The sequence below is a fragment of the Simochromis diagramma genome, unplaced genomic scaffold, assembly GCF_900408965.1.
Source record: "Simochromis diagramma unplaced genomic scaffold, fSimDia1.1 OVJJ01000753.1, whole genome shotgun sequence".
Classification (NCBI taxonomy): domain Eukaryota; kingdom Metazoa; phylum Chordata; class Actinopteri; order Cichliformes; family Cichlidae; genus Simochromis; species Simochromis diagramma.
Genome location: NW_024387523.1, coordinates 20210751 through 20282445, shown reverse-complemented (window position 1 = coordinate 20282445; position 71695 = coordinate 20210751). Strand labels below are relative to the sequence as shown.

General features: G+C 40.0%; 4 protein-coding genes across 5 annotated transcripts; 2 read left to right on the top strand and 2 right to left on the bottom strand.

Moving 5' to 3' along the window:
- Positions 1-4521: 4521 nt before the first annotated feature.
- Positions 4522-7805, top strand: tbxta (T-box transcription factor Ta). Its single transcript, XM_040021241.1, has 8 exons — positions 4522-4810; positions 5077-5341; positions 5656-5790; positions 5900-5961; positions 6048-6109; positions 6223-6396; positions 6486-6609; positions 6703-7805. The coding sequence occupies exons 1-8, from the start codon at positions 4626-4628 to the stop codon at positions 6959-6961; spliced, it is 1266 nt and encodes a 421-aa protein (XP_039877175.1). The 5' UTR covers positions 4522-4625; the 3' UTR covers positions 6962-7805.
- Positions 7806-17289: 9484 nt separating this feature from the next.
- Positions 17290-22587, bottom strand: nudc (nudC nuclear distribution protein). The gene is made up of 9 exons (XM_040021249.1): positions 22378-22587; positions 21628-21705; positions 21309-21518; positions 21133-21201; positions 20902-21015; positions 19714-19908; positions 19546-19629; positions 19323-19441; positions 17290-17579 (listed from the first exon to the last, which is right to left on the bottom strand). The coding sequence occupies exons 1-9, from the start codon at positions 22450-22452 to the stop codon at positions 17528-17530; spliced, it is 996 nt and encodes a 331-aa protein (XP_039877183.1). The 5' UTR covers positions 22453-22587; the 3' UTR covers positions 17290-17527.
- A 9452-nt stretch (positions 22588-32039) lies between these two features.
- On the bottom strand, positions 32040-44853 carry LOC120726920 (keratinocyte differentiation factor 1-like). Its single transcript, XM_040020958.1, has 4 exons — positions 44809-44853; positions 42807-43758; positions 42610-42696; positions 32040-33881 (listed from the first exon to the last, which is right to left on the bottom strand). The coding sequence occupies exons 2-4, from the start codon at positions 43750-43752 to the stop codon at positions 33787-33789; spliced, it is 1128 nt and encodes a 375-aa protein (XP_039876892.1). The 5' UTR covers positions 43753-43758; positions 44809-44853; the 3' UTR covers positions 32040-33786.
- A 474-nt stretch (positions 44854-45327) lies between these two features.
- Positions 45328-61580, top strand: LOC120726919 (palmitoyltransferase ZDHHC18-B-like). Of its 2 annotated transcripts, XM_040020955.1 has the most exons (9): positions 45328-46171; positions 46791-46951; positions 50404-50553; positions 50707-50844; positions 51070-51121; positions 51553-51655; positions 52084-52193; positions 52759-52861; positions 59024-61580. In XM_040020955.1, the coding sequence occupies exons 1-9, from the start codon at positions 45921-45923 to the stop codon at positions 59378-59380; spliced, it is 1425 nt and encodes a 474-aa protein (XP_039876889.1). In that variant the 5' UTR covers positions 45328-45920; the 3' UTR covers positions 59381-61580. The 2 variants fall into 2 exon arrangements, with proteins under 2 accessions (XP_039876889.1, XP_039876890.1); XM_040020956.1 differs by lacking the exon at positions 51070-51121 and having other exon boundaries at positions 51585-51655.
- The last annotated feature ends 10115 nt before the right edge of the window (positions 61581-71695 follow it).

Below are 71695 nucleotides of genomic sequence, written 5' to 3'. Positions count from 1 at the left end.
TGGGGGGTTGCTCACTCTTTGCTGGTTTGAGATTTAAGGAAACAGCGGTTGGAAGTTGTCTTACTTGCAGCTTTTTCTTCTGTCTTTGTAATGCTACAGTGGAAATCAAAGAGAGACGTGAATATAATAAAGTTCACAGAGTTTCAGTCTACTCCACCAATGTAGGATGTTCAGTTGTACTGTACTGTATCAGTGGATTGTATTGTATCGTAGGTATTGTATTATGTCATATCGTATAGTTGCATTCATCATATTGAATGTATCGTTTTGTAAATATAGTATCATGCTGCATTGAATTGTGTTGTAAACCTCTAGATAAAAAAAAAACAACGGATAATTCATCCCAAGTTAATAAACTCTCACTGAGGACTGAAACACATTTCATTCTGTGTCTCTGTTCAGTTAGATCTACTAAAGGCCCAGTTTTTATGATTTGTAGCTTTAATTACTTCCTTTTAATCTTATTATTGATCATTTTAGTTGCTGCCATTAAATTATTGTCTGTGCACGCTGTGCTGTGTTGGTTATCAGAGTAAGAATTTATTTTGCTGTGCACCAAAAAAATGCATCACACTTAGGTTTTGTAGTATAGATGCACTGCACTTTACTTAGGTACAGTATCGACAGTCTGTACTACTTTATACTATTAAAATTTTCCAAAAAGAAAATCAAATATATTTGTTTTCACTTTATTTATTTATGTATTGAGCAGCATTGTGCTTTCAGTTTTACACAGAAAGGACATGTTACTCAAACAGTTAAACAAATGGATTAAACTAGTTTGTTCCAGCTTTTTACAGCTTTATGCATCTGGACCAGCTTTAAGTATGTGACTATATTTTCCACATGTGGAAAAACTTTATCAGTTAAGTTAATATAATAAGACGTTTTGCTGCCTCAACCTCATGGCTGGTTTAGACTTGATGAATCTTTCTAAAGGCTGTGACATGACTACATAAGTAGCTGATGCTGTTGCCATAGTGCCAGTCACAATAGAAACAGGTAAAATCTTGGAAGATTTTTCCCAGAACATGGCACATAACCCAGCATCATGTCAAATACTCACACTAATCCAGAAGCAGAAGGACAATTTAACAGTGTTCACAATTAAGAACAATTCTGCTTGTTTTAAGCAATCTATCTATGGTAGATATACATGTATACTGCTCACTGCCCCCTGGGAGTGATATATGTGTTTTTATCAAGTTCAGGTCGTCTGCCAGAGGCCTGAGAGTTTGAGGGTTCTGTGCAGTATCTCAGCTGTTCCTGGGACTGCGCTCTTCTGGACAGAGACCTCTGAGGTTGTGCCTGAGTTCTGCTGGAACAACTCCTACAGACCACGTTGGTTCTTACCTTCCACATCTGGCTCAGTTGTGCCTTCAGCCTGTGGTACAGCTTAATTATCTTGTGCTCATTCTTTCTAATGTTGCTGTTTGTTGGGATTACAACATCTATCACAGCTGCACTCTTCTGCCCTCTGACCAGTCACAGAACACCCCACCCCCATAACAAACAAACAAACAAACAAAAAACATTTTATGTATTTGTATATGAGAGAGACAAAGAGAGATAAAGAAGGACACTGTATGTTTTCTCTTCCCAGAGCTGACTCATATGCCTGCCTGTGTTTACTTCTTTAGGCCAGTGCAGTCCTCTGGAAAATATGCATCCATATAACTGTCTCTTTGTGAAGCACCAGACCTCTGTAATATTTCTCACCTAGGTGAGTGTGTGCTGATGCCAGAGCACGGCCTGAATCAGTTAACCCTCAGCTGTCTGCGCTGCACAGTGTGTGTGTGTGTGTGTGTAGAGAGAGAAAAGCGGTGAGAAACCTCAGGTAACTTTTCAAGCAAACTTCATATCTTGGAGCAGACGTTTGCTCACCGTGTGGGACGCAGCTGCTCCTCATCCACACTCTGCCCGTCACCCGGGGAGGATGTTTTCGTCTTGTTTTATGTATCCACCTTCTCACTGGGCAACACATGACAACTGCGTGTTCTGGTGCTGCTACAGAACACTCACACATGACGCTTGTCAAATGAAATCTTAATTAGGCGGCTCCCTGTGACGTGTGTGTGTCTGAAGGGGGTTAGCGGAGCCCGAAGGCCCGGTCGGTGGGGGATCTGTTCTGTATGCAGCCTCTTTTTAACGCTCTCTGTGTCTTTCTATCAGCCTTCTGAAATAAAAAGAAAGCGACTGTTGAATGATACGGGATGGAAAGGTGTGAGAGAACCCCTTTACATTTATGGCCTCTGTAGAACTGGAGGAAGTGGTGTAGTAAAGTGGAGTCACACTCCAAAGCCCTCACTCAATTCCAAGTACATCACAGACTGAGGACTCAGAGGCAATGAAGAAACAAACGAAAAGAAAAACCCCAAAAGGCTGAGATCTACAGCAATCAACTGTGTTTTATTATTTTATATGTTAGAAACTGTTACCATAGGTTTTTCCTCACACCTCAAATACTAAAGATAAAACACTTTAGTTGCTTTTGGATCTTTATGCAAATTACTGTTTTTTTTTTAAATTAGCTAATATATCATTTGTATGCTTAGCTGCAAATGCAATTGAAAAAATAATTTCAGTGTAAGTTTATGGGAATATCGATCCAAGCTGACAGTACAGTAAAAAACATTTTCTTAAAACGTGTTTTTAAAAACAAACCATCAAACGTTCCAGTTTTGTTCTTGCCTCTTCACTGAGGTCATTTATTTGATTCACCTGTGATCCTTACAGCACTGAGACAGTCAGCTTTATCTGTCTGTTGATGTTATTTTCTAAATGTAAAGCTGTCCTAAACACACCTGTAAAACCCTTTGAGACTAGTGTGTCAACAAAATGAAACAAACATTTTGAACCTGACCTTAATGACATTGTTCACTGTTTAATTTCAAGCTTCTGTTCTGTAAACGTGAATTGTTGCATTTTTACAGAGAAAATACCTCATTTAGTACTAAAGTACCTCAGATCATGCATTGAGTAATCTGTGTCACTTTCCCACCATTGAAAGCCACAGACACAGAAAAGTGGCAAAAATAAACCAGTATAAGTATAAGTACAAGTAAAATGCGGCTTTTTCGTGTTATATTATTACACAGCAGAGATTATAATACTTAACCTCTTAATGCCCAGTGCATCATATTTGGTTTGTACAGTTTTTGTGAGTTTTTTTTTTTTTTTAGATTTCTCTATTCTCTGTAATTTTTTCCCCCCAAATACTAAACAAACTGCATGAATAAATAAATAATAAAAACGTGAATAAAAAAATAAATCAAATATGATACAAATCAAAATGCATACATGCAAATTAATATTAATTTTTAAAAACATGTGTCAGAAGTTTAATAAATCATTTTCCAGCTGTAATGTTTATTATTTCATGGTTCAGGCATTAGAGGGTTAACAATGTGCATGTAGTACAACTGCGTGGTGCATCTTTTTATGTCGTATAACTAAAATATTATTTTGATTCTCATTAAAACGATTGTTAATTTTTTTCTGATTTAACTGTATTTAGTGTAAAAAAAAATCAGAACGATGTCTTGTTGTTTAACAATTTTATGGCACCCATTGCATCATAGCAGCACACGTATAATTTTGCTATAATGCTATAAGATTAATACTGAGTTTAAAAAAACTTCCTAATTAACAGAAATACAATTAGAATGAAAATAGTGGAGACCATCTATAATTATTTCCTGTTTTTTTGTTTGTTTGTTGTTATCTCGCGCTCACTCTCTCTTCCATGCACAGTTTGACTCCATGTATGTCAGAACAGAAAAAGAAAAGTAAAGGAACAATTCTAAAACTGCACTAACTTAATTACATTTTCCCCATTTTTGTGCTCAAATTTTGCGTTGGGTGTAAATCTTGTGGTTTAAAATACATTACACAGTGTTTATTAAATAAGTATTTAACATCTAGGGCTTCTGAAATATTTAATATCACTGCCATGAAAAGAGTTTCCACGGCCCATTATGCAAATTCAGGCATCACTTGTTGGGCCATCCACACTTTTGCACGACAGCAGCGCAGAGTCTCCCCTAATGGTCCTCACTCAGTAAACACCGGTCCTCTATCCATGTGGATTTGAGACAACAAAAGATTAGCACTATTTGCAAATATGCAACTGAGTTCAAAGGCACGGCTCCCTCTCCTCGCTTCCCTTCTTTTGTTTTGCATGCACAGCTTTGAATGTGTAAGGCTTCAGCTGCAACAAGCTGCAAGATATTTTTGGGGGTTAAAGTAAAAATACCAAACTTTACCCATTAAGTTTTTCTTTTCTGACAGCGGAGTTGTTTGTTTGTTTGATTCGATGATCCAATAAATTTAATAAATAAATTTTTTACGCGGACTTTGGTTGAAAGAAATATGTGTTTCAAGTGTTTCTCTTTCACAAGAAAGAAAAGAAACTGATAAATTATAAAGAAGTTCGGTGTGAAGTGGGGCGGCGTTTAGAGACGGAGAAGTCCGCTAATAAACCACGCCCCACATCTCCATGAGGTCCCTGAGGGCCCTTAAATGAGGAGGCCTGGAGGTATAGAAACCAGTATCTACTCGGGCCTGTCTCGCAGTCTTTGAGCCCCTTCCCTTCGGATTTAGGTCTGTTGACACACCTTGGAAATATGACTTCTTCCAACCCTGACCAGCGTCTGGAACATCTCCTCAGCGCCGTGGAGAGCGAGTTCCAGAAGGGCAGCGAGAAGGGAGACGCGTCCGAGAGGGATATTAAACTGACGCTGGAGGACGCAGACTTATGGAACAAGTTTAAAGAATTGACCAACGAGATGATTGTCACCAAGACGGGAAGGTAGGCCCAGCGTGTGGGGAGACCTGGTGGTGTTCTGTGGGAACGGGGCCGGGCGCATTTTACGCGCGGCGTTTTAAATGTGTTTGCAAATTTGAAATTAAATTGAAAATGTATAAAAACACGATTTTAAATCTGACACGTGAGCACGGGAGCGCTGTTTGTGTTGTTTCTGAGGCCTTTGCAGGTTTAAAAGATGTTAATTAAACTTGTGTTTCTGTAAACTGTAAATTCACAAACCACATAAATTCTTATTTTTCTTTTTTCAGGAGAATGTTTCCGGTTCTGAGGGCCAGCGTAACAGGTCTGGACCCAAACGCCATGTACTCGGTACTGCTGGATTTCGTCGCCGCAGACAATAACCGCTGGAAGTACGTGAACGGGGAGTGGGTTCCCGGAGGCAAACCGGAACCCCAGAGCCCGAGCTGCGTCTACATCCATCCGGATTCCCCAAACTTCGGAGCGCACTGGATGAAAGCGCCGGTGTCCTTCAGCAAAGTCAAACTCTCCAATAAACTTAACGGCGGCGGTCAGGTGAGAGAGAAACGCACAGTTAAAATTATTAGTTACAATAACAGTAACTTAAAAAAAAAAAACTTTTCTTTTAAGAAACAATCATAGGATATGTTTAAAGATTTAATGACGTTCTGGTTTAGACACACCAAAATGGAGTTTAGTGCTTTTCTCAGAATGTTGGATTACTCTGGAGTAATTTCATGGCATCATAATGTAGATGATTTGTTTTAATATACGTAATTCAGTGAATGTTATTACTTTCACTTGACATCATTTGTTGTCTTCTCTCAAGTGCAAAAAAAGATGAAATAGTGACATCAGTTCCTTTACAGATCATGCTGAATTCTCTGCACAAATATGAGCCGAGGATACACATCGTGAAGGTGGGAGGCATCCAGAAGATGATCAGCAGCCAGTCCTTCCCAGAAACACAGTTCATTGCAGTCACTGCTTATCAGAATGAGGAGGTCAGTGGTGTTAGAGTAGCCTGAGGATAAATCTCCATCTGAAACTGTTATCAGTGCTTACGTGTTTTACATATTGACTGAAATGCTAACAGCCGTTTGCTTCTTTCAGATCACAGCTCTGAAGATAAAGCACAATCCCTTTGCTAAAGCCTTCCTGGATGCCAAGGAGAGGTTAAGGCCGAGAACTCAGCTTACTCCTCAATGAGTCAAGTTAGCATGCTCTCATGTAGCATCTAATCCTGTCTTTTTGATTGCAGGAGTGACCATAAAGAAGTGTCCGATCATAGCACGGACAGTCAACAGTCTGGATATTCTCAACGTGAGTACTGGATGGCATCTTTGCATCAAGGCTGATGCTGGTTGTTACATGTATATATTTTAATTACGACAGCTTCCATGCGTGACTCAGTTGTACACGTTTTTCCTCCACAGTTGGAGGTTGGTTCATTCCAGGCCAGAGTCCCATCTGCCCCAGCAGCAGCCCCCCTCAGTTCAGCAGCACAACAGGCCACTCTTCTGGATCCTACTGTGAGCGCTACTCCAGCCTGAGGAGCCACAGAGCGGCCCCGTACCCCAGCCACTACCCCCACCGCACCACCAGTACAAGTAAGACTCCTAGTCAACGTACTATATTGATGAAATAAATAAATGGAAGAACTGGAATTTGATTTGTGGTGCATTAATTTTAATTTCAGATAACTACATGGACAACACTTCAGGGACTCTGCCAACTCATGACAGCTGGTCTGCTCTTCAGATCCCCAACTCCACAGGCATGGGCACTCTGTCCCACACCACCAACTCCACATCCAATTCTAGGTGAGCTTATTTGGTTTTATGCTGCACTTTAGGCTGGGAAATTAGCACTGAAGCAATAAGTCACTCCAACCCTCTTCTTTCTCTGGTCCACAGTCAGTACCCTAGCCTCTGGTCAGTAGCTGGCACCACGCTCACCCCTTCAGGCTCGGCTTCGGGCTCCATACCTGGAGGTCTGACCTCCCAGTTCCTTAGGGGCTCTTCATACACAGGCCTGACCTCCTCGCTGCCTGTCTCCTCACCTTCCCCAATGTACGACCCCAGCCTGGGTGAGGTTGGGGTCGGGGAAGCCCAGTTTGAGAGTTCCATTGCCAGGCTGACTGCTAGCTGGACGCCTGTAGCTCAGACCTACTGAGCAGCTGAAGCTACCTGGCCATCGTCTACAGGGGTCGGAGGGATTTGGAGTAGGACCACAGACATGAACGCAGCTCCTGGAGAATATGTGGAAATTTCACCACGTCTAAAAGGATTTTGTGAAACAGCTTAGAGCACAGGAGGGCATATAATTTCCCCAAGGAGCCACATGAGAAACTGGGACTGTTGTGGAGAGCCACACCGATTTGCGTATAGAGTGCGGCTCTCCACAACAGTCCCAGTTTCTAATCCAGCTCATTGGGAAATAATAATTGCCCACCCCTAGAGATATTTGAACAAGATGACTTGAATAAAGCTGAGAGAACTTTGAAATTGAAGACAATCAGTCAGTTTCCCTCTAAGAGATAAGCTTTAGAATAGCTGCACAGTCAGAAATTATTGCTCTTAGTAAATCCTCTATGCTTATTTCATATTTGTTACATGGTTGTGCGGCATCACCACCTTGCTGACATCACACAGCTAAAGTGAACTGAAGAGTATCTTGATGCACGCTAATCATCCAGGTAAGGAAATCTCCCAAACTTGTATCCCTTCATCTGGATGGAGCATTGCAAAGGTTTCGTCACTCATCCCAGTGACTTCTTCAGTCGTTTCACTTTTATTATTAACTGTATAAGAGGAAAGGTTCTGCTAATATTAACGTGTATATGAGTGTATATAGAATAAATTAATGTCCTGTGTTTTTTCATATAAATGTGCCTTTTGTGAGTCCAATATAAATGTTCTGTGTTCAGACTGAGCGACATGTGCCTTCTACATCTTGTAAGGGAATAAAAAGATGCCCCCTACACAAGAGTCTGTATATATAAATCTATCTTATTTGTATCTGGTGAACTCTCTTGAGTTTTATTTATGTCATTTAATAATAAATTATAAATGTTTGTTTTCTCAAATATTTCTTCCTTTTTTATTCTTGGCACCTCATGTTAATGTAAAACAATATAACATATATTCAGATTCACATTTCAGCACAGAGAGAAGACTATGAACAAATCCTAAGATGCGAACTCTTTCAGTGGCTGCATTTTTAATTTCTCTTGGCTATTTGGGCTGATTGGGACCTAATGAATGTAAAAACAAATAATTACATGAATTTTTTAATTTATTTTTTACCTGATTTTTGTTTCTGAGAAAAATGAGATCCACATATGAGGACATTCGCTTTAAATTTTAATAGACCAGTGGCAATATATTGTCCTTGTAAGTGGATATCAGGCCCTTGTAGAGCAAAATTTAGTATTTTGGTCTAGACAACCCAAAATGTGATGTCCACATATGTGGACATCAGGTCCTAGGAGGTTAAAGATGGACACAATCTTTAATTTGTAAACTACATAAACCAAACAAGTGCCATTGGCTGAATTGTTTTTTTTATTGTTCATTACAGTGATTGATTAAAACACTGGTTTAATTAACAGAAACACTTTCCTAATGTACCAAACACCTGTTCTTATTTTAGACCCTACAGGTTTTGTTCTCGAGGTGTAACTTTGTGTCACTTTGCCCTCAACTTTAAACCTTTGGCCCTGCAACACAACCTCTCTTTAAATATCACCGACCACATGCTTGTACTAAAAGTGAATGTGGCTTCTCTGGCGTGACTGAAATGATGACTTGATGGTCCAATTTCAGAAATTTATAAGGGGTATTTACCATCACTGGCACCCTTTTGTCATAATCTGCATCAATGTGCGACGTACAGTTAGCACGTTCAGAACTGCATGCGAGGAAAGTCAAAGAACATGGACCCAATATGCTAACACCTGAATGAAATACACTGGGATATGCTAATTAATGGAACCATTCATTCAAAGTTAGCTATGTAATACTAGCAGGGACACGGTGGAACAAAACCAGAATCTATTCACTGTACCAAGCTTTTCATTTGGCAGCATAATCTGAACCATCATGTTATAATAATGTGCATTGTGCACTATTGTCAGTTGATCCCACAAAGGTGGGTAACTGTAAATGAAAAAAAGACTTTCATAGTTTATAAATTATTCACATAGTGAATGAATTTGTGTTTATAAACAATAAGCAGTTTGTTAAATTTCCATAATTGAGTAAATACTCAAAAGTATTTTATGTATAAAATTATATACAGAGAGTCTCAAGATTAACAATAACTGCAAAACTGGATCTGAATAACAGCTGGGACCACAGCTTACATCAGAGTGTAAATTAAAACAGAAGAAGAAGAACAGAAAGAAGAAAAACAATTAAAGCTTCAGTGAACTCACACAAGAAAGCCAATTAGCTTTATGATTCAGGTTTCTGGTTGAATCAACCCAATTCCAGGTTTGAGGGGCTTGCACACTCATGATGTCAGTGGTGTGTGTGTGTGTGTGCGTGTGTGTGTGCGTGCGTGTGTGTGTCAGGCCCATGGAGGTTTTGGCCACAGTACAGTGATGGAGTGGTCCTCACCGAGGTGCAAATGAAGGCTGGCGGGTCACGGGGCCACAGGCAAACAGCAATGAAGCAGCAATGTGACCCACAGCTGGTGGGGCAGATCGCAGCAGCAAAGGTCCTGTCATAAAATGTTGATGTCTCCCAACCCTCCACTTTACTGCTGTTCCAAATCCAGGGCCATACGGGCTTACTGCATGCAACAAATGGACACAGATGGACTTTTTCCAATTTTATTATTTATACTCGAATTCAATTCAATTCAATTTTATTTATATAGCGCCAAATCACAACAAAAGTCGCCTCAAGGCGCTTCATAGATACAGAGAAAAACCCAACAATCATATGACCCCCTATGAGCAAGCACTTTGGCGACAGTGGGAAGGAAAAACTCCCTTTTAACAGGAAGAAACCTCTGGCAGAACCAGGCTCAGGGAGGGGCGGGGCCATCTGCTGCGACCGGTTGGGGTGAGAGAAGGAAGACAGGATAAAAGACATGCTGTGGAAGAGAGACAGAGGTTAATAACAGATATGATTCAATGCAGAGAGGTCTATTAACACATAGTGAGTGAGAAAGGTGACTGGAAAGGAAAAACTCAATGCATCATGGGAATCCCCGGCAGCCTACGTCTATTGCAGCATAACTAAGGGAGGATTCAGGGTCACCTGGTCCAGCCCTAACTATATGCTTTAGCAAAAAGGAAAGTTTTAAGCCTAATCTTGAAAGTAGAGATAGTGTCTGTCTCCCGAATCCAAACTGGAAGCTGGTTCCACAGAAGAGGGGCCTGAAAACTGAAGGCTCTCCCTCCCATTCTACTTTTAAATACTCTAGGAACAACAAGTAGTTCTGCAAAGTGAGAGCGAAGTGCTCTAATAGGGTGATATGGTACTACAAGGTCATTAAGATAAGATGGGGCCTGATTATTTAAGACCTTGTATGTGTGGAGCAGGATTTTGAATTCAATTCTGGATTTAACAGGAAGCCAATGAAGGGAAGCCAAAACAGGAGAAATCTGCTCTCTCTTTCTAGTCCCTGTCAGGACTCTTGCTGCAGCATTTTGGATTAGCTGAAGGCTTTCCAGTGAGTTTTTAGGACTTCCTTGAATTACAGTAGTCCAGCCTAGAAGTAATAAGTGCATGAACTAGTTTTTCAGCGTCACTCTGAGACAGGATATTTCTAACTTTAGAGATGTTGCGCAAATGGAAGAACGCAGTCTTACATATTTGTTTATTATGCGCATTGAAGGACATGTCCTGGTCAAAAATGACTCCAAGGTTCCTCACAGTGTTACTGGAGGCCAAGGTAATGCCATCCAGAGTAAGAATCTGGTTAGATACCACATTTCTAAGATTTTCAGGGCCGAGTACAATAACCTCAGTTTTATCTGAATTAAGAAGCAGAAAGTTAGCGGCCATCCAGGTCTTTATGTCTTTAAGACATTCCTGCAGTTTAACTAATTGGTGTGTGTTATCTGGCTTCATGGACAGATAGAGCTGGGTGTCATCTGCATAGCAGTGAAAATGTATGCTATGTCTTCTAATGATACTGCCTAAGGGAAGCATGTATAATGTAAACAGAATTGGTCCTAGCACTGAACCCTGTGGAACTCCATAATTAACCTCAGTGTGTGAAGAGGACTCTCCATTTACATGCACAAATTGGAGTCTATTAGATAGATATGATACAAACCACGGCAGCGCAGTACCTGTAATACCTACAGCATGTTTTAATCGCTCTAATAGGATATTATGGTCGACAGTATCGAACGCTGCACTGAGGCCTAGCAGGACAAGCACAGAGATGAGTCCACTGTCAGAGGCCATAAGAAGATCATTTGTAACCTTCACTAAAGCTGTTTCTGTGCTGTGATGAGCTCTGAAACCTGACTGAAACTCTTCAAATAAACCATTCCTCTGCAGATGATCTGTTAGCTGTTTGACAACTACTCTTTCAAGGATGTTTGATATGAAAGGAAGGTTGGAGATTGGCCTATAATTAGCTAAGACTGCTGGGTCTAGAGATGGCTATTTGAGTAAAGGTTTAACTACAGCTAGCTTGAAGGCCTGTGGTACATAGCCGATCATTAGAGATAGGTTGATCATATTTAAGATTGAAGCATTAATTAATGGCAGGACTTCTTTGAGCAGTTTTGTAGGAATGGGGTCTAAAAGACACGTTGATGGTTTGGAGGAAGTAATTATTGAAGTTAACTCAGAAAGATCAATTGGAGAAAAAGAGTCTAACTTAACATCAATGGTACTAAGAGTAGCTGTAGATAATATTACATCTGTGGGATGATTATTGGTAATTTTTTCTCTAATGATTAAAATTGTATTGGTTGGCTCAACAGAGCTCTGACTTTTTGTCAGCCTGGCTACAGTGCTGAAGAGAAACCTGGGGTTGTTCTTATTTTCTTCAATCAGTGACGAATAGTAAGATGTTCTGGCTTTGTGGAGGGCTTTCTTATAAAGCAACAAACTATTTATCCAGGCTAAATGATGATCCTCCAAATCCTCTTGAGAGTATTGAGAATAATCAGGCCAATGATATTTCCATTTTGTTGATTTCATTGTGCACCCTGGCCCTTACAGTGTATCACTGGTTTAGATGAGCTGTCAGGTAAATGGTTTTATGAAGAACTAAGCACACAGCAGCACAGGTGTTCCTCAGGGTTTTTTCTTGGACTTCTTATTCACCTTATACATAAATAATACCCAATAATGTATAGACGGTTTTTGGTACATACCATAAATGTCACCTTTGTTTTTTTAAAGACAAGATAGATAATTTTTTTTGTTTGTAGAAGTCAATATCATTTAGATGTAACGGCATGAATGCTATTTAGAAATGATCCAGCTTTCCGTCCATATTCAAATGCTTCAAGGTCACAGAACTTAAGTTGTGTATCTGAAATACCTGATGCCAGACTCAGAATCAGAAAAACTTTATTCATCGCAGAGGGAAATTGAGTTGTCATAGCAGCAGCTCTCATATAATATGAAGTGTGGAAATAAATCCAGATCAAATTTGACTTCTGTATACGTACGTGTAAAAGTGTTACAAAGTTTACTGTCTGCAGTAGATTATTTACGTTCATGCATCTTCATCTCTTGGCTATATTTCATAAATGCCCACTTAATCCTGCTCTCTTATTTCATTTAAACACACACTCTCACATTAGCTGCACTTCTCATTTACACTGAACTGAGTTCAGTGATTCTGCTGCCCACAAATTTAACAAGCTACAAACATATAAAGCTGCTTTCTCTTATTTCATTATAGCATTTAAAGGGTTATGTTTATGATCATAAATACTTCTTGAACATTTCCTTAATACTGAAAATCTGTTGTGTATTTATTGTATTATCTATTTTAAAGTTGTATTTGTTGTACACAGAGCTCTCTTGAAAGAAAATCCAGATTTCATTTCATTGACTGATTTTTAAATGAAGGATTTAATACTACGACTAATACTAATTTTACTACCACTACAACTATTACTAATAAAATAAATAATAATAACAGTGCTCAAAGCCTTTGCACATCCTCCTACGCTGTGTCCATGAATACACAATATCTGTGTTTCTGTGTGCTTGTTTGTTTGTTTGACCGTGAACTTTCAGGAACGATCAGGAACTGAGCAACCAAACTTAGCACATCTTAGGTCTCTGAAGGTTCTCATCTGTATCAAGTCTCATTATGTTGCCTAGCAATTACCGAGCAACATGCTAAAATTAGATGTTTCATACCTTTATGCACCTATAACATCTAAGAAAGGCATTGTATAATTTTTATTTGACAGTTTATAGTTATGCACAATATATTATGACATCATCAAGTTGCCTATCAGCCACATTGGAATGGGCTAAAAGTGTAAAGTAAGCTCCTAGAGGAGACAAGAACTTTACTGTTCTTATAAATGTTATATTCCAGCAGCAGGTGATCAGACATCTGGAGAAGCTGAGCTGGTGGAGTCGGAAAACCAAAGAAAGAAGGTAAAAGACATTAAAAGACTGTAGCGCTACAGGATCAGGTGATAATTCTCTTCAGGTGAGACACAATGAGCCACTTCCTGGACAGAATGCATACATGTTTAAGCCGACTTTAGTATATGCAACAGATCATATTGATTTATAAAGCTGTAAATTAGCTTTGTCAAAATGTCATTTGACACTTTGACATGTTTTTAGACATTTTTCTCACTGGAACAGTAAAAAACAGACATTTTGTGAGGATTTACGGTTATATTTGACAACACTAGGATGAAACACACTCTGACTCTTATCTGTGTGCAGTATTTATATATTTTCAAACAAAACAAATTAAACAAACAAATAAAAAAAATAGCAAAAATTCACTGGACCCTTATTTTCATCTTCAGTGTGTGTGTCTGTGTGTTTATGAGCAGTTGGAGGATGTTTGCTGTTGGTCTTTGCTCAGTCTGAGTGGTAAACAGGTCCTGCTGGGCTCAGTGGCCCTCTCTGCCTTCTCAGTTAAGGTGTGTGTGTTTGTGTGTGTGTGTTGGCCAGAGGACCCTCTGCTGACTGAAGCCTTTGTCCTCCACGATGGCTGATCTGCTCTGTACACCCGAGCCTGCAGCCTGTGTTGGCCTTTGCTAATTGACAATTGGAGTTAGACTTTGCACATCAGCCTCCTCGCCGCCCCTGGAAGTGTGTGCTCCAAATACGCTTTACAGAGTGTGCTCAGCACCCAGGTGTGGAGGATGGAGAACTCTAAGTAACACATCCACATGCTGGATTGGCTCGGAGAGGTCTAATTATAAAGTTTTATCCGTGTAGAGTCTGATCCAACTAAGATTTATCAGAAAGAAGCTGGATGCAGACAAGAGGCAAAGTCAAACTTGTTTTTATCTTCTATCAATGCACCATGAGCATTAAAATCTGACAGCCTCTCCTAATCCCATCCCATCTTTGTCCTGGTGTACCCTCACGTATCCATCTTCCACTTCCAGGAATAATTCCACCAATTAGCCTTACGGAAGAAGGTGAAACAGTGCTCACAAACACCATGACTACAACGGTGAGTCACATTGTGCTACGGGCCTTGTGGGTGATTTACGAGAGGCTGCTGCCAAAAAAACAAGTCGCCAAGTCTGGAACAGCGAGTCAGTGCAGCGGTGAGGAGGTGTGTTTGCAGAACGCCCGCCTCGCCCACCCCAGAACCCCAACCCCGTCCCTCTGATGTCTGTGTGTCTTTGTTAATGAAGAAATTCTGGTACCTTGGTGAGACATTGCTGTCAGCTGAGCAGATTCTGGCTCCTCCGTGCCCTCAGCCCCTGCACAGTCATACCGCCGCCCCACCCAACCACAATCCCATCAGGCTTCAGGGTGACTTTCTTTGACCAGGATGGAGCTACTTCAAAAACTAAAATGCTAATATTTAATATATATTTATATAAATATTGAATACACAAAGACAAGCAGAGGCAAAAATATGTAAATGAATCAGGATAATAATAATTTTCATACAATTATGAGCTCTGGCAGCTGATTAATAGACCACACTGTATTATATAGGCTCCATTTTTAAAAATTTGATTGGTGAATCCAGTGCAAATATGTGTAATACAAATTTTCAATAATAAAAACTGGGACCTGGCCAGCGACCAAAGCTTTGTGAATCCCACACTTCACTGGTCACAGTGAGCTTTCCAGATTAATTATGTTTCTTCTTCTTCGTCTATAGTTTGACTGAGCTCAGACGTCACTTGGCTTAGACAGAAAGAAGAAGAGAGACATTTCTCACTAAAATATATGGCACCAATCGAATTCAACCTGCTACTATATCAGGGTGTAAACTAACAATGGAGAGAGTGGAGACATAAAGCTGGGAACAGAATAAAAATGGCATTTAAAGCACAAATGAATATTTGACTGTTAATAATGAGGAGGGTCTAGTTACCAAAAACTGTTTAACTTGTCTAAAGTTCTCTTCAATCAGCCTCAAAGCTGAAAAGGTTATCACAGTTGGTGTAAGTGTTAAACAAGCCTGGTGCTTTTTAATTCAAGCTGGCCACTTTGTGATTTTGTGATTGCTACTTTAACACCATCCAGTCAACCATTGGACAGCCGTGACAGAATAAATGAAAGCCCGGTGCCCTGTAATTTTCCTACAGGGCACCGAGCTTGCAGGAAAAATACTGACAAAAATGCAAGCTCCGACATAGTTACCTGTGGTCCGCAGACAGCAGGCCTGATGAGGCTGCTGACTGCACAGTGTTTTTGAACTACATGAGCTATTTCACACATTAGGAGGAGCTGCTAACCAGCATAAGCTAATGTATGTTCCCTCTGGTAGCTGTAGTGATATTGACAGCCTCTCACCATCCTGACAGCCCAGTCCAGTTAGCTGTGGACAGTCACACAAGCTGAAGAGTCTTGTAAGCAAACTGGTCCTGAGGGAAGGAACATTTAGCAGAGGCGCATGATATCCAGCGTGGTCTCAGTAGGACAGCCTGCCTTTGACTTGTTGGTTATAGCCTGGCTAATAGTCCTCAGAGAGTAATGTGGTTTAATGAATGCATTTAATATGTTTAATTATTGCTCACTGCTATCAGCAGCACCGTTTGCATCCCAACAACTTCAGAAGTGCAACTTGGCAGATTGGTTAGATGATGGATGGCTGCAGTTCAGAGACACAAGAGTGGAAACACTTTTTTTTTAGCTGCTCTGTAACATCTGTAACTGATCAGAACTTGCAAACACAATCACTCAGAATATAATTAGGGTGGCTGTAGCTCAGGAGATAGAGCAGGTCATCTAATACTCAGGGAGTTTAGTTAGAATAATTATATGTATATATGGCTGCTCCAGTCTGCATGCCGAATACCCGTGGGTAAGATACTGACCCCAAGTTGCTCTCTGATGCATCCATCCGAGTGTGAACGGGAGAATGTTAGACAGCACGTCAGCACAGAAAAAAAGTTGCTTGTGTGAGTGAGGCATCGTGAATAAAATGCAATATAAGAGCCAGTCCAATTATTTTATCTTACAAGATGAAAGAGTTGATTTTTAAACATTTTTTAGTTCAAGCACACAGACGCTTATTTTTGCACCGGCTGCAAACAACAAACAAATATGAGCATTGACTGAATCATTTATTTAAAGAATTCTCTACCTTTTCATCACAGTGTGAATTCCCGGTTCCTTAATCAGTATGTGGTCACAGATATAGTTGATATTTATGTGTCATTTACTACAAGTATAATGGGGTAAAATAAAGCTAACTTTAAAACATTTTATTATTAAAAAACCTTGCACATAATTGGCTACACCTGCCCTTATTCACCGTTACCTCAGAATTAAGATTTTAACTATTTAGTGACTCTGTTGTAACAGTTAAAGCTAAAACCTAACGTGCCATCTTCTTCTGTTTCCTATCAGATTGATAGGATTTGTCCTCTATTCAAAAACTACCTAACACTCTAACACCTTTGATACGCCCTCCTGATGTTTCAGGAAGACACTGCCCTCTTGTGGCTGAAAATGAAACATCTTATTCAACCTTTGTATGATGTCGTTGCATTTCGCTAGCTGGGACCACATCCTCATTTTAGGTTCATTTTAGAGAAGTGAATGAATTGAAAGAGGGGGTGAGGGTGGGGTACGAAGCAAAACGAACGGCTTGTAGCGCTTGGGGTTCCGAGATGTGGTCCCGCCCCTGAAATTCAGATAAATTAGCTCCAATTATTCATGCACTGGAACTGCAGCGTTACGTTTGGCTTTTCCAAGCTCACGAGCTTCTGCAAGCTCGTGAGCGTCCAAAATCTACACAGCAGGAGGAGGAAAAGGCTTCCTGGCTTTATGATTGCACTTCTTCAGACTGATGGTTCAGAAACAGAACTCAATTACATTTTAAATCCATTTATTAAAAAAAAAAAAAAAAAAAAAAAAATCCAGACACATCTTTAAATATGGAAACAACATGCAAAGGAAGAACACTGCTGTTACATTTATCAAACTCTTGGATTTAAACATGAATCTATGCACTTCAGACATGCACGTCAGCACAAGCATGTCCAGCAGAGAGATGAAGGGGGAGTTGGTTGGTGCCGGATGTCAGCTCTGGTGTCATTTACATGAACCGTGAATCTAAAACCTCTGACAACAGAAAGCCTCAGCTGAATTTGGCTTTAGAGAAATCCATCTCTGGGTGCTGAGCCATGAACCTGCAGAGACAGAAGGTGTCAGAGTCAGAAACAAAGGGAAGGTGAGAAGGCGAGGTGCAGTCAGCCTGTGAAGTCAGTGAATGGGAGATTTGTTCATTTATGGATCGTGACAGTTGGTTAAACTTTTTGGGAAGGAACAGAGCAGGTTACATCTGTTTTCTCACATTTCTATGAAGTGAAATTATTCTGAAAACTTTCTGTATTCCAGGCTGGTCAGAGGAAAAGCCTTTGTTTTCTGCTGCAAAGCGAATGTTTATTTTAATTCTGCTAAGAATGAAAAGCTGTACGCTTCGTCTGAGAGGACACCTTCACACAACATGTTTGATTGGACAGACACAATTTGACCTTTGTGTCACTAAAGAAACTCTGAGACCAATTACCTCCACAGTGCTCCCTGTGGTAGTATTGTTTAACCTTTATAAAATTAAACAAGATCCTCAGAGGCAGCTTTAACAAGCTAGAAGAGGAAGTGGGCTCCAGCAGACAGCAGAGGAGGGAAAGGGGTCACTCCCAACAAACAGTAATAAGCTGCACATGAACCACTGACTCATACAGTCATTGAAACATCAGTCTGAAGTTTGTTTGTTTACCCCCCCACTCAGGAAAATTCCTACATAGAAGAATTTTTATAAGAGGAAAATTAGCAGTACACAATCTATTTCTTTTAAGTTAATTTTAAACAGAGTAACAGGAAATTGTGTCATGTTAATTGTTACCATCCACTGTTTGCCTAAAACAAAGTTTCCATTTATTAAACCGATTGCTGTGAAATTTAAAGCTTCATATATCATTATTATTTGTGTACAAAAACAAAACTGGGTTCATGCACTCATAAATCAGTGAGCTCTTTGTGGTGAATCATCATGACACAATGACAAAAATCAACACAACTGAATTCATTTTATATTCAAAATGAGCCGAAATGTGTGACAGAGCACATAAAGATCAAGCCTGGGGGCCATATTTCCATAGACAAGTATCGCCCTCTGGTGGCCATTAAAAAGATTGCAGGTTTAAGGCTTAATTTTTAAGATCCAGAAGCTATCTTTTAGTGTCTGCGGCTTAAGTTTTGTTTTTCCTCTAAACACAGCAAGTGCAACTTCATGGATTGTCTCTCTCACCAGCAGAAGTAAGGCTGTGCCATTTTCTTGTGTTGGAGAGTGGAGGTGGATAAAGCTCCAAGTGCATGTTAACTTCCCTAATGTACGGATTCAAACGTGATAGACTATTCATCTTTACCATACATGGACCTGCAGCCTACTGGGATACATTCTGTTTAAATATTACTGCCTCAAGAAAGACACCGTGTTACTTCAGCTCTCCATTTGTAACATTGTTTCTAGGCAATTTCACTGACTGAGATATACTTACTTATATTTTATTGCTAATTTCCAAAGTATACTACAAACTTTTTTACTCAGTGGTATCAGTTCATTTCACTACATTATCAAAACATGCCTGCAGGAGAAACATCTTTGCAATTTCACATGAAGGCAACCGATTCTTTTCCCATCTTTTTTCCAATTTTTTCGCCATCTTTAAAATGTGATTAACTTCGTTTCATGATATTTCATTTTTTAATCATCTCTCCTGCAGCTTTGTTTGGATTCTTCTTTAATTTTAAAAACTGGTGCCCATTTTACCCACAGAGTGGCTCAAAAGTAGATGGCTCCATTATTCAGGTGTTTATTAGCGTCTACTGTAGCCTTCAGACACAAAATCTGCACCAACACTGAAACCTACTTTTTAAGAATATCTTGTTTCTTCTGCTCTTCAGATGTAGGTAGGCCCATTGATTTTTGCCTTTGGTCGTACATCATCTTCTCCACCATACCACGCGTCTCTCCATCCAGATCTGACAGCTGTTCAACAGGAAGCACGCACAGTGAGGAAGGAGCAGAAACATCCACACGTGTCAGTAATCTTTTAGTTCCTTCTACAATAAACAGTTCGTGTGAATGTTTACCTTTGAGTTCTCGGGACAGACTTTCTTGGTGTTAATTTCAGGATCTGTAGTGATGATCTTGCTCCACCACTCCATTTTGTTAATCTGAAATCAAAATACGATTTGACGCACTCTCTCCAGTTGACTGAGTAATTCCACAGTGTGCCACACATCTACATGTCTTCTTACCTTTTCCAAGTGGACAGTAACCACCTTGCCATCATCGATGAGCCAGGAGCTCTCCTCTACCTTCACCTCGTTGTAGAGCTGGCCATCAATAACTGGAGGATGTCCTTTCAGGCCCACTTTGATGGAGCGCCGCTGGATGTCCACCACCACATCTTTGCCCTTAATGCGGAAGTTCACGCTAAAGGGCACTGCCACCTGTGGGAGGAGTTTAATTATTAATATTTTAATTATACACGGGCACATGTGTTCTTATAAGCTTATAAAACTCTCGTCTGCACAGAAAAAAAGAAAAGAAATTCCACTGCGCTCCAATAAAACCTTTTTCCACTCAAAACTGTCAGGCTCAACTTGAATTTTAGGGTTTTCCAATAAGTGGTAGTACCTGGTAACAGGCACTTTTTTACTACCTAATGAGCTGGAGTGATCTCGGTAGATCTGATAATGTGATTTCAACAGATTGCATGCCACTGATTGGCTAGTCAGTGGTACCGCACGATCACTTATGACAGTGTCGCCTTATGAAAATTAAAACTGCCCTTGAAACCCGGCAACGAGGAATATGGCCACACAAGAAACAACACCGTGGTGTCTGAGTCACGCACCGAGCAGGAGGTATAAGATTACGTCGACGCCCTCCATTTCTGCGCAAATAATGTCACAGAACTTTCTCGCATGTTGCTATAACAACCCCAAACACATTAGGTGGTACTCAAATGTAATGGCAATGTTAAAAGATATTTAAGACAACTTCCAGCACCTTTTATTTATCCAGGATTCTGTATGCATTCTGACTCTTTCCACAACACTCTTGGCATATCTGAATAAAGCTGGAAGGAATAATAATGTAGAATTCACATAAGTGTCATGATCTTCCCCTTCTGCAAAGGCCAATGGAAAAGAAATACAAATGTGTTCTGGCGCATGCAGCTTAAGGAAACACATCGCCTGAAAGAAAGAGGCACAGGGCAATGCACAGGAAACATTAAGAGGGTTTTAATATGCATCGTATTGTGCTATCCAACTGGCAAACTCAGGCAAAGGTGACATTATGATGGAGCTGTACGTATGGTGAGAATACAACTGAAAGCTGAGAGGTGAGGGATGCTCAAAGAACCATTCAGATGTTCAGTAAACACAAGCTGAGAAGAGGTGAAGTCCAGCATGATGCTGAAACCAGAAAGAACTCACATCGACTTCAGACAGGGACTGCGTCCACTTGTAGTTGGGCAGGTCAGCTCCATTTCCCGAATTAGGCTTCAGTTTATCTTTGTCCTTCTCATCCTCCTCTCCTTCAGAGTCAGACTGAAGGAAAAGAAAATGAACATGAATAAGAGTTAATTAAACAAAACATTAAGCGCACCCCATTTTACTGCTCAGTCAACACTAAGTAATAAGGTACATGTCAAACTCCTCACTCACGCCTTTCTCTTTCTCGGCTTTGTCAGATGACATCTCTGCTGCTGCTGTATTCTCTTCTTCCTTCTTTTTCTAGCATAAAAAATCCGGCCATAAATTAACAGACATAACAGTTCAGAGTGTAATTGACCGTTTCAGAGACACACTGATGACAGAAAATTTTGAAATCAGCATTTCACCTTGTCAAGCTCAGTCTGAAGCTTCTCTGCTTCCTCGTCTGTCAGCTCCTGGATTCTTGGACCGTCGTCATTCTTCTTTTTCTTCTCCTCCTCTGCAAGCTTGGCCGCTCTTTCAGCTTTCTCTCTCTTTTCTTTCTCTTGTTTCATCTGCTTCTCTTTCTGGGCCTTCAGCGCTAGCTTGCTGTGGTGAGCAAAGGCATCCTTGACAAGCTGAAGAACACAAGATATTTCATTTAAAACTGAGGGACGGGTGGAGTTGTGTGTTTATCACTGAACTCTTGAATGTGACACGAGGTATAGCTGGACCAGCAATGCTCACCTTCTCTGCTGCACCTGAATCTCCACCAGTGAAGAAATCAGTTTTGCGGCGGAGGAAGCTGAAAAATGTGTTTACTAACTGTTGACAGAAAATAGGTCAAGAATAAGTTACAAAATCCATATAACAGATTACAGCTTTGGACTTTATGGACTTTGTGTCTGAAATAAATTACTGCTTGGATGGGAGAGCCTTCCTTTTCTGTGCTGGGTGTCTGCGTGTTCACGACTCTTAAAATACACCATTGTTACCAAACATTCGTTGCGCTTTAGCTTATGCATCCGTTTCCAGATCACATCCTTCACCTTTTCCTCATAACAGCAGATCTCTTTTAGCAAATACATTTTCTTCCAGAACCTTCACTCATCCGGGACACAACGTCACATTACTACAGTAAGAAAATTACTTGTAACGAACATTACTTTTAACAGCTTCTATCAGGACCATGGGCCATCTAATAGACATGCTCAAACAGAACTAAGTTCATTTTTTGCTAAGTTGTGCTGTCTCCTTAGTCACATGTATGCCAAATTCACCAGAACACTCCGCAGACTGTAGCTAAGATAGTCCAAGAAAGCCATGATTATTAATAACAAAATCATTTTCTAAACTTTGCAAAACAGTTTAAAACATTATTCTTTGTTCGTGTTTGTGACTGCTCATAGGCATGGTGTACATACTAGCTTACAGGCTAACCACGTTAGCGTTAGTACAGTAGCTTTAGCATGTTAGCACGGCGATGCACTGCTTTACCTCTTGCACCCCTCCTTCGTGTTGCTGCGCCATAACAAGCAACATGCCGTCATATTTTTCTTCATCTTCACCCATGCTGACTGACTGAGAAACGGAATCAGGACCGACGCAAAAATCAAGCAAAGCAAGTTCTGTTAGAAAGAAAGCAAAGCTGTTCTGTGAGAGTCACGCTGAACACTTCCTGGAAACAACCCCCTTCTTGCTCTTGTTTCGACCAATTGGAGCAATACACTGTTACTGATAGCTAAAACACCCAATAAATGGAAGGCGCTGTTTTAGGGCGGGACTCGGGCTTATTTGAAGAATAAGAATATTCTAGAGAAGAGAACGGAGCCATGATTGAAACTTTACATTTATTCAGTTAAATGCCAATTGTCATGTTCATTCAACATATTGGATTGAAATAATAATACAATCTAGCCTGCTGCTGAGTTATATTGGATAGGTAGAAATAATTGGTGCAACTTGCTGGAAAATGGAGCTTTAAGCAGCTACTTGTTCTTCTTTTTTTAAAAACACAATCACAGACACAAACAAGCATAAACTATGCCATAAAAAAGCAAGATTAAAATATACAAAGTCAAATTTCCAACCTTAGTTATCAAGACAAGAAGGTAAACTGTGATTTTGGGTATACAACCTTTTCTATGATAAAGAATTACCTACATCACTAACATTCCATAACTGCTATTATCTTTCTGGACAGTGTAGTTAATCATCTAGCTGTCCACACACCCATCTACTTTCTTTCAGTTATTCTTGGCTGGGTCATGAGAGCAAAAGCCTGACAAGAGAAACCCAGATTTCCCTCTCCAAGGTCACCCCCCTCCACCTTATCCAGGGGCATTCCCAGACCAGCTGAAAAAATAATCTCTCTAGGGTGTCTTGGGTCTACTGGGGCCTGCTCCTGGTAGGATATGCTTGCCTGTAACACTACCCAGGCACCCTCGGCACACTGGAGTATCAGCTCTACTGTGAAGCCTGCTTGAATAACCAAACTCCTTATCCTATCTCTAAGGAAGAAGTCAGACAACTTTTTAAGAAAGCTTACTTGTGTCACTTGTATCTGCGATCTCATTCTTTCTGTCACTACCCAAAGCTTGTAATCTTAGGTAAGAGTAGGGATGTAGATCCCCTGTTAATCAACAGCTTTGCCTGTTGCCTTATCACAACAGACCAGTTTACATCACTGCACCTGCACTACTCATCTTACTCATGAAAAAGATCCTGATATACTTAAACCCCTCCACTTGGGGCAGAATCTTGTCCCTCACCTGGAGTGGGCACTCCACCCTTTTCCAGCTCAGGAGAATGGCAAACTTGCCCCCAGTGATGGATCAATCATCCCGCTCGACTTTACTTCCTCTACAGAAAATGTGTAAATGGTATTAAGGAGGTCCTTAATACCTATATCAGTTGAAGTCGGCACCACTCCACTTGCATTATTCACAAGTGAGAAGAGTAATGATTTCCCCTCCTGAATGTTTGTCAGAATCACTTCACCGCAGACTGAAAGTCTTTTTCCATGGCCTCACTGAACTCCTTCCACACGGCGTCAAGGCGTGGTTAGCTCACTAATGCGTTGACGCCGTGCAGCCCCACGCATGGGCCGATCCGCGTTAATCGCTAACGGAGATTTGCCACGTTAATGCGGTTATGATGTTAACGTCATTTTAACAAGATTAACGCTGACAGCACTAGTGTAGACACAGCAGTGGTTTCCAATAGTGGTTCATCTCTTAAATGCCTTTTTCTATGCTTGAATGATTCATAGGTTAGCCTTAAGTAACTTAACAAAAACAAAACAAACAAACAAAGAAACAAAAAAACCCACTGAATGAAACAATGAAAAACTAGAACTATTGCTCAGGACCACTTTAAAAGTTTGCAGCAAAGGCTGGCATAGCAAAAACAGCATCAGCAGTGCTAAGATAGGTCAATATAATATAATATAATATAATATAATATAATATAATATATTTATAGGCTCATGTGATTATTGGTTGAATAATTTTATGAATTCCCCTCTTGTATATTCAGTAGCTTTTCAATACATATAGAAGAACATAGCACATAGCCGACAGTGCATACTGTCATTTTGTCTTGTTTCAGTGTTTTCCATAGGTTTTCTTTTTTCTGTAGGTAAGCACCATACAGCACACCTCATCTTCAAAGTATAGTAGGTAGCTAAAAAGTGGTGCATAGACTACATAACGGTGTCTTGGCAGCGATAATTTCGCCTTAATGGAGACATAAGTCCAGACATACTTGACAGCTAATGAGGTTGATCCCCGGTTGTTTGCTTCATATTGCTAGGTGACTGTGGTCTCAAGAGCAATCCATTATTTGAAGACAACAGAGGAGGAAATGTTACAGATGGGGGAGTAGGACCACAGCACATTAGATTCAAAATATAGAGTGTGCCCATTCCCGTTAATCATAGCTTTTAGCGTAGTCAGATGTCACATTTAATGTTAAATGCACATACATATCCTATTAGACACTATTTGTTTTGTTTTCTGTCTTTTCACTACCTAAGCAATTACCTGGTTGCCAAGAAGGGGGCTCTTGGCAACCATGTGTACTCACCTTCCCCTAGCTGTGCTTACATCACTCCTTCCTTTCGTAAGTTAGCTGTGTTTTCCTGTCAATTTCTTGTATGAAATTTTTATTATTTTTAGTTTCTCTCTACTTTGATTTTCTTGTGTCTGATATCTGTTAGATCTGTTTTATGTTGCTCCCTTTTGGATTTATTTGATATGATTAGAGAACATCTGTGCATGATCTTAGGGCTTAAAGATACAGTGTGTAAAATACCACTGCTAGATGTCAGTAGGTTGCAGATTGCAGTCAAGTGAATTTTAACTTCTTACCCTTCGCAATGTAAGTGCATAATCCTTGCTACAGTGTAGGGGAAACAACTGCTGTTCATCTGTGGTCAGCGTAGGCTGTCTGTCTGCTGTTTACCTCAGCTGTCAGTATGCTGACTGTCCACACCTATTTATTGTGGTGGAGGCTGTAAAACATTCTGAAAGGAATCTAAAAGGAGTTGATGAGTCAGTGAAGCTCATTTCTGTCTGATGACAGCGATACAAGCAATGTTATTTTTGCTGCTATTCACTGGCGTTACTGAGCCTTTCTCTGAAGTGGATATAACATTAATGTACACTTAATGAATAAACTCTCATAATATGTGTAAATGTTATCAAACTGTTAACTTGAGGGAAAGTGTGATTTTTAGGACACTCGAGCCTAACATTAGGTGGCATAGTGTTAGCTTATAACCAGCTGTGGTTATTGTTTAGACAACCTTTTTATTAGCTGTCTGGAGATGGGAGTGTCACATGCCTAAATGAGTTGGCAAGAAGTTTTATTACCTGCGCCAATATCAGGATAATGCATGTTTTCATGTGCTGGTGCCCTGACTTTAGTTCTGGAGATGAGGCTTGAGGTAAGGATTAAGAGGATGAGGTTGAAATGAGGAAGGAAAGAGAGCAGTGGTGGAGAAGGAAAAAGACCTAAAGAGAAAGAGATGATGAAAATATACACGCACAAATGTTAAAGGGTCATACAGAGTTTTAAAGTGTTATTTGTGATCTTTAAATTACAAGTAACTTATGGCATAGTACTTATGTGGCTGGTGTCTAGTTACATAAAACGCGATTAGATGGAAATGCTAAGTCTCATCCACTGTTTTTATGAGGGTGGTGAACAATTTGTTGGAAGACATAATTATACACTAACCATTGTATATTTATGAGTATAACATTTTTTTCTACGAAATAAGCAAATCTTGTAAGCAATACAAAAATGTTACATTTATTAAGAGAGCTGCTTTTTGTCCACAAAGACTGTTCCTGAATGTAGTGTTCATCCAAGTGTCACGAAAATCACAAAAAATAAACCCATTATTACTGTCAATGGCTGCTTATGTCAATATTATACTTAAACAAATAAACAACAAATGTGAAAACACATGATCTTATTCTTAGCTAGGATTATGCAGGAACTCCAGCAGAAAAAGAAAGAGAGGAAAGACTGTCAAAAATAATGCACGCTCTGACTCCCTCATGTGGCCATACTCTCAGTGACAAACAAAACGTCTGTTTTTGTTCCACTTCATAATCTTTATTGGTTTAAAAAAAAAAAGCCACATCTGATATCAGAGATTAGTTCCTGATACAACATATTTCTGCTGAAAAAAAAGAAAAACAAAGAGAAACACCGAAACATTCGATCTGCTACAGCTATAATGTGTCATTAGCAACAAAATGCAAAAGGCTTCACCAAACAATTCAACCCTTTCAGTAAAGTAAGAAGTATAGTTTGATAGATATAGTCAGCAATTCATTACTTCTTTTAAATTTTGGTCTTCGTGGTCCAAACCAGAACAAGTTTCCCATCATTCCATTCTAACCATGCAGGGGTTGGGCACTACAAAAACTTCAAGTATTCTGGAAGATTTTACAGAATGATTACAAAAAAACTTTATTCTTTACACATGTAAGTAAAACAGATCGTGGGTGACACATTGCAGAATACGTGAACTAGTTTACCATTTGTATTAAATTACTACAGTTATGTTCCTTAACAACTGTAACCATAAACTGATAATGCTAAAGGGCAAAAAAAAAAAAAAATGGACTCAGTGACTCAGCTGGGAAAATCCCTGTCAGGACCCGAGGGTAAATACAGCAAGTACATTTGTCGTCATGAAAACACACCTTCACTTCATGAGTCAGCTTGAGATAAACATCGCTAATAAGTTACGGCGCACGATACAACCTACAGTGTAGCTGCAGATCACGCTGGCTCACATAATATTTGAGAATTGAAAGCAAACGGTAAAACAGTCACAATCAAAATGTATCCAGCACACAGTTAAGATACGAGCTTAAGAGTTATCAGCTTTGTATGAACTTCATGTTTTGAAACAAATAATAAACTGATTTGAAAAAACAAAAAACACATTCCATGTTGTCTGAATATTAACTAATGATATGAAATATTTAAAAAAACAACACCTGAAGGCTTTTTTTTTGCAGCCTTCAACTTGTATTTCCAATTGGACGTAACGAAACACAATACAATTACAATGAAAACTCTACTTTTCCTCTACATAGAAAGTATGCAGTGACACCAACCAGGTGCTTCACTTAGAAAATTATTCAAATTCTGGAAACTATCAGAACTTTATGTAGACTCAACTAAATATTTGCGACATAACCACAAAACTGAAAGCAAACGCGCACCTACCGACCTGACACCTGACAAAAGCCCCCAGCGGATCTCTGGACTGCCTAGATTATGTACAAGCATCAATGGGACCCTAAGAGCCTTCATCAGGAACTCACATGGGGATGTGGGTACAACACTAGGGCCAACTCCAAGCCCATAGCACAAGTCACCATCAGTGCGGGATCTACCAGAGATGCTCTGTCCCCACTGCTGTTCTGCATAGGCCTGAACCCCCTCAGTGAGATCATTAACAAGACTGGCTACGGATACCGACTACGGAACGGAGCACGTTGTCAGCCACCCCCTGTACATGGATGACATCAAGCTGTTGCCGAGAGTGAACGAGACATCATTCACTGATCCACACTACCAGGCTATACAGCAATGACCTTGGAATGTCGTTCGGCTGGAGAAGTGTGTCGGATGGTAACAAAGAAGGAAGGTAGTCAGAACTGAGGGGATTGAACTACCAGAAGGCCACATTGCGACATAGAAGACAGTTACAAGTACTGGGGATCCCGCAGGCGATGGGAACCATGAAGAGGCCGCTAGAAAGGCTGCAACCACCAAGTACCTGCAGGGTCAGGCAAGTCCTGAGAGTCAGCTGAATGGTAAGAACAAGATCCGGGCCATCAACACGTACGCCCTGCCCGTGATCAGGTACCCTGCTGGGTAATGGCTGGCCAAAGGAGGAGATAGAAGCCACTGACATAAAGACAAGAAAGCTCCTTACCATGCATGGAGGGTTTCACCCAAGTCCAGCACCCTGAGGCTGTACGCTAAGCGGAAGGAAGGGGGCCGGGGCTGGTGAGTGTCAGCACCACAGTCCAGGATGAGACACGAACATCCAAGAATACATTGGGAAGATGGCCCCAACTGACCGAGTGCTCATGAATACCTCAGGCCGCAGAAACCCAAGAAAGAGGAGGAGACGAGGAACCATCATGGAAGGACAGGCCCCTGCACGGTATGTACCACCGGCAGATAGAGGAGGTGGCTGATATCCAGAAATCCTACCAGTGGCTGGACAAAGCTGGACTGAAAGACAGCACAGAGGCACTAATCATGGCAGCACAAGAACAAGCTCTGAGTACAGATCCATAGAGGCTGGGGTCTATCACACCAGGCAAGACCCCAGGTGCAGGCTGTGTAAAGATGCCCCAGAGACAATCCAGCACATAACAGCAGGTGCAAGATGCTAGCAGGCAAGCATACATGGAACGCCATAACCAAGTGGCCGGCATAGTGTACAGGAACATCTGTGCCGAGTATAACCTGGAAGTCCCGAGGTCAAATGTGGAGTGCCCCCAAGGGTGGTGGAGAATGAGCGAGCTAAGCTCTGTGGGACTTCCAGTAAAGCCGGACGCAAAAAGACCGATCTGATATTACGTATCGGTATCGGTCTGATACTGACCTAAATTATTGGATCGGATATCGGAGAGAAATAAAACATGTAATCCGATCCATTAAATATCACAAAAGCACTTCACAAAACTTGCGACATGGCGTAACCCAGCTCATATCTTACCACGTTGGAGCAGTATGCGTCACGTGATAGAGCGGCTGTGGTGTACGAGACCTGTCGGCAGTCTGGTTGAGCATTTGGAGCCTCGCTACGAAACTGGCATTTCATCTCCAAGAAAGTTATCCCAGAGAGAAGAAAAGCAAGTGTGTAAGTTCATCTCTGAATGTTTGTAAAGCACTCCCACGTTAAGCTTAACAACCGATACATGGAGCGACTGCCTCTGCCTGTTGCTACTTCAACAGGGCTCTAGAGTGCAACCAATTTGGTCGCAAATGCGACCAAATTTTTAAATGGGACCGTGTGGTCAACAACTAACACGCATTATGTCCCTATCGTGGTCTAAACCGATCAGAGATAGTCAGGGGCGGGACCTCTCTGATTGGCTGTGGTCCAGAGATTCCTGTAGTCCGTGTTTACATTTGAAAGTGCAGGCAGTTAGAGAAAGGTAAGTAGCTTGAATAAAGTGATATCGATTCATTAAATCCTGAATCGACTTTTAAATATAAATGTATTTTGCCAGAAACGCCAGAATCTCAGGATAAAGCTCACAAAACTATTTCAACAACCACCAAACAGTAAATGAGAGCACGTAAACGAATTCCACACAAAGACCTAGGGTCCGTTCTTCGTACCTCGCTAAGTAAGTTAGCTGGATTTGATTGTTGACGATTTCGCGTGATCTTGGATCGTTCGGTTCTCCGAAGCTCATCCGGGACTTGCTGTCATAGCAACAGATCCGTAAGCGTAAACCTGCTCGGGAGCAGGTTTACTTTATGTAAACAAGATTAGATCGCGGCCACTCAGGTATGTCCGCTTCATGTATACGAAAGCAACAGCGATATTTTACCACTGTTTTTCCATAAATAAATATTATCAATGTAACTAAAGATAATGCAGCACTTGATCCTTTGATTGATTCCATACAGATACATACAGGTCATTTCCTAAAAAAAGGGAAATGTACTATTAATCATTCTATTACATGTATTTGATTATTTCAGATGTAATTCATATGTTAGAGTAGTAATAGTAAATTACTTCGTGTAATCAAGATGAGAGACCACGGCTATAAAAGCGAAGGTGGATTTGGGAAGTCTGTCGCAGCCATGTCCTGTCCGTATACGCGAGCAGCCCATTGCGGAAGGTGCAAGATTGATAAGGAGAGTTTTCAGAATTCAGCGTATATTGCGGGATAGACAGGATCCTTTAGCTCAGCGCGACAGTGTGCTCATAGAGAGATATCGATATTCCCGTGAGGGTATTATTTACTTAACCAACTTGTTGACGAGGGGGTGCAGGACCACCACCTGTGTTTTTTTGCTCTGCCCTTTTCTTGGTTGCTGTTATAAACAAACAAACAGATTATTTCAGGGTCTCTTTTCAAGAGACTAAAAGCAATATAAGTGATAAATATTACCATTCTGTAGAATATTCTTATATTTCACTTTTACTTGTTCCCATGTTCTAGTGGGTCCTGTCGTGGCTCTAATGTGAAAGAGGATATAATGTAATATAATATAATACATTTACCCTACCGCCTACTGGTGTTGGCCAGAGGGGCCGATGGCACGATATGGCAGCCTGGCTTCTGTCAGTCTGCCCCAGGGCAGCTGTGGCTACAACCGTCAGCAACTTTCTGCCAGCCCTCTCTCCTTGCTTTTGCAGGGTTTGCAGTGTTCCCTTGCGTTTTAATTAAACTCTGAAACTCCTGAAATCCCTCAATCAAGAGTTCTTCCTCTGCTGCCGAAAAATACAGAGCGCGCTCCTTCGACATTTTCGCCGACCAATCAAAGGGTTGCCGATCAATGTTTCTACTATCGATGCGTAGCCCCTGTTAAGCCACCCAGTGATCTCACATTACTTCATCCAGCTATACTAATCGTCAACAACAGGTGTGTTCGAAGAACCGGAATAGCGAGCTCAAAGTTAGCGCGATGATTTGATCTTGGATGTAGTAAGCGACGTACGAAGAACGGATCCCCAGTGATGGGAATTCCGGCTCTTTTTAGAGCACCAGCTCTTTCGGCTCGGCCCACTAAAAAGAGCCGGCCCTTTCAGCTCCCAAGCGGCTCTCCGGGTTATTTTGTTGCTTTCATTCATTTATTATTAACAACAATATAAAATTATGCACAAAATGAATTACTAATGTTTAAAAACGTGTTTTCTATGTATATATGTTCATTATATAAATCTGCTTTTATTTATTCACTCCACATAAAATTTAAAAAAATAAATTATAAAATACAAAAACCAACCATTTACAATTCAACTTTTAACTATTTTCAGATTTTTTCCTATTAAACTAATTTAAAAGGAAACAACACAAGACACTGCAAACCACAACACAATAAAATATTGATTAAAATATGCAAAACAAAAAGAAGAAAAAAATGAATGCCCAGATCTTTAAGGGAAAGGTTTGCATTTAAGAGGATGAGGTTGAAATGAGGAAGCAAAGAGAGCAGTGGTGGAGAAGGAGAAAGAGATGATGAAAGTATACATGCACAAATATTAAAGGGTCATACAGAGTTTTAAATCAATATTTGTGATCTTTAAATCAAAAGTAACTTATGGCATAGTACTTATGTGGCTGGTGTCTAGTTAAATAAAACTTGATTAGCTGGAAATGCAAAGTCCATCTCGTCCGCTGTTTTTAAGACGGCTGTGAACATGTCGGCTTCCACAAACTGGAATACATCAATTTGTTGTAAGACATAATTATACACTAATCATTGTATGTTTATGAGTACAACATTTTTTGTCTATGAAATAACCTTATATCCAATACAAAAATGTTACATTTATTAAGAGGGATGCTTTTTGTCGTTCCTGAATGTAGTGTTCATACAAGTGTCACGAAAATCACAAAATATAACCCTTTTTTTTTTTTTTTTTTTTTAATTTCATTAGCTGCTTACTTAAATAAACAAAAAATCTGAAAACACATGATCTTATTATTACAGGAGGAAGAAAGAGAGGAAACACTCTCTAATGCACGCTCTAACTCCCTCATGTGGCCATACTCTATGTGACAAACAAAACATCCTGTTTTTGTTCCACTTCATAATCTTTATTTGTTTAAAAAAAGACACATCTGATATCAGAGATTAGTTCCTGATACAACATATTTCTGCTGAAAAAAGAAAAAGAGAAACACCCAAACATTCGATCTGCTACAGCTATAATGTGTCATTAGCAACAAAATGCAAAAGGCTTCACCAAACAATTCAACCCTTTCAGTAAAGTAAGAAGTATAGTTTGATAGATATAGTCAGCAATTCATTACTTCACCTAAATTTTGGTCTTCGTGGTCCAAACCAGAACAAGTTTCCCATCATTCCATTCTAACCATGCAGGGGTTGGGCACTACAAAAACCTCAAGTATTCTGGAAGATTTTACAGAATGATTACAAAAAAACTTTATTCTTTACACATGTAAGTAAAACAGATCGTGGGTGACACATTGCAGAATACGTGAACTAGTTTACCATTTGTATTAAGTTACTACAGTTATGTTCCTTAACAACTGTAACCATAAACTGATAATGCTAAAGGGCAAAAAAAAAAAAAAAAAAAAAAATGGACTCAGTGACTCAGCTGGGAAAATCCCCGTCAGGACCCGAGGGTAAATACAGCAAGTACATTTGTCGTCATGAAAACACACCTTCACTTCATGAGTCAGCTTGAGATAAACATCGCTAATAAGTTACGGCGCACGATACAACCTACAGTGTAGCTGCAGATCACGCTGGCTCACATAATATTTGAGAATTGAAAGCAAACGGTAAAACAGTCACAATCAAAATGTATCCAGCACACAGTTAAGATACGAGCTTCAGAGTTATCAGCTTTGTATGAACTTCATGTTTTGAAACAAATAATAAACTGATTTGAAAAAACAAAAAACACATTCCATGTTGTCTGAATATTAACTAATGATATGAAATATTTAAAAAAACAACACCTGAAGGCTTTTTTTTTTGCAGCCTTCAACTTGTATTTCCAATTGGACGTAACGAAACACAATACAATTACAATGAAAATTCTACTTTTCCTCTACATAGAAAGTATGCAGTGACACCAACCAGGTGCTTCACTTAGAAAATTATTCAAATTCTGGAAACTATCAGAACTTTATGTAGACTCAACTAAATATTTGCGACATAACCACAAAACTGAAAGCAAATACATACTCATCAAATCAACAATAATGAAGGCATTTGAAATGTGCAAAACAACAGAAACAACACCAACGACAAACTTTAAATCTAAGAGTAAAATCAGAGCAAGCTCGTAGGATCCTAACTCCTTCAAGGACGAGGGGACGGTTATACAACATGTATGATACAACACCTAAGAGCTGCTGATGACGTCTGCCTGCAGGACAAGCTCCCCATTAAGCAATCCTTCAAACACAAACATAACATTTATGAACCAGAAATATCTACACACAGAGCCCTGAGTTCACTGAAGTCCTTCAGACAATGTGAAATTTCACATTTTCCTTTTGCCACAGCAAAGCCACGGTCTCTGCAAACAGCTTGGCTCAGCCAGGCACTCGTGTGCAAGTAGGGTCTCCTTTCGACGTCCCGTATGTCACCTTTTGGACACAGTTTGACAAATAAAAAAAAAATGTGGTGAGTGAATCATGTTCTCACATAGGTGCGGATCAGCGGGACACCTGAAGAATTTGTCTCTGTGTGTGAAGTGGAGTATGATGTCGGGGAGCTAGAAGTGTGACCTGCAAGAACACAGAACAGAAAGAAAAGCTATCATGAGCATGAACATGCAAACGTGGCAGACTCATTTTGCTTCCTTGCATATCATACAGAGAATACACATAATGTTTGTGTGGCAGTAAGAGTAAAGTCACCAAAACTGATACTTTCAATACCGATCCAAGCAAACAACAGTACTTGTTTTTTGACACACAAGAGTAAAGTTCGCTGTGTGGTTTCCTGTTGTTTGTTTTGCTTCACATACAAATGGAAGAGGATGCACTTAAACCAGTGTACAGGTTATGCAAAACACAAACCTGACTGTGTTTCATACTGTTCCACTCATCTACAGGCAGCACTCACACTGCAGGGAAGGACACAATCAAATAACAACACTGGCAACCACCAGTGCTACCCTTCAGCTTCCTAGTAGACATACCAGTTTCAAAATGCTACGTCACCTTGTTTGTGAGTTATTGCATTCGCAAGGTTTTCAGAAAATTGGACCTCCGACCTTGAGCTCAAGGTTGCTGAGATTCAAACTCATCCAAGATTTTTAATAGATGCACCTATTGTATCAATTTGAAGGTCCTACATTGCTTGTTTTCAGGTTATTGCATTCACAAACGTAGGTGTCCACGCCACCTGCTCACCCAGAGCGGTGCCTTTCACAGGTTAAAGACCACTTGCTGTTAAAGGTCTTAATAACTGCTTAGTTTTGTTGATTGTTGTTAGTTCCTTTTCTCATTTCTCAGATCAGGGGCCCGTTCTTCGTACCTCGCTAAGTAAGTTAGCTGGATTAGATTGTTGACGATTTCGCGTGATCTTGGATCGTTCGGTTCCCCGAAGCTCATCCGGGACTTGCTGCCATAGCAACAGAGCCGTAAGCGTAAACCTGCTCGGGAGCAGGTTTACTTTATGTAAACAGGATTAGATCGCGGCCACGCAGGTATGTCCGCTTCATTTATACGAAAGCAACAGCGATATTCCACCACTGTTTCACCATAAATAAATATTATCAATGTAACTAAAGATAATGCAGCACCTGATCCATTTATTGATTTCACACAGATACATACAGGTCATTTCCTAAAAAAGGGAAATGTACTATTAACATTCTATTACATGTATGTGATTATTACAGATGTAATTCATATTTCAGAGTAGTAATTGCAAATTACTTCGTGTAATCAAGATGAGAGACCACGGCTATAAAAGCGAAGGTGGATTTGGGAAGCCTGTCGCAGCCATGTCCTGTCCGTATACGCGAGCAGCCCATTGCGGAAGGTGCAAGATTGATAAGGAGAGTTTTCATAATCCAGCGTATATTGCGGGATAGACAGGATCCTTTAGCTCAGCGCGACAGTGTGCTCATTGAGAGATATCGATTTTCCCGTGAGGGTATTATTTACTTAACCAACTTGTTGACGAGGGGGTGCAGGACCACCACCTGTCTTTTGTTGCTCTGCCCTTTTCTTGGTTGCTGTTATAAACAAACAAACAGATTATTCCAGGGTCTCTTTCCAAGAGACTAAAAGCAATATAAGTGATAAATATTACCATTCTGTAGAATATTCTTATATTTCACTTTTACTTGTTCCCATGTTCTAGTGGGTCCTGTTGTGGCTCCAATGTGAAAGGGGATATAATATAACATATTATAATATAATGTAATATAATATTGGATAATATAATGTAATATAATAAATTTACCCTACCGCCTACTGGTGTTGGCCAGAGGGGCCGATGGCGCGATATGGCAGCCTGGCTTCTGTCAGTCTGCCCCAGGGCAGCTGTGGCTACAACTGTAGCTGCCTCCACCAGTGTGTGAATGTGAGAGTGACTGAATAGTGGCATTGTAAAGCGCTTTGGGTGCCTTGAAAAGCGCTATATCAATCCACTCCATTATTATTGTTATTATTAAATTACTTACGAGTTTAATTTGTCAGCAACTTTCTGCCAGCCCTCTCTCCTTGCTTTTGCAGCCTTTGCAGTGTTCCCTTGCGTTCTGATTAAACTCTCAAACTCCTGAATTCCCTCACTCAGGAGTCCTTGCTCTGCTGCCGAAAAATACCGAGTGCTCTCCTTCGACATTTTCGCCGACCAATCAGAGGGTTGCCGATCAATGTTTCTACTATCGATGCGTAGCCCCTTTTACGACACCCAGTGATCTCACATTACTTCACCCAGTTGTACTAATCGTCAACAGCAGGTGTGTTCGGGGAACCGGAATAGCGAGCTCAGAGTTAGCGCGATGATTTGGTCTTGGATGTGTCATTTGATCTTGGATGTAGTAAGCGACGTACGAAGAACGGGCCCCAGGTGTGAATCACCATCTACTTAGAAACACGAGTTCTTGGTGTCAAAAGGCCTGTGTTCATTTTATGGCTAAAGAAATCTCTAAAGTTTCACAGAAGTCACATTTTCAATAAACTACTCTGCTACTGTTGGTGTAGTGGTGTAAGCTTTCTACACAGGAGTGGAAATATATGTATGTGAATGTTTCAAGATCTCAGCAAGTGCTACTACTGCTTAGTTCCACATGTGACGGTGTCGGACCCTTCCATGGTTCTGTCACCTGTACATTGTAACGCACTTTTGTTAAAATTTTGTTGAAATTTTTAGATGGATGGTCCATTAAAAATTTCGACTGTGGTTCAGGGGGTTGGGAAGCTCATCTTGTAACCGGAAGGTTGCCGGTTCGATCCCCAGCTCTGTCTGTCCTGGTCGTTGTGTTCTTGGGCAAGACACTTCACCCTACCGCCTACTGGTGATGGCCAGAGGGGCCGATGGCGCGATATGGCAGCCGTGGCGCTTCTGTCAGTCTGCCCCAGGGCAGCTGTGGCTACAACCACCAGTGTGTGAATGTGAGAGTGAATGAAAAGCGCTATATAAATGCAATCCATTATTATTATTAAATGTGAACCTTTTCCAAATGTTCTTGAATTGTGTTTCTTACCTACTTAATACTTGTATGTATATTTTTTTATATAAAATATGAAAATTGCTTGCTATTGTTATACAGATAAGCATAACTTCATGATATGTTTTGTAGTTTTGCTTCCGGCTCAAACAACCAAGATATGATTGAAGTGCAAACTTTCAGTTTTAATTCAAATGGTTTAACAGAAGTGCTGAATTAACAGTTCAGAATTTACAGCTATTTTTATAGGACCTCATTTTTAGAAGCATGAAAATAACTGCAATTGACTAACAGTTTCATCGTCATGTGAAGCCTGTTTTCTTGTTGTTTCATGACCAATCACACAGATAAAAGACTGGATCTTTTTCACTGGATCTGTCAACATGACATCCAAAGAGCTTCGGAAGACCACAGAATATATGTGATTTCAGAACAAGTAACCAAGTCAAAAACACTCAAGGTCTTACAAACGAGAGATGTCTTCATGAATGGAAATGCAGATAATTTACAATAAGGTGCAAACCACTGGTTACATTCAAGAACAGAAGTGCTAATTAGACATTAAAAACCTAATAATAATAAAAAAAAAAAAAAGGACAGACGAAACCAAGATTAACTTGCACCAGAATGATGAGGAAAGTATTAAAAGGGAGAGAATCGACTCATGATCTAGTGATCCAAGGTATACCACATTATCTAACATTGTGGAGGCAACATTTTGCCATTGGCATGAATGGCTGCCAGTGGAACCAGAGTTTATTGATGATGTGAGTACTGATAGAAGTAGCAGGACGAATTCTTAATTGTACAGGGCTATGCTCTCTGCTCAGATTCAAATTCTGCAAAACATACACACACTCTGTGTTGCTTAATAAACTTTATTTAAATGTTTCAAGCCAGCTAAAAGATCTAAAAAACCAAAAACAAAACAACACATCATGCCACGATCTGAAGTTACTTTAAGAACAGATAAGAAACACAGTCATGGACACTTATCATCCATCAGTCTGGAAAGGGTGACAAAGGCCTTTTTAAGACTTTGATACTCCAATAAGTTCCACAAAAGGAGAAAAATTGCAAAAGTGGTGATCCTTCCCAGGAGTGGCCAGCCAATCAAAATTACTCCAAGATTGCACCGATGACTCACAAAAGAAAAAAGTTTAAAAAACTGAAAGTCAGTGTTCATGATTCCACAATATAAAAAAGAAAAAGGACATCAAGTTTTGGTCTGCAGACTGAGAAGAACACAAAGGCTTGTTTCACATTTACTAAAAAAATATCCCGATGATCCCTAAGACCACCACCAGGCCCTGGCTAGGTGGTGGAATCGAACTCAGGCCCTTCTTGCTGTGAGGCAACAGTGCTAATAACCGTGCTACATCTTTTAAACTAAAATCTGTTAAAACCAGCGCCGCTCAACAAAAAGTAAACCATGACTACAGAAGAGCCGTGCAACATATCATGATCATACCCTTATTTAAAGTCAAAATATATTTTTGTGCAATTTTTCCAACATTACTATTATTAAGAATTAATTTGTAAAACACAATGGATGCTCTGTCGTGGTATGGGACTGCATTTAAGCCTGTGGTGCTAAGAATTTTATCAGAATTGTAGGAATTATGAACACTTAAAAGTATCTAAGATACCGCCATGTAAAACCATCTGAAAATCATCTAACAGGCCATGACTTTATTTTTTTTTTTTAGCACACCAACAATCACAAACCCACTGCTAATGCGGTAAAAGCATTAATGGAGTCACTGTCAGTCATGGATTGGCCTCCTCAGAATTCAACATTATTAAAGCAGCGTGAGATCAAGTTGATAAGAAAAAATTGAATAACAGGCAGCAAACATCCAAATATGAGCTTTGGAATGTTTTTCAAGAATCCTGTAGATTAAAAATGACAAGAACAGAGTTTAGGCTGTTTTAAAGAATAAAGATAGTCATTCCAAACTTGTTAGAAGTGTACACTCTGCTTTTGCTTTCCATAGGGTATTTGCATTTACCCATGTTTCAATAAATCGCTGCACCTATTTTCCTCAAAAATATAAAGAAATATGAGAAAAGCTAAAGCAGTGCTACACAGTACTGCAGTTCAGATTTTAATTATTTTTAACTGTGTTTTAATTGTTTTTAAATATTCTTTTGTAAGTATAAGTGACACGATGCATCATAAACCGTTTTTTGGGGCATTCATACGGTAATTTAAATCCCATACATCAAACGGGAACTTTTGGCTGTAACGAACCAAGTTGGTTGAAATGTTTGTTGTGAGTTTACCATGATTATAAGTTAGTTATTTGTTATCAGTTATTAGCTAGTTATTTGAATTAAAGGAAATTAAGGGAATCACAATCTGCTGCAAATCTCATTCCACCTAATCAATGTACAGCACAAAGCTACTGTATTATGTGCAATTTTATCTTCTTTGTAAGAAAAAAACAAGACTATTAAAATACTGAAATAAGTTCAGTCCAGAACCACTTTTGCCATTTATCTCCATTCACTCCAATCTTCAGTTCATAGTGGATAGTCTGAGCCAACAGCGTGAACCCCTTGTTGGTAAACTGTGGTCATTTTGGGCAAAAGATTATTAGAACTCTTTAGGATCCATATTATTTTATGTTCTCATCACACTCATTGCTGATGCCAGCAAATTTGCCACTCTGGCTAGAGCTACAAAAAACAAACAAGCATAGGTGGAGTAATGTTTATCAATGGCAGCCATCTGGAAATGTTTCCAACAGCCCAGCACCAAACACAAACAGTTCCACAATATGTGGTACAGCGGCTATATTTTGAAGGATACAAATATGCAATAAGCTCACTCTCAGAGATGGAAAGAATGGTAAGAAAGAGAAGACAGGAGAGGAATATAAGGGAACATTTTCAAAGTGCTCAGTGACATCTAATAAATCTGAAATGTAATGTTTAGGTACGGTTCTGAAGTATGCTGGAGTTTTAAAATTAGATATTGGATCAAACATGATGTATAGCTGTAGCATACATTTTTATTATAAGGCCGGATGAAAATATAGACCGTTCAGTACAGTTCAGTGCAGGCTAAAGTAGCTAGTTTGCAGTGTTGTGGTAAAGTTTACAGTAATGCATGTTGTACTGGTGCAGGGCAAGCTATGGTTTTGATGGTCAATGTTACACCATGCCAAGTGAAACTGTGCTTATCTCTTTAAGCTTATCTGTGCGATTATGTTACTGAATTCAGTTAACACTACAGAGAGCAATAAAGCTTAGAGCTTACAGCACAGCTCAGGTGATCACAGCCTGTATGCAAAAAGAACAAATCTACTGTAGCTTACAAAACAAATTTTACACGTCTTCTTTCTAGTGAATTCCCCCCATGCTTCATTTTTACACTGTACCCCGCACGTAGAATCTCACATTAACCCATGAATAAAGCAATTAGTACAACTTTGATACAATTTAGGATGTTTTATTTAGCTATTGACTATGTGCACGTTAGCATATGCTACTTCCGGTGCAGAAACTCCTGTGGGGAGCTTTGTTTCCGGTGTCCTATTCATGCCCTGTTTACGGTCCAAAACAAGTTAAGCAAATGAATGAATCAAGCGGCGATTTACATTTCTATAGATGTCTTGGGCATTTACCCAATATATCTGTAAATGATGTTCATCGACTTGTCGATATTTTTCCCCCGCGCCTCAGGGCAAAAGAGAAAATGGATTCAAATGTTATATTTCTCAGCTGTCCCTCGTTTATCGCGGGTGTTATGTTCTAAAAATAACCAGCGATAGGTGAAATCAAGTAGCCAATTTTATTTTTTGACGGTGCCAAACGTTTCGTGGACATCGTGGACATACAGTACTGCACTTCAGAGTCACACTGCTAGCGATCGATGCAGTGATTCTGTACTGTACAGGAGAGACGTCACGGAGGAGATCGTCTGCAGCGATCAGGACGCAGGACACAATGTGATGTAAAAAAAAGCATGCAAACTTGCACTAAAAAATCTGCGAAACAGCGAGGTGAAAGGTGAACCGCATTATAGCGAGGGACCGCTGTAATTTTTAAGGTAAGTCACAACATACCCTTCGTACATACTAATGTATAGAAACCCTTACCAGCAATCATTCATTTTTGTGTGGCTTTGTTCACGGTTTGTTAACGTGCTGTGTAGGTGTGTACTTGACTAGCTGATCTCGACATAATGGGGGAAACATCTGGTTTGACTATTCTTCACCTGTAGTTTGAATGCTGAACATTTGCCTGTTTAAATCATAAGACCAGTCATTATACAGAGATACTTCTGAATGTGGTCGATGTGTCTTCTGCATGCAGTGATGCAGTTCTGCTTGTGTTGAGTGATGTAAACAACTGATCGATCTAAACTCTTTAAACGTCAAAATTGATCATTAGATTTTTTTATGACACAACCGTGGTGAGTGTTCCCACCTTCTGCTCTTTGTAACTTAACGCGATCTTTCCGTTTTTGAGTTTTGGACATGATTTTGGAGTATATCTTCGCAGTAGCGATTGACCGCAAAGTAAAGCTACCGGATATGTACAACCCCACATCCGGTCTCAAACCAGGAAGTTAGCATTTTCTCGTGCACAGGGTCAATTGTAATTCCCACGGATTCCCTTTTGTTTGATTTGTGATAACAAACTTAATTACATATGAATTAGGTCGTGAAATAAAGAGAATGAAAGGAAACAAAGGTGTGAGAAAATGTCAATCTTAGTTTTGCCAATTGCTAAATGCTTTTAGAAAAAAAAACAAAAAAAACAACGTATTCCTTAGTCTTCGTAAACATTTAACTTAGTGCTAACCTATTTCTAAACAAATCTTTTCTATTGCCTGAACTCAGTTATCAGTTAATGACAAAAACACATAATTGTGAAAGCCAGATCATGAAAAACATTGATTAGTCAAAAATCACAAATGTTAGCTTTCTTTTTTTTTGGTTAAATAATCCAACCACACTGCCAGTGTAATTTATGTTTGGTAGCTTGTAGTTTGATATGATTTGTTTTTAAATTTACTTCAGTCATAAAGTGCACAGATAAACTGTTACTGTAAAGCAGTGGTTCTCAAACCTGTTCTGGCATGTCCTGCTTCAAAACGTTCATGCCCCAATAATATTTTTTTATGAATCATTAACAATAAAAACGGTTCAAAATAATTTGGAAAATCACTTAAATACTGACCTAATTTCACTTCATACTGTTTACCTAGCTGTCAGTGCCCCACCTGCAGGGGCTCCACGCTCACTGAAATGGAGTGAAGCAACTCAATAGAAATGACGCAACTGCTCCAAAAGCTACTTTTTGACTGGTGCAAAACAGCAGATGTCTGTTCCTGACTTACTGAGAGATGAAACTGCACAGCTGCTCACACATATGTCACAAAGTGTGACTGTAACATTCACTGATGCACATTATTTTTTAATCCAAGGCTCTAAAACAGAGAAGTTACAGAAAGTATAAATGTAAAGAAAACTTGAGTGATTGAATTGAATCCTGTGCCCCTCCCACATCCTACTTCTAGTATATAGTAAGTAGTACATAGAAGAGCCTTAGCAGGCCTCATCTATGTAACCTCATGGTGACTGAAGCATCTATAATCAGTCTTGATAATGAATAAACCACTCAGAATGTTATGTAACACCATGACTGCAATGTCTGTCAGCAGAGTGGCGGATTTTACTTGCAGTTTCTATTTACTGGCACTGAATGGCTTATATCGTCTATTGTACAGTGGAGCTAGTCTAATAAATTGACTTTATCAGAATAGCTCGTTTAGGACAGACTTTCAACAAAGCAGAATAGTGCAGATTTCTTACCTCCATTGTTCCTCCAAATCTCCCTGGCACACTGATCAGAGGAGGTCAAATCTGATATCTGGATATTGGGATTTGATTTGTAGTCATCTTAGATAAACAGAGAAAAATGAGATTGTTACTTGATGGCACTGAAGCATTTCCTAGATGCCGGCAGGAACACAGATATTTCTGTAGTAAAGGAGTCGGTCAGGACTTACTGTTGTTGCTCAATGAAAAGGACTCGCTCTCCCTCATCGTCTCGTTTCCGCTGTCCGACAGTGTCCTCTCATTCCTGGAGATGTGCGGCCTCTTCTTCGTACTCTTCCGAGTGCTAATGCGGATGATTCCACGCACTAGCCGACACTCGGCCTCCTGCTCATCCATTTTATGTTCCTCAGCCAGTGAGTTGATGAGCTGGTTGATGGCCTTGCTCTTTTTCAGGAACACCGAGTCTGAGGTGCACCGGGCCAGTTCTTCAATCTGATATTCAGAGTAGAGCTCCAGCAGCTTCTTAGTAATCAGGGAGTCCACATTCTCCTCCCCATCCTCCCAGTCATCAATCCTTATAGACTCATGCAGCGACTGGTGGCTCGGCAGTGTCTGAACACCAGGAGGTGGCACGTATGGCAAAGTGGGAGGATTGGTTTTAGCACCTAAATACTCTATCGTGCTGTCCACTTTGACTCCAGCAATGTGGAGATCCTCCAACCAGGGTTCTTCTGCAGTGTACTCTTCTTTGTTGTCTCTTGAGTTCATAGCTTGGAGACTCAACCTCTCTGGTTCATCTGGTGAACTCTCCTTTGGTGCCAGGCATGGAGCGAGGATGGAGTTCTGGCAGACCCTGTACAGGCCGCAAGTAAGTATGCTACATATAAAAGTCCTACAGCTTCTTGGAGAAGCGCATGGATTGCAGGTTTGGGTTGCAGTGGATGGCTCAGCTGAGCCAGGAATGAAGCCAATGGTCTCATACTGTCTGCCATTAGCATCCTTCAGGTCAGCTTTGTGGACTCCTTTCGGCTCTGGGTTTTGTGCTCTGTCTTCAACTGGGTCCACACAACGTTCTTCATAGGACGACCCCTGGCTGTTGCTCCGGCTGGACCGAAGCCTGTGGCCTGCGCCACGTCCTGAACCATGCGTAAGGCTGCTGGAGGTGCCAGCAGACATGATTGACTGCATCAGAAAATCCAAGAACAAAAATGAGAAAAACACTGAGGTCATCTGAGGTTCAATTAAATGATGAGACAGGGTTGAAATAGTACAGCTAAACAAAACGTTTCTTATAAATCCACATTGTTAAGCAGGAAATAAGTGTGCTCCTAAGCACCTGAGGGCATTTCTCTTCAAAACAATCGTGAAACTAATATCCGCAGGTGGCAGGTAATGCAGCCCAACAGGTTTTACGGAGTATGTGTACACACAGTCAAACACAATTACCCGTTCTTATATCAAATATACTGCATGACATCATGGAAATCACAAAATACTCATTGAAACTCCAATGAGTACACTTTCCTGGTGATTCACACCTATGTTCATTTCAGAATTATATAGTTTGATTTCCTTTTACTCATTAAGAACACATAACAATGATGAAGGCTACTCTGTGGATATGGATAATTAAAATTAATTTAACGACAAGTGTGGCTATTTCGCCAGTCATTAAAACAACCTGAGTAAAGACGAATGAATGCCGAATTTTTAAAAAAAATGTGCAATTATAAATTATAATTATTTTACATTTGTATTTATTTATTTATTACATGAATCTTATTAGAAAACGACAATGTTGCAATTCTTCAGTAGTGTTTGGCAACCTGTGTTGTGACGATATACGCCTGGACATTTATCAACAGTATGACTTAGCTTTTAAAAAAACAAGTCAAACGGGACTATAGTATTGCGGTTTTGTCTTTATCTAATCACAAACTCGATTTGACGGTAACTTTAGGAACATATGAGCTCGAATTTCGTCTCAAATACAAATATTATTTTCACTTTCATGGCGACTTGTCATTGCGGCAGTTTCCTCCATTTGAGGACTTTCTCACCTAACATTACTCACAGTTTACACGGTGCGTCCACCGGCCGTCTCCCGAATTAATGCTAGATTCTCCACTTTATGGTACGCATTTATTTATTGTAATCCATTTCGAACGTTTCGTGTATGAATTTCGCCCCAAAACGCCAGTTTCAACAAAGTTTTCGACCAAATCTGTGTACCTGAGCGTCAAGGTAGAAGAGGCGCACCAGGTAGCTACAGCCAGAGGTTGGCCTTCCGGTTGTAAGTGACTCACAAAATAAAATGTACATCAAATTGCCAATGTAATTTTGTATCTTGCACGATAATAGCGCATCACGGGCGTCTTAACTTTTCTCAGGAAGGCAATGATAAAAAAACAACAACAGTTAAAACACAGTTATACCCAGCCTACCATTATAAAAGGTAATTTTTACAGTTTTATTTTTTTAACAGATTTCCGGTGGTTATTGTCGTTATCTGTGAACCAGCGTCAAGTCACCTACACTGGTCATTGAATTACCGGATATTCCACATGAAAGTATACTGATATTTTTTTTTACATATATTTGAGAGAACAATTTAGTAACAACAGTGCGAGTAAATAAAGTACATCTTTAACCAATATTTTCGTATGACTTTTATTATTATGGTACATAAAATATAATATTGAATGTTGTAGTTTATTTAGAAAGAAAACCAACCGGAAATACTACATTTCTTTGCGTTTACTTTGACAACACGGCTCGTTTTATGGCAACGTAGCTAAACAGCAGGTAGTCACGAATGTGTCAGGACTCCTCCTAGTAGAGCGATATGCATTAAAAATAACAAAGTTTTTGTGTTACATGTCATTTACTCATAAAGGACCGCCGGAGCTTAGCATAAAGGCCGGCAATAATCTATAAGTCGAGGAAGCTAACAAGCTAGCAGTGGTAATAGCACTTTGGATTTACTGTTGTTAAATAACTCCGCAGCTGGATGAGCTTGCTAGGATGAATGGGAAAGCTAAGAAGCTAACGATGGTCATTGTGTTATAGGTTGGATTTGTGCTGTCTTTTTGGAGATAAACTTTTATAAATAATAAATTAGGAGTTATGAGAATAAACAGATATGTAATTTCGAGCACGGGGTCTCGTGGTTATTTACAGCTGGATATCCTCGGTGTGGGATTAGCTTATTTTCTCCTTGGAAAGACGACATTCGCTCCTTTCAGCTACCTCAAAATACACGGGAGTCGGTGATGCTGTCGGTCGCTGGACAAATGCACCGGGCGTCCGAACTAGGACAGAGCGGCCAGACTCCGTTATAAACAATGAAAAACTGCGAGTATCAACAAATAGACCCGCAAGCACTTCCGACGCCCACCCCGACCCCTCCGCCTCATCATGGGAATGACACGGAGAAGAAGAAGGAGCCGAGAAGACCCAGGAGAAAGTGGGAAGTTTTCCCCGGAAAGAATCGCTTCTACTGCGATGGACGGATCATAGTGGCCCGACAGAGTGGGGTCCTTCCCCTTACCCTGGGTCTCATCCTCGTCACAAGTGGTTTATTTTTTATATTTGAGTGAGTTCGTCTTATATTATATGGTTCTGTAATACTGATTGCGAGTTCCGTTCAAAAGTTGTCCACAGATGATACAAAGCTGCTTTTTAAGCGATATTTTAATGAACTGAGCCCTGTCTGGCGCATCAAATCTGTTTTATTTATTTATATTGTTTGTCTGTTTGTTTTTTCCAAAAGCAAGAGACTCGCTAACATACAGTTGGACTTAACAGGATGATATTTAATGATGCAGATTGCTCAAAAAAACAAAGCAAAACAAAAAAATACCGACCAAAGCGCATTTTTGACCCTGCACTGTATCGATATTTGTTTTAACCTGTGTGTTGCAATTATGTTTCTTTTTAATGTTTTTTTTCTTAATATTTGAAGCTAAGTGCACATTTTTAAGAAGTAGTGCTTAATAATAGAAACAGGATTCTTTCTGCCACAGTAGAGTGAAAATGTGTTCAGTCTTCTGGGAGTTTTATGGCAATTAAAAGAGTTGAATGTTAATTAAAATTAGATCCATCAGTGAGTTAAAGAAAAGAAGAAGGTAGGCTCAGTTATATGTGACAGAACATTGTCTGCATCTTTTCCCAGTGTGCCTTGGTAATTACCCCTGCCTGTGTTTGTTTCTCAGTTGTCCGTTCCTGGTCAAACACCTGACCAGCTGCATACCTGTTATTGGAGGAGTCCTCTTTGTGTTTGTGCTCATCACCCTGCTCCAGACCAGCTTCACCGACCCCGGCATCCTGCCCAGAGCAACACCAGATGAGGCTGCAGACATTGAGAAACAGATTGGTAATGTCTAATAGCTGCACTAGTAACTATGAGGTTGTCTGCAAGGCCTTTGAATTTGACGTCCCGAATTGTTTCCTACAGACTGACATTCTGTTGGAAACACTGCTGGATAATAGGAGGAGTGGGGCTATATGCACTTGAGTGTACTGTGTGCTAAACATCAGTCTCTGGGGCTGAAAAGGCTTAAATGCCCAATATCTGCAGTTCCTCAAATAGCCACTGGAGGCAAACTCCAAAAACAAGCCAACCCAATGGTGGCACTGAGAGGTCAAATGGACTGCAACTCAAGAAAAAGCCTGCATATAGAAAAATGCAGTAAAAGCACTCAAAACAAAACACAAGTGTTTCTGAGAAGGTGATAACGTGACAGACTAGCTGTGGCTGTAACGAAAACCAAAACATGCGATTTATACACATGAATCATGTGATTAGATAGCAAGATACATTTAAAATTGCCTCTATAGTTCCCCCCCTCGTAATAACGCCATGGTGGATGGTTTTTTGTATACAGTGCTTAACAAATGTATTAGGCCAGCTGTGATAAAAACAGAAAACACAAATATTTTAGAAATTTGTCAAAAACTTGTTAAAAAAAGTAAAAACATAATATTATTTATTATCCATATTTTTATATCCAAATCAGAGAAGAAGTCAGAAGTGAATCAAACATTAGATTCAACCATTAAAACAATTTTTTTTTTCTGTTCAGGAATTCAACTAAATAGCTAATTTGGCATCTTAATAAAAAAGAATAAAGGTGGATTAACATTGCAGAAATACAAAAAGTGATTTTGGTAAGCAGCTGTGAGGCATCTGTAGCATAAACCTTACACTGGGTGGTGTAAGGCTTTCTAATTATCAGCATACTGGTGGTAGGGACATGACCCTCTTGATTGATAAGTCTTCTGATACAGAGAACTGTAGTCGATACATCTCGCCTTCACTACCTTTTGGTGTGTTTTCTGGTTGTTTCATATGATTGTTTGATAAATAATGTGCCTTCTTGTAAAGTACAGCCCGTCTAAGAAGTTTGTGCTTCGGATTGGGTGAGTAATATTTTAGTCTGTGCTGTGCTAGCAGATATAAGTGTGTTTGTTGTACGCGTGCAGTTTATGTAAGTAGCCTGCTAATCAAGCATGCTAGCATTAGTTGGTAACCTAGCACCCTGTTATACAGATTTTGTCAAACAAGAATGATAAGAATTGTTCTTAATAAATCAGCCATGTTGGTAATGATGGTGCTCACTGAGACACATATGGAAAAGGAAAAATTAGTCACCAAATATACTTGGTTGGCCTAAAATCTGTGTGCAGGAAATACTGTCCAGTGTTGTCACATTTTTTCTCTTTTGGGATATTTCTGCACTGTGTTTTGGCTCTAAAGTTTCGTATAGGACGGGGAATCTTACCCATAAACCAGTACTGCTTAAACACAGGTTATTTTATTCCAAGTTATTGAAGAGTCAGTGGCCTTGACTTTGTTTTGATTAAAACACCATTCATAGTTTCAAGAGAATGAAAGCGCTGTTCTGGTGTGGCTAATTATTTATTCTGGAATCACACATGCGCGTACATTTTAATGGCTCAGTCACAATTTAAAATTCTTCAGGTCATTTTAATGATGCGGAAGTCATCAAGACATAAAAGAACATAAGTGGAATTTGCTGTGTAACAAACGTCATGTTGGCACGTTGAAAAGTGTCTGCTGCCTTCTAATTTTGGAGTGAAGTTTTCACTAGATTTTATACAGATTTATTTTCCCCAATCTTTCACACCTCAGACCTGTTCAAAGCTCATCAGTTATGTTCACTGTCAGTTTTATGCCATGCCAATATTATTTTTACTTTCCATATGACTTGCATCGTTATAATGACCTGCATGTCTAAAGCTGGCTTTCTGTGCACTTTGGAAACTCCTACTCATGACCAGAGTTTAGGCAGTGGTGATGTAAGATCCACATGTTATCCAACTGAACTGTACAACAGCTATTTTTGAAATGAAGATTCTGGCGTGACTGTTGAACATTTATTTGGGCCCCAATGTTTCAGGAAAGATTCTGGAAAGCTCTCTTGTGTAGCTTCTTAGTTTGAATTAGCGCACGGTTTAGTATGGTATGGAATGGATGACACCGACTATTGTAAAAAAAATAAATAAATAAAGAAAAAAAAACCCCATAAGGAACCATCTGTAAGTTGCGCAAAAAGAATAGCGGGTATTTCTTTTTTTTCTATTATTTTTCTCATGTTGGTCAACCTCTCAGGCACAGTGTCCAAGTTACTGGGAGAGAGTTTTTGCAGGTTAGTCATTTTGTGAAAGATGACACATCATTTTCCATCTGCTGTTACGAGCTGCACACCTGACACCAGATGTCTTTCTGCTCAGGCTATTATTGGGCTATAATCCACCCCTGGCCTTGAGTAAGAGTGGATAAAGGCGCAAGTTGTTACAACCCAGTGAAGTGGTCAGACCTGATTTTACAAGGATGTGAAGTGTGACAGAAAATGATTATAGGTTGAAATTGTGTACATTAAAACAGGATTCATACGTACACTATGCTTCATTGATTGACAGTGGGAGTACCTGACATCTGGGGTGTCTTTGCTGGTGGGATAGTCAAAGCAGTAACAGCCAGCCATTAACAAGGCAAGCTAACTGAGCTTTAATGATCACTTAGCATGAGTCACACTAACTGCCTGTTGCTAATGTTCTCCATTTTCATGCTGAATTACACAAACTTCCTTCATATTTTAATAACATGATGTGATGGATGGATTTGATTGGCTGCCATGGTGCTGGCATTGGAGAACTTTCTCAACTTTTAAGTGCAAGCACTGAAAGCAAAACAAAGGTCCAGATTCACAGTTTAGTTGTGCACTGCATTTAAAGTCAATGAGAGGTGTGGGGATTGAAGTTTGAAATGCAAATGTGTAAATCCCTGTTTTGTGTGCATGGAGACTCTCCAGGCACTCCAGGTTCTTCAAACTGCCCATAGACACAAGCAGTGTTCAGGTTCATTTGTGTTTCAAAATTGGCTGTAGGTTTGAATATGAGTATGAATGTTTGGCTTCATGTTCTAGCCCTGCGACACACTGGCCACCTGTCCAGGGTGCACTCCCCCTTCCCCTGTGGGTTCAAGTCTGTAGCAGTGATTGAGGGAAAACTTTTTGAAATGATCTTTTAGAGCAATCTTCAAAAGGTTTTTAATGAGAAGCTCAAAGTACTGACCAGAGATGCGTGCAGCCCTAATGATGTGCACGCATTGCTGATAATGTGATGGTATCCATTCACACTTTTATCGTGCTTTAAAGTGGTTTGTGAATGTGACACTTGTAAGTTTGCTGCCATGACTTTGATGGAAGTGGAAACTCGATGCTTACTGCAGCAATAACTGCACACCTACCTTAGATTTAAAGCACAACACTGTGTCCCTATTTTCACTGTTCTTCTCTGTAGACAACACTGGAAACACCAGCTATCGACCTCCGCCTCGCACCAAGGAAGTGCTAATCAATCAGCAGGTGGTGAAGCTCAAGTACTGCTTCACCTGCAAGATGTTCCGCCCTCCGCGCACCTCCCACTGCAGCCTGTGTGACAACTGTGTGGGTGAGCTGTGAACACACAGTGACACTGACATTTACAACCCATAAATAATAAAAAGAGGCTTCACAGAGCTGCAGAGAGCGCACTTTTATATAGCTCAGTGCTCTAGAGTTTTTTTTAACATTCCTAAAATGTGAGTTGATCACTGTCTTTCAGAGAGATTCGACCATCACTGCCCCTGGGTTGGGAACTGTGTAGGGAAACGTAACTATCGGTTTTTCTACACCTTCATCGTGTCGCTCTCCTTCCTGACGGCGTTCATCTTCGGCTGTGTGACCACACACCTAGCACTGAGTATGTGGTTTTGCTCTGATCTGCAGGTGTTTCATGCTTGGGAAGTAGCCGGCTTCAAATAGCACCTGCTTGTTTGTTTTGTTTCATTCGGACTGCCAGGCGTGGTTCACAACAGCAGAGCAGTTTAATGTCTGACAAAAGCCATATACGTGGATCAGCTCGGTCATTTCCCACACAAATTAAATTTTATCATCCTGAAATCCTGCTCACTTTCCTCTTTTTCAGGAGCTCAGGGCGGGAAGGGCCTAGTGTTTGCGCTTCAGGAGAGTCCGGGGAGATATCCTGTACCGAATAAGATTTTTTTACTCAAAAAACACAGTCAGTGACAGAAGTCGGATGAAAATCAGTCAGCTTGCATATGTATATATAACATATACATAGACACCATTGCCATCTGTGATCATTTTTCTTATTTGTACTGTTTTTAACCGTGTTTTTCTTCACTTTATATTAGGAAACAAAAATTACTGTAATCCGTAGGGAAGTACAGACTGAGGCTTTCTGGGCTGATATCAGGTTCTAAATAACAATTTGGCAAATATCCAGTGCTCGAATGGGGATATGTTTTAGTTGATTAGCTGTTGTTATGTCTTATATATTTCTTGCATTGTGCCAGTGAAACAAATTTGGCACAATTTTCAAGCCTTTTGTTTTTTCTTATGTAGCCAGTGTTTTGATAACTTTGCTTTCCTTGACTCAGTCTTTCACTGCAGTGGAGCTGGTGATATGTTTCTTTTCAGTTTGGTCCATTTTGGGCCTCTCAGGCTTCCATACATACCTGGTTGCTTCCAATCTTACCACTAACGAAGACGTGAGTACCCAAAGCTGCTTTTATGACTCAGTTTGTTAGACGACATCATGTTATTTTGTTCATTTTGTGATGCTTGTTAAATCAAAGAAAATATACTCTGTATGTAATTTGTAAATATAATTAATATTAATTTTCTGTTAGTGTGGAAGTATATTTAACATTAGAATACTTTTAATTAACAATAACAATAGTAACAACAACACAAATATTAATACTAATATTTTTGTTAGTAGTAAGGGAAATCTTGCAGATACTTTTGTATTCACAAAGTGAACAAACTCTACTTCCAAAATAATGTGTTTGGGGAAAAACATGTCATATGTTTTATATCAGAATCAGATCAGAATCAGAAAGACTTTATTTATCCCCAAGGGGCAATTATATGTGATTTGTTTTTATTTTTTATATTTATATTTATATTTTTTTAGATTAAAGGCTCCTGGTCAGGGAAGAGTGGAGAAGATGTTACAAACCCATACAGTCATAAAAACATCTTTATCAACTGTTGCTCGGTGCTTTGTGCGCCCATGCCGCCAAGGTTGGTCCTCTTTATGAATTACTCCTTCCATCATTAAATCTTTAATATCGAGTCCAAGTAACAAAGAGAGATGCTTGTGAGGATCCTTGTATATTAGTTTTAGCTATTTTATTACTAATGGGCTGTTTAAGATGGTGCATATTTCATTTGCAAGCATGCATACTTTATGAAAGAAGCAATCACTGATAATTTTAAATAAGTTTGTATGAGTTGATAAAGAGAGTGCAGTACTAATAAACCTGTAGCAATAGCAATCAGCTGGATTGTGGCTATTTTTGAATTACAGAGCTTCAGTTCATTGTTTAATTGCAATTTAGTTTTATGTGTGTAAGTAGCACCAGTTTAGTTGTCTCAACCACTTACTATTACAAGATAAAGAGTCTCAGATGGAAAACCAGACAGCCAAGAGAGTAAGTAGTTGGAGATGGCGGGGAGGAAGAATTCCTAATTCTTAATCTGTGATGTGCGTTCTGCATTCATGACAAAGATGACAAGATATTGGTATTAATGGAGGAACATCCTCGCCTCATAACCTGAACATTCGTATCTTTCTGTGCCATTTCAGCTTGATTGACAGACGGGGTTTCCTGCCAGCAGATGAGTCTGCCCAGACTGGCAGTGCTGACATCGAGCTGCCCACCCTGGCCGCTAAAAGCGAGATAAATGTGGTAGGAGCCGCTTTTGCATTGCAGAAATCCCCCTCTCCCGTGCCTGCACCCTCTGACTGCCACCAAAACTCTTTCTGTGCCTGAGAGAAACCTCGTTGCCTGCTGTAGCCCCAACCCAGCATCTGTCTGCTGCCTGTTGTTGACTGTCATGTAAAGGTTTGGTGTATTAACACTCTAGTCAGAGGTTTATCGCACAGTATTATGCCTCTTATTGGAAGTTAAAGGGATAGTTGAACGTTATGGCGCATTTGTTTGGTTTGGTTGGTGGAGTTTTAAAAAATGTTTTTTCTATTATTCTATTTCCTATTCTAGTAAAGAGCTGCAATGTTTTTAGCTCAGTTTTACTTATTAATTTATTATGATTATGAAAAACAGATAGGGTACTAGTTAGGAGTACTTACTTGCCACTCAACACCTGTTTTGGTTTTAAACCGAAAGCTGAAGGACCTAGAAGAACATCAAATGAAGAGAATGTATTTGGGGGCTTTTGAAGCAGTACAATCACAGTTTGAAGACTGCTTAAACTGGGTTACTTTATACATTTTTAATATTTTATGACATTATTACATATCAACATTATTTTGAAACTGAGTTGTCCTATCTTTAAGAACTCCTTATTAACTAAATATAAAAAAATTTAGAGAAGTCTGTTTATGGTCTGTGTGTTTGAAAGATGAGAGCAGTAGTGGTAGACAAGTATTTTGGATTTTTAAATTGCTAACTGTCATTATTGGTGTTCCTATACTGGTTAGACTCTACAAAGGACAAACTATTCTATTTGTTATATTCTACTAATTCTAATGGTTGCCAAACCATGTTTTTATTGATATATACTGAGGTGTCAAAACTCATCATTAAGGGTAGAGGGGGATGTCATCAGATGCAAGAGTTAAAGGAAGAGTTGGGGGAGGGATATAATATTTTTATAAATGATCGAGGGGCACAACCACACATGGACAACCATTCACACCTATGGGAAATTTAGAGTTTCCAGTTAACCTATCCCTACTAAGTGCATGTCTTTGGACTGTGGGAGGAAGCCGGAGTACCCGGAGAAAACCCACGGAAACACAGGGAGAACATGCAAACTCCACACAGAAAGACCCTGGGCCCGACCTTCTTGCTGTGAGGCAACAGTGCTAACTGCTGTGCCACCGTGCTGCTCATACATGATTTATGACTTCGTAGAGTGACCACTAGAGGTATGTTAATTGTCACGAAGTCCCTGCCCTGATGATATTGAGGTCTGCTGCTAGCAGCACTCTTTGAATCGCGCATTACTGAATAATTATTAAGTTGAATTGTCAAAGACGCAGACAATTAAATTAGAAAAAAGAAAAAAACTCATAAAGACCAACAGTAGCCAGTCACCCAGTAACACCTCTTAATCTTGTTTGTTTCTTAAAAAAACAAAATGTTAATGTATTGATTTATAATTTTTGTTGAAGGCATATCTTAGAAATATAGATGACAAACATGAAAAAGTAGCTCTAATGCCCAGGTTTAAATAAGAGAACTAATGATGCTTTGGCAGGTGCGTATTTTAATTCAGGAAATAGTCAACTGGGGTCCTGCTGCTGTTTTTTTTTTTTTATTTTTTATTTTATTTTTTAACTTGAACTACTTTGTTAAAGTGTAATTTAATATGGTGTCTTTAGCTGTTGTTCAGCCATGTCTACCTCATGGAAATGCACACATAAAATTCTTCTTGTGCTATTTTTAATAGAGAGTACTACTCTCTGTATGCACATTTTTCCTCAGTGTTTACTTCTATGCAGTATCGTGTGCCAGCTCCGGGTGTTTAGAGAGCAGGAGATGTAAGAAGTGTTTCCAGCTCCTCCTCACAGAGCATCTCTCTTGCTGTTCTCTCTGACAGCAAGGGATATAAAAAGATACTTGAAGTGTTTTTAAGCCAGTTTTGTTTACAAGACTTGCCCAGAGTTCAGATAGAGTTGCAATCTGAGCCTCAATATATTCACATATCGCGTAGTACAGTGAGAGTCAGTTGAAGCTGGAGTCTTGTGTTTTTGAGTGTGTATAAGCTAGCCTTTTGAAGTCAGTTGATAAGCTGGTGACGCTGTAAAGAAAGCTATTTCTGTAACAGCGGTTTGTAAATTTGAGTGTGTGCTGTTTGTTTTCTCCTGTCATGTCTGTCTGCATATAAAAGGTTAAAATGCCAAAAGATTTGTGACGAGGGAAGCTCCTCATGTCCTTCATCTCTTGCTTCCCGTCATGCCTTTGTTTCATTTTTACATGTTTTTTTTTTTTTTTTACGATGTTTCAGTTTTTAGTATCTGTAATGTATAACATTAAATTTTTGTCCATGCAGTTCATCATGTGTTGTCATTTTTCATTTTGTTTCCATCCATCATCACCGTTTTCCTATCACAGTACAAGGAGACATACTTTTCTATATTTTTCCTACGAGACAAACCCAGAATCAGTCCCTCCCTGTGTGTCTGCTCACCCAGTGCTGACTCACTGTTCTCTGTGTGGTGTGTCTCTGTGCCTGCGTCCCTCCACCAACACTAGGAGGAGAAGTGTCTGGACTTTGCTCTGTCCTGCACTGGCTGATTAGCCGCTGTTAGAGCAAAGAAAAGCGAGCCTTGAGCTTGGTAAGCCTGTATAGAGAAAGGGAGAGTGAGTGCAGACAGCCTGTGGCCGCCGTTGTCTTTGCATGCCCCTTTGCTTGGCTGCTTTACTCCCGCATGGCTTTAACCATGGCCAATGTTAAATGCATTGAAGTGTATAATTGATCACAGTAAAGGGTGCATAGTTACGGATCAAACAACTCTCTTGTGCTAACCACCAGACTGTTTAAAGACTGACAAAAACAACTGTAGGAAGATGTTCATTCAGAGGTCAGTGAAACATAATGACAGCCATTAAACCAGCTTCTTAAGGAATGAACTGCAGGGCTTTAACAGTGCTTAGAGACTTCCCATGTGTGTATAATTTTTAGGTTTAGGGGTGGAAACAGTGTTGAAATATACCCACATGGTGACAGCACATTTTCTCGACCCTGAATTATACGTAGCGTATAAACTTTGAATACAAACTAGCATATGGAGAAAAAAAAAAGGTTTAGCATTTAAATGAAAAATTTTCCAGAGCTTATGCTGTTAAAATTCATTCATTTGTCAGACTAATTTAGATTCAAGGCTAAAGACATTTTGAAGCGAATTTGGGTGAATAGTTGCATTTAAAAAGTGCCCAAAGCAACATTTTATACTAAGAAATGATCAGTTCATGTAAAACGGGTTGCTCATAGTATCAAATATTATCACCAAACTGAACTTCCAGTCAGTTCTGTGCAGTTTAACAGCTCCTTTCAGCTCACTCTTTTGGTTTTACTGGTCTTAGTTTGGCTGAGCTAACTGCTACTTTATATTTTCATTGTGTGTTAAATTGCTTTAGTAATAAAATGTACTTTTTAAAAGTACATTTGCATGCTTATAAAGATCCCAGCCAATCTCTGTTTAATTCGGTGTTTTTTTAATTTGGCGTCAGTTTAAAGCAAAGCATCTCAAGGCAGGTATGTTTATAAGGTAAAGGCTGTGTAACGTTACAGAGTGGGATAAAAACTTCTGCCAACAAGCAGAAAGAAGTCAGGTTCAGGGTCTGCTGCTGTACTTGTAAACATTTACTGTTTTGAGCTACTGAACCCTTAATCTCAGTTCAGATCAACTTGGATGTGTCAGCTTGAAAATGTAAACCTTTAAATTGCAAAGAACCCACCACACAAATGCACGCTTGATAATGGATGCATTAACAGAGCCAATGCATCCAATCACTTCCTTTTAGCCAGCTTGTCCCAGTGGTCACTCATTGTATTACAGACAAGAGTTTTTCACATAAACCACAATTATAAAAGTTTATAAAGCATTTACTGAAAACCACTGACTCTTAACAATGCTAGGTTTTATCGTTTTGGTCGGGACTTCTTCGTCTGAAGATGGTTTAAAAAGCATAGAAGATGTTTGTTAAACTTCAACATCTCCCAGAAGAATCTTACAGTTTGTGATCTCAGTGTAAAGCCTGACCTGAGTCTGATCCTTTGGGCAAGCCTGCAGGGATAGTGATATGGAGTTCTCTTTAATGGATCCAGCATGACACGTAAGAAGCATCCACACTGGAAGAACTAGCAGTGATGATACCGTAAAAGATGGACTTATCTTCCTGTTCTGAGAAATGAAGCCTTTAAGAGGACGTGAAAAACGACACGTAAAAAGGCTAATCTACATCACGGAGCCCTGCTCTCAAAAACTGATATAGATTTAACACTGTCTGCGAGTCTAGTCACGTTTGTTAAATTCTTTACAGCTAACAGCCGGATTTTCCCATTTCAGTGCAGGAAGCCAAATAATGAAAAGCCAATTACTGCAAAAGAGACAGACAGTGAAAGTGGACAGTATATCCTCGGTTTCTTAACGTAAAACTCATCGTTGCAGCCAGGGACAGCACAAAAGTGATCCCCTTAAACCACAGCTGTCAAACTCCAGTCCTCAAGGGCTGGTGTCCTGAAACCTTTCTGTGTACCTGCTGCAACACACCTGAATAACATTAGGTCATTAGCAAGACTGTAGAACTTGAGTGCACGCTGAGATGGAAATTCAGCCTTTTGATTCATGTTACAGCAGCTTATGAGTGAATGAAAATGGTGCAATAACAGTACAAGCTTTCAAACACTTACACTTATTTAAAATTGCTTGAGTAGGGTTAGGGGTTGCCACCTCAGCATGCACTCAAGTCCTATAGAGTCTTGCTAATGACCTAATGTTATTCAGTTGTGTTGCAGCAGGGACATATTTAAACGTTTTGGGACACCGGCCCTCGAGGACTGGAGTTTGACACACCTGCCTTAAACTCATTTTTAGTTTTGGTGTTGTTATTTTTTGGCGGCACGGTGGTTAGCACTGTTGCCGCACAGCAAGAAGGTCCTGAGTTCAATTCCACCATCAGGCCGGGGTCTTTCTGTGTGGAGTTTGCATGTTCTCCCCGTGTTTGCGTGGGTTTCTTCCGGGTACTCCGGTTTCCTCCCACCGCCCAAAGACATGCAGTTTGTGGGGATAGGTTAATTGATTAATCCAAATTGCCCATAGGTGTGAATGTGCGAGTGAATATGAGTGCAAATGGTTGTCTGGCCCTGTGTGTTGGCCCTGTGACAGGCTGGCGACCTGTCCAGGGTGTACCCTGCCACTCGCCCTATGACAGCTGGGATAGGCTCCAGCGCCCCCGTGACCCTGAAAAGGATAAGCGGAAGCAAATGGATGGATGATGTTGTTATTTTTCTCTGAGTTATCGATTCTATGGGCTCAGTCACTCATTTTGGGAACTTGTAAATTTTGGTCATATAAGGGTCAAAAAGCAGGATTATCCAGAGTGCACTCATTGGCTAAGGACATGTGCTGTTTGAACATGTTCTCCTCAAGGCTTCATAAAAGAATCTCACAAAACAGTCAGTGATGTCATAGTCACTATGTTCATCTTTTATGATATTTATGACAATAATGTGGGAACCAGAGGTAACAGAATATCAATGACATTCAGCAACTTTAACAGCGACAGGCAAAATAACTGCTGATGACATAAAGTGGGCAGGTTCTGAGTTAGACTTCTCACATTCTACTTGAAAGGTGGAAACGACTACCAGTGAGAGTGAAGGATACGGTTGACTGACATATGATGGAATGCTTTTAATGTTCACTAGTGACCAGTCGTCAGTGATGAAGCCACAGGCACCAAGCAAACTGCTTCTTGTGTGGACGCCCTGTTAAAGTCTGAATATTCTGGCAGCTGCTACTTAAACTTCATCAATCCTTTTTTAGAACCAGCTCTTGCAAACTATCACACTTTGTTTTAGTGCCATTCTAAAAGTTTGGTGTAATAAATAAACAGGCTTCTTGGGCTAAATCAAATATGAAATGTGACTGGCCAGGTTCAATGTGCATGCCTATGCATGTCTGTGGCATGAAATATTTTGGATATCCTGCTTGAGATCACGTGTGGATCCTGCTTGCACTCCTAGTTGGCCTTTGACTCATGTTATATTTGCTGAAGTAATTTCAGAGACTGATGTTTTCCCTGTTAATATCACTAGCTTGTTTTGTCACTTGTTTTATTACTTTTTTTTACTTCCTCTTTCTTGCACTGCCCTTGCAGTGCACACAGGGAACTAAAGGTCTGCTAGAATCGGCTGCGCTTTCTCCGCTCCTGTCCACCTCGTGTCCTCAGGGGAAACCTCAGAATGCTCATTCCTGCCCAGAAACCAGCCCAGCGTTGAACTCTGACCCCACATCGGAGTTCTCTAAAGGCTGCAGGGGTAACCATACGTCCAGCTCCCATGGCGATACTTCTCGTCCACGTCACACCAAAGCTCGCTCAAAGAAATGCAGACGAGAGGCTCTGCATATTCCCAACCCTGCATTTGATGTCCCAGTTTCCCCTACCTCTTCGGACGCTGCCCCTGACTCCAAAGCCAGGAGCCACAAAGGAGGCAGCCTCACCCCGTTGCACTGACTGTCTTGAATGATGTTTTTCACAAGTCAAACACTGTTTGAGGCTTGCATGCTGTAACACAGTCAGATCCAAGTTATATGATTTTTTTTGTTTGGTTATTCCTGTTGGTTCTCTGAAACTCCAGGAGCGTTGAAGATGTTTGGTCACTGAGTAAGACAATCACAGGGGAAATAGGACAGATTTGATGAAGAGGATTCTAGATGCAACATAGCGCTGGTGTAGAGAAAAGTTCTAAGAAGGTTTGTGAGCCGTAGATTCTTGTGTAAAAAAACAAATTTACCAGCATGTCAGATTTCACCAAATTTGTGAAACAGCGGCTTTAATGTATCAGGTGGATGGAAGCTCTGAATTGTGTATATCTATAAAGAGAGGATCCTTGAAGGGAAAATCCACCCAAAAATGTTCACATCTCAAGCTGTACAGGCAGTGATTAATGGAACAAGTCGCAGGACTCGTAGACTAAAGCACTGTCCTCAAAACACTTTCTTGTGGAATCACCTGTTTAGCTCACTGGGTTAAGCAGGCAACCCATTTGCCTCAAGACATGTCTTCCCCCTGGTTTTCTCCCAGGCTTCCTGTCTTCTCTTTGCTCTCCTATTGCAATATAATCCATATAATCTGGTACAGAATTTATATGGAGTAAATATTTAGTCACCACAGCCACCACAGGTGGGTAAGGTTTGGCCACCCCTTCTGCCCAGTAAGTGTGAAACAGCAATGTCTGCAAATAAGCCTTTACTGTACAGTGGTTGAAATATCTAATTTATTCATTTGGATTGTTGTAGGGCTTTAGGGGTATGCCTGCTCTGTTCCACCACCTGTCATTGTCTGTTCTGCTAATTTAAATCTCTGAACTGGATCTCTGGGCTGTGTTTGAGGAGGTGATTCTTTTTGGAACATTTTTAATTAATTATTCATACTCTTAATAAGCTTTTGTTTCAGTTTTACTATAGGGAATTTATTCTTCTGTTACTTGACACTTTTAAAAACTTTTTTTTTTAAAGTTTTACATAAAAATGCCTGTTATGCATGAGTCCTCATGGCATACCTTTCTATGGCAGTCATGCCTAAATGATTAGGAATGATTTGGTACATCTGGTAAGCAATCATTTGGTACTACAACAATCTGTAAAATGGGGAAACAAGAACTAGAAATAAGTTCTGAGCTCAACCTGCTCACCTCTTTAAAAACTATCTGGCTCTGTGGCTGCTTCCACTGGGTTTCAGTCTAACAGAACCTGAGGGTACCAAATGCAGAGATGGGGATATAACTGAACTATGCACTTGTTTTTCCCCCCACATCTATAATAATGCAGGCAAAGATTTGGTCCACTGACCTTAGTGACATTGAATATTGGATTAATCATTCAAATCTATATGTAAAACACCTAATTTTTCACTGAAGGTGATGACTTTGTGTTCTAAAATAAGCAAAATGTGAATGTTGTTGTGTGGATTTTTCCGATGACCTTGCACAAACAGCACAGTGGATAAGATGTAAATCAGTTTAGTGGTGTGTACTGTTGTTCAGATCTTCGTGCTGTAAAATGGAATTGAGTGCAACTGCATGGTCATGACTAAAAGGTGTATTTTATGATGTTTCTTTAAATGCATTCAAACATTGCACCATCTCAACACACCTTTTTGTAGGAAACCAGTGTTGTGTTTCAAAACTGAAACAGCATTACTGATTCCCGCTTGTATTCTTGTCACCATCACACAATGATTTAAAGCTCCTTTTCACATGTCCACCTCCTGCTCACACACCTTGTGTCAGTAATAGCAATACCTTCTGTCTTCTCCTTTCCCTAAAATTGTTTTTCTTTGTGCACTTTGACAAATCTGAGACTTGTGTGAATGGAGGATGTACTGGTTTGTTCTCAGGTGAAAGCTTTAGGTTAGGTATTCAATATGCAAGTTCAATGTGACATGTGTTCACACACATTGTGACCCGATGGCAATAGCTGCACAAGAGTGCAAAGACCCCAACTATCATGTACACACTGTCCGTCTATAGTTCACCTAAAGAGTGTCTGTGCAGCATCTGCTGTGTCAAAAGTCACCCCAACACCCTCAGTGACATCACTAAGTGAATGCGAGTGATGCATTTATTAGGAGAAACATACTGTACTGTATTTGTACCAACTGTAAGGTAAATTAAGCCAATGCTCCTGTCAAAATAAAGGAAAGAAAAATACAACTCACTGAACAATCTGTGTATTTTTTAAGCTGACCACAAGGTGGCACTGGTGGTCCGTGAGCGTGAACTGGAGTCAGTAAATCAGTCAGTGAGCCACTGTTTGGACAATTTGGTGTTTTGTTTCCTCTTAGATGTTTAAAACGGAAAATAATCAAAAGATTTTTCTTTTTTCCTCTTTGCAATGGAAAAAAAAGATCACAGTACCACATCTGTGCAATTAGTAAAAAATAAATATACTGTAGAGAATTTGTTGTAGAAAACATTAAGTCTGATTTTCAGGTTCATGTGGAGCCATGTGCTACATAAAAGTTTATTCAATACAAAGTATGAAACTTTTTTGTATTGAATGATTAAGTTCTGTTTTGCAGAATCGTGAAACAAGCATCAGAAGCAAACAAGCTTCTTTTATTTAAGTCACAATTCTACAGAAGGAACACTACGAACATTTTAAAATATGCTTAAAGGGCCAAAAGTAAAATACTCATTTTCAGTTTATTTATTTTATTGGATTATAACTGATTCCTTGATTTAAGTATTACTTTAATGTGTCAGTTGGAGAGGACTGTAATGATATATCCTATAATCCTGAGCCTGTCTCTTCCTGTTAAAAGGGAGTTTTTCCTTCCTACTGTTGCCAAAGTGCTTGCTCATAGGGGGTCATATGATTGTTGAGTTTTTCTCTGTATGTCTTATTGTAGAGTCTACCTTACAATATAAAGCACCTTGAAGCAACTGTTGTTGTAATTTGGCACTATATACAGTGGGGCAAAAAAGTATTTAGTCAGCCACCGATTGTGCAAGTTCCCCCACTTAAAATGATGACAGAGGTCAGTAATTTGCACCAGAGGTACACTTCAACTGTGAGAGACAGAATGTGAAAAAAAAATCCATGAATTCACATGGTAGGATTTGTAAAGAATTTATTCGTAAATTAGGGTGGAAAATAAGTATTTGGTCACCTCAAACAAGGAAAATCTCTGGCTCTCACAGACCTGTAACGTCTTCTGTAAGAAGCTTTTCTGTCCCCCACTCGTTACCTGTATGAATGGCACCTGTTTGAACTCATCATCTGTATAAAAGACACCTGTCCACAGCCTCAAACAGTCAGACTCCAAACTCCGCCATGGCCAAGACCAAAGAGCTTTCGAAGGACACCAGGAAAAGTATTGTAGACCTGCACCAGACTGGGAAGAGTGAATCTACAATAGGCAAGCAGCTTGGTGTGAAAAAATCAACTGTGGGAGCAATCATCAGAAAATGGAAGACATACAAGACCACTGATAATCTCCCTCGATCTGGTGCTCCACGCAAGATCTCATCCCGTGGGGTCAAAATGATCATGAGAACGGTGAGCAAAGATCCCAGAACCACACGGGGGGACCTGGTGAATGACCTGCAGAGAGCTGGGACCAAAGTAACAAAGGTCACCATCAGTAACACACTAAAACGGCAGGGAATCAAATCCCGCAGTGCCAGACGTGTTCCGCTGCTGAAGCCAGTGCATGTCCAGGCCCGTCTGAAGTTTGCCAGAGAGCACATGGATGATACAGCAGAGGATTGGGAGAATGTCATGTGGTCAGATGAAACCAAAGTAGAACTTTTTGGTATAAACTCAACTCGTCGTGTTTGGAGGAAGAAGAATACTGAGTTGCATCCCAAGAACACCATACCTACTGTGAAGCATGGGGGTGGAAACATCATGCTATGGGGCTGTTTTTCTGCCAAGGGGACAGGACGACTGATCCGTGTTAAGGACAGAATGAATGGGGCCATGTATCATGAGATTTTGAGCCAAAACCTCCTTCCATCAGTGAGAACTTTGAAGATGAAACGAGGCTGGGTCTTCCAACATGACAATGATCCAAAACACACCGCCCGGGCAACAAAGGAGTGGCTCCGTAAGAAGCATTTGAAAGTCCTGGAGTGGCCTAGCCAGTCTCCAGACCTCAACCCCATAGAAAATCTGTGGCGGGAGTTGAAAGTCCGTGTTGCTCGGCGACAGCCCCAAAACATCACTGCTCTCGAGAAGATCTGCATGGAGGAATGGGCCAAAATACCAGCTACTGTGTGTGCAAACCTGGTAAAGACCTATAGTAAACGTTTGGCCTCTGTTATTGCCAACAAAGGTTATGTTACAAAGTATTGAGTTGTATTTTTGTTATTGACCAAATACTTATTTTCCACCCTGATTTATGAATAAATTCTTTACAAATCCTACCATGTGAATTCATGGATTTTTTTTTTCACATTCTGTCTCTCACAGTTGAACGTAACCTCTGGTGCAAATTACTGACCTCTGTCATCATTTTAGGTGGGGGAACTTGCACAATCGGTGGCTGACTAAATACTTTTTTGCCCCACTGTAAATAAAACTGAAATGAATCGAATATGCTAATGGGTAATTTTCTATATTTATAAATGTCCTAATATCCTGTGATGTGATGCTGTATATTTTAAAATCTGCAAAAAAAGTAAAGAAAAAACTATGCTGTGGAGTACCAAGTAGAATATTTTTCATTTAGTATAGTAGAAGTGGAAAGTAGAATAAGACAAAAAAATGCATAAGTTATTCTGTTTCACTTCCATTCAATGTCTGGTTTAGTCATATAGCAATAAATCACAAAACAATCACCTCAAAGTGCTTTCTACTGCATGGTAACCCTACAGTATTCTGAAGAAAATCCCAACCATTAAATCAGCACTTTGCAATGTAGTAAGAAAAAACTCCCTTTTAGCAGGAAGAAACCTTCGGCAGTCCTAGGCTTGGGGAGGGGAAGTCATCTGCCACTACCATTTGGTGGGTGAGGAGAAAAGGAGAAACAAAAAGTGAGGATAGGGATCCAGAACAAAACACAGACTACAGTAAGAGAGAGTGAAGACAAAAGTTCAATGATGCACCTAATAGCAGAAAGCTCTGCCTCCCATTCTACTCGAGTCAGCCGGTAAGTCAGCCGAAGTGGTCTGTTGGGATAATATAGTACAATGAGAAGGATTTTAAATTTCAATTCTGGATTTAATGGGAAGCCAGCAAAGATAAAATAATTACAGGGGAAATATGATCTCTCTTTCTAGTCCCCGTTAGTACTCTTGCTGCAGCTTTTTGGATTGACCAAAGATTGACTGAGAAAGCGGCATGAACTAGCTTTTCAGCATCACTCCGTGGCAGGATTAAAGAGATTGAACAGATGCAAGAAAGCAACCCTATATATATTTAATGTGTGTGTTGAAGAACATGTTGATTAAAAATGACACCAAGACTCCTCCAGTGTTACTGGAGGCCAAGGTAAGAATCTGGAGAGATACCATGTTTCCAAGATCTTTAAGACATGTCTGTTTATCTAACTGATTTGTGTCATTTGGCTTCATAGATAAAGCTGGGGATCATCTGCATAGTGATGACAATGTATGTTGCATTTTCTAAGGTTAGTGAAGTAGAACTGGTCCCAGCATAGAACCCAGTGAAACTCCTTGACTAACTGTCATGTGTCTAGAAGACTCTCCGTCTTCATGCGCAAATTGGAATTTATGAGCTGGATGCGATTTCAACTATTGCAGTGCATTTCCTTTAATACCTGCAATGTGTTTTAATCTCCAGGTCTAACAGCATTGGCACAGACAGTCCACTGTCAGTTGTTTCTGTGCATTCCTATGCAAATGATCAGTTAATTGTCTTTTGATATACAGTGTATCTGGAAAGCATTCACAGTGTGTTTGCATTATGTCTGGGATTCAAAGCTTGCTGATTTATTGCTTTCTTTTTATCCAGAGTCGTACACAGTAAGGATGTAAAACTATTAACAAGATCATCTATCTCTGTTGGAGTAAAGTTGGATTGTTGCTCTGGTTCACGTTGTTAATAGACCTCTCTGCACTGAATCTCACTTGTTATTAACCCCTGTCTCTCTTCCACAGCATGTTTTTATCCTGTCTTCCTTCTGTCTCCCCAACCGGTCGCGGCAGATGGCCCCGCCCCTCCCTGAGCCTGGATCTGCTGGAGGTTTCTTCCTGTTAAAAGGGAGTTTTTCCTTCCCACTGTCGCCAAAGTGCTTGCTCATAGGGGATCATATGATTGTTGGGTTTTTCTCTGTATGTTTTATAGGGTCCACCTTACAATATAAAGTGCCTTGAGGCGACTGTTGTTGTGATATTCTTTGTGAATATCTATAACAAATAATTTTTTTTTATAGTAGTTAATCTTTTAGGTGGTCTGGGAGCAGATAGTCTCTAGAAGGGTAGGGTTTTGTGTCTAATGGCCATTATTCTGTTTAAATGAATTAGTCTCTATTAAAATTAATTGTTCAGTTTGTGAGTCCATGCTTATTGTAAGTGGTAACTGACTAAGGAAACAAACCTGAGATTAACTAACTAATTAAGAAATCAAGTGAAGACGTAAAGGCATATTAAATTTATATTGCAGTTCTCTAATTTGCTCTCATGTTATGGTGTTATGCAGTGTAAGATTAACACTGTGAGACATTAGTGTTGGGACACCAGGGAAGGCTGGACACACCTCTGAGCAAAATACAATGAAACAATGCTTAAAAGCCAGATTATCCAGTTGTGTCAGAAAAGGACTGGAGTTGAGTCTAGAGACACAGAGAGAGAGATGAATGCGATTGTTGCTGTGTCTTCCTCTTTGTCACCAGCTTCCTCTGATCAGCCCTGGCAAACCTGTAGTTATATTTTTCTATTATCTTCAGCAGTTAATTGAATAAGCACATTGTAAGGTAAGGTTATATAGGAGATTTTAATCACTGATCACTAAGACAATGATTAATTATACAGGAATGCCACACTAATTATAAATGACAGAAAATATTTAATAGAAGAACAGCAGGTTGAAGCTGTGCTATGAAAGGAACCCAATCCAGATTAGTCAAGTGTGACATGCTTGGAGCAGATACCAACTGACCACTTTAGCCAGGGCCATGCTTGCAGGTACCTGATTGTCAGCACCTGGAGTACCAGAAGGTTAATAGGAGGATAAGCTGTTCATGGGCAAAACCCACAAACTCAACTTTGCTGTTCAACCCAAAAATCTATTTTCCTTTCAAATGTGGCACCATTTATGGTGAAATAAACAGCCTTTCTAACTGAATAAGATTTATTGTAAAGAAGGAAGGTGACTGGAATATAATTCCAGTCGCCTTCAGGTCTTTCTCCCTTTGCATCTGGCCATTTAGTATTGCTAGAAATCGCTCACACTGTTGTGCTGATTCATGGTCAAATTAATTTAGATATTATGTCTGAATGAACATACAAAATCTGTAAGCATGGAGAGTTTTTGAAACAGATTATTTCTATTTACCATTTATAGCCCATTTGTATTCCAAGTTATGTTAACACAGAGAGTATAAAAGATGTGACGTCACCTAATGGAGCTGTCAAGTCCTGTTTTGAAGCCTTAAGATAAGATTTGCGGCCATCACCACCTTGGTTGCTAAAAGCCACATTTGATGAGAAGGAGTGATTCTAACTATGTAACTGCAGGTTATTAGCTAATGACTTTTGACTGACAAGTCAAAGAGTGTGTAATTACATACCTCCAAAACCAGTGACTGAGCCCATAACCTTAGCAGGCAAGTGTTTACAGAGGTCAAAATTAAAAGCTGTTTTTGCAGACTTTTTGGAAACTTGACATGTTTTTGTCAAAAATTTCCAAAGTGCTTTTTAAAACAAAAACAAAAACAAAGGAAAGATGGATATACAAAGTTCTCACAAACATTTCCAAATGTCAAGAACTGGAGTGAGAAGTATCATCAAGAAATTCAAAGAGAGCCAAACAATACACAACAAGCCTGGCAGAGGTAGGAAGCAAACTATTAGAAAGAATGTGGAAAGAAACTTAGTTATAGATGTGAACAACTGCTGAGACACAAGATAACGACTGAGCCAAGTTCGTCTCAAAGATGACAATCAAAAGAACCCTGCACAAAATTGGACTATAAGGTTGCAGAACAAGAAAAACTTCTGCAGATGAACCACCTTCAAGCCCACCTGAAGAATGCTAAAGACAACCTGGAGAAAGATTATGCATACTGGAAGCACACCTTTGGGTCAGGTGAGACAGAACTATAGCTCTTTTGTCACAGAGATGCTGCTTATGTTTGAAAGCAGCATCTCTTTCAAACATAAGCAGTCAGCTGACAGAAAAATACAAATGGACATGACAGGACTTTCAGAACGATCTAAAAATAAATGAATGAATAACAGCCACATTGAAAAAGGTCATTGGTGCTTTATGAGATGAACAGTACTGAACTGTAAAATCATTGTCCCTGATCTTTGTAAGAGCTCCCAATCCCTGTGATTTCAGCTTGAACGAAAATGCTAACAGAAGACTGATTACTGTTTCTGAATTTTGCAGACATGACCAGACAAACACTATCATCTCTTTAAGCCCTAGGCCAGTTTTAAAAATAGACTTTAACCTGAAAAAAAAAATTCCCTAAATTCATTCAGTAACAGATGCAAAACTGTGAGGGCCACAATGAGCAATCGTGCCAGGCCAGAGTTCATCTAAGGATATTGTTGACGAAAACTATAAATCGGAAATTCAAGAATTTGATGTACGTTGATTTAATGGAAACGGTAACTCCTAAATATAGGAAAGGTAAAAAATCTTTAAAAAAATTCTGGGATCCAAAAGTTCCAGACTCGAATGTTAATGGTAAATAGGCTGGTACTGGTACCACAGGCTGAACAGAGGGGACTGTATTTCACTCTCCAAGGCACGAAACAGTGGAGGTTGGTAGCCTTGAGATACTTCCAAAGGAGAAAAGCTTGTTGTAGAGAATATCCATGTTATGCCCAAACTCCAGCCAAAACAACTGGGTGCTCCAGGTGGAAGGGTTGGATGAGACAACACACTGAAGGGCAGCTTCCACATCCTGATTCAGGTGTTCTGTCTGGCCATTGGTCTAAAGTTGGAAACCAGAAGATACACTTATTTGTGCCCCCAAAGCTGTACAGAGCACCTTGCAAGTGAACTGATGCCCCCGATCAAAGACATTGTCACAGGGTATACCATGAAGTTAGAATACATGTTTAACTAGGATTGCTGCAGTCTGGAATGCTGTTGGAAGTTTGGGGAGTGACAATAAGTTAGCTGCACTTTAGAAGGCTAGTCAAAATCCAACAGTGATCAAGGCAGTGTGAGCACAGGAAAAAGTGTGAATGAACTAGAGGCTGAGCTAACGATTCAGGGATGCATTTCTCCATAGCCTCTCTTTCAGGATGTCACATCCTGTTAAGGCAACTAGCGGAGAATGATATGAGATAGGAGGTCTATGGCACAGTCGCATGCCTGCCAGGAGGGAAAGCATGGTATTAAAGGAAAACTTCTGTTAAGTCATGATCTTCAGGGACAGTGGTGAAAGCTATAGTAGAGCCCTGTGCGGGCCTATTTTTAAATTCTACTTCTGTCAATCCCAATTCAAGTCCAGCTACCACAGGGTGGTATGACAGGTAAGTGTTCACTGTTCTCAATGCATGCAAGGCAGTAAATGTCTTAAAACCAAAGTAATGAGGCTGTTCTTAAAAAGAAAGTGTCTGTGTACAAATGTAAGGAGTAAAAGTAAAAAGTTGGTGAAAACATAAATACTGATGTAAAAGATGAAAATAGTGGACATCAGCTGTTTAATATCTACATGATAATGTCTCTGCACTCCAACTCATAGGTAACCTGTTCATCCTACATGTGTTCAACTTATGAGGGAAGCAGGGCTCCCCTCTCATGCTGTCCTCTGAAGAATGTCAAGACAAATTAGGTTACCCTCGGATAAAAGAAGCTGCCTTGTTTAATGAGTTCCTCGGAAGAACAAATAAATGTTTATGGAGAATCTCCCCCTCCTGTGTCGTGTATGGCAACATCATGAAAACACTTAACTGTTGCCAAGGAGATCCCATCACTTTTCCTAATGAGTGTGGCCTTTGTGTGTTGCAGGTTAAAACATTTCATCACCCTTTACTATGAATTCACTTCTTGGCTCTGATAACATCTAATCACCCTCTTTGGCTGACTTAATTAACTGTATGCTGTGTGGTCAAATATTTATGCTTGTTTGAGGTATGTCCTTTCTATGTTGTGATCAGTGTTGGGATTGTTATAAAAAAAACAACCAACACCCACGCACTTTTCTTTACGACATTACTTAATTATTTCCAGAAAAATGTAATACATACATTACCTTCTCGTTTCTCTGTAAAATGATCTGAAACACACAACAACAATATAAACATATAGGTTGTAGTTACACACAACAACACAAATCCTAATGAGGAAACACATATGATATTTCTCTATTAATATTTAGGTATGAGTATAAATGTGACAGCAAAAAGTAAAGAAGAAAACCAGAACAAAGAGACATCACAGCGATCGGCACGGCGATTCTACCTAAGAAACATGAACAGGAGAACAGGAGAAATCGAGGGTGCAGCCTGACTGCTCATCCGTTTGTAAGCAGTTCAGGGTCTGACTGCTGGGCTGGCGTCAGCATTCGCTCGCTTTTAACACCACTCTGGGTTCTTGGCTAGCTTAACGTTAGCATGTGAAGTTGCGTTAGCAGCATAATGAAGCTTGCACTTTACCATTGCACTCTTGTTCTTTTGTGCAATAAAAATAAAGTAATGTTTAATACACACTGTAGACTGCACCACTATCTGGTACATGAACTGAAAACAGCTGACTGCAATAGAAGTTCAAGTGGAACAGATGAACCGAATCGACAAACAATTCCAAGGAACTGAGCTACTGGGAACTGGTTATCTGCAAGAACCAGTTCTTGATTCCCATCCGTAGCCTCAGAAGAGTAAAATAACTGGTAACTCATATTCACCAAGTTCTCAGAAACACGAGTTTGAGATTTCAGGTTAAGGTTCATCTGTAGGCCTGTATTGAGTCCCATATAGCTACAACCTGTGTCAGGGAAGTCTTGTTTGCATTCATACTGTTGCACTGATGTGTCTATGATAAAATGATAAAAACGATAACAAAATAACGCTGAAAACCGATAAAAACCCTGAAAACCATACATTTCACACCTGAGCATCAACTCTCGCGGCCCGGTACCAAACGACTCACGGACCGGTACCGGTCCGAGGCCCGGGGGTTGGGGACCGCTGATATAGTGAATCATATAAGGCTTATATGATTTACTCATGAAAGTGGCCACTTTCTCATTACTTTCATATATTGTTTTAGTAAGTATCCAAAACATAAAAGTCTCATTTATATAAATTTTAAATAAAATAAGTACAGTGGGGCAAAAAAGTATTTAGTCAGCCACCGATTGTGCAAGTTCCCCCACTTAAAATGATGACAGAGGTCAGTAATTTGCACCAGAGGTACACTTCAACTGTGAGAGACAGAATGTGAAAAAAAATCCATGAATCCACATGGTAGGATTTGTAAAGAATTTATTCGTAAATCAGGGTGGAAAATAAGTATTTGGTCAATAACAAAAATACAACTCAATACTTTGTAACATAACCTTTGTTGGCAATAACAGAGGTCAAACATTTACTATAGGTCTTTATCAGGTTTGCACACACAGTAGCTGGTATTTTGGCCCATTCCTCCATGCAGATCTTCTCGAGAGCAGTGATGTTTTGGGGCTGTCGCCGAGCAACACGGACTTTCAACTCCCGCCACAGATTTTCTATGGGGTTGAGGTCTGGAGACTGGCTAGGCCACTCCAGGACTTTCAAATGCTTCTTACGGAGCCACTCCTTTGTTGCCCGGGCGGTGTGTTTTGGATCATTGTCATGTTGGAAGACCCAGCCTCGTTTCATCTTCAAAGTTCTCACTGATGGAAGGAGGTTTTGGCTCAAAATCTCACGATACATGGCCCCATTCATTCTGTCCTTAACACGGATCAGTCGTCCTGTCCCCTTGGCAGAAAAACAGCCCCATAGCATGATGTTTCCACCCCCATGCTTCACAGTAGGTATGGTGTTCTTGGGATGCAACTCAGTATTCTTCTTCCTCCAAACACGACGAGTTGAGTTTATACCAAAAAGTTCTACTTTGGTTTCATCTGACCACATGACATTCTCCCAATCCTCTGCTGTATCATCCATGTGCTCTCTGGCAAACTTCAGACGGGCCTGGA

Coding starts and splice junctions, on each gene's coding strand:
- tbxta (XM_040021241.1), top strand. CDS start 4,626: ATGACTTCTTCCAACCCTGACCAGCGTCTGGAACATCTCCTCAGCGCC. Junction 4,811..5,076: donor ATTGTCACCAAGACGGGAAG/GTAGGCCCAGCG, acceptor TTCTTTTTTCAG/GAGAATGTTTCCGGTTCTGA. Junction 5,962..6,047: donor TTCCTGGATGCCAAGGAGAG/GTTAAGGCCGAG, acceptor TTTTGATTGCAG/GAGTGACCATAAAGAAGTGT.
- nudc (XM_040021249.1), bottom strand. CDS start 22,452: ATGGGTGAAGATGAAGAAAAATATGACGGCATGTTGCTTGTTATGGCG. Junction 19,630..19,713: donor TTACTGTCCACTTGGAAAAG/GTAAGAAGACAT, acceptor TTTTGATTTCAG/ATTAACAAAATGGAGTGGTG. Junction 19,442..19,545: donor TCTGTCCCGAGAACTCAAAG/GTAAACATTCAC, acceptor CCTGTTGAACAG/CTGTCAGATCTGGATGGAGA.
- LOC120726920 (XM_040020958.1), bottom strand. CDS start 43,752: ATGTCTGCTGGCACCTCCAGCAGCCTTACGCATGGTTCAGGACGTGGC. Junction 42,697..42,806: donor CTTTTCATTGAGCAACAACA/GTAAGTCCTGAC, acceptor TGTTTATCTAAG/ATGACTACAAATCAAATCCC. Junction 33,882..42,609: donor GATTTGGAGGAACAATGGAG/GTAAGAAATCTG, acceptor GTGTTCTTGCAG/GTCACACTTCTAGCTCCCCG.
- LOC120726919 (XM_040020955.1), top strand. CDS start 45,921: ATGAAAAACTGCGAGTATCAACAAATAGACCCGCAAGCACTTCCGACG. Junction 46,172..46,790: donor GGTTTATTTTTTATATTTGA/GTGAGTTCGTCT, acceptor TTTGTTTCTCAG/TTGTCCGTTCCTGGTCAAAC. Junction 50,554..50,706: donor CCTGTGTGACAACTGTGTGG/GTGAGCTGTGAA, acceptor ACTGTCTTTCAG/AGAGATTCGACCATCACTGC.